At 33.1% G+C, this 72,089-nt stretch overlaps 5 protein-coding genes and 2 pseudogenes across 6 annotated transcripts; 2 read left to right on the top strand and 5 right to left on the bottom strand.

Moving 5' to 3' along the window:
* Positions 1 to 2,826: 2,826 nt before the first annotated feature.
* Positions 2,827 to 7,471, bottom strand: LOC11410353 (protein SMAX1-LIKE 8). Its single transcript, XM_003600869.4, has 3 exons — positions 5,963 to 7,471; positions 5,112 to 5,355; positions 2,827 to 4,959 (listed from the first exon to the last, which is right to left on the bottom strand). Exons 1-3 carry the CDS (start codon positions 7,126 to 7,128, stop codon positions 3,124 to 3,126), a joined length of 3,246 nt encoding a protein of 1,081 aa, XP_003600917.1. The 5' UTR covers positions 7,129 to 7,471; the 3' UTR covers positions 2,827 to 3,123.
* Positions 7,472 to 25,264: 17,793 nt separating this feature from the next.
* LOC11411270 (carboxy-terminal domain RNA polymerase II polypeptide A small phosphatase 1) lies at positions 25,265 to 28,338 on the top strand. The gene is made up of 6 exons (XM_003600865.4): positions 25,265 to 25,742; positions 26,926 to 27,054; positions 27,138 to 27,258; positions 27,357 to 27,438; positions 27,612 to 27,765; positions 27,866 to 28,338. Exons 1-6 carry the CDS (start codon positions 25,524 to 25,526, stop codon positions 27,989 to 27,991), a joined length of 831 nt encoding a protein of 276 aa, XP_003600913.1. The 5' UTR covers positions 25,265 to 25,523; the 3' UTR covers positions 27,992 to 28,338.
* A 2,732-nt stretch (positions 28,339 to 31,070) lies between these two features.
* LOC11406680 (putative serine/threonine-protein kinase-like protein CCR3) lies at positions 31,071 to 33,902 on the top strand. The gene has a single exon (XM_003600864.4). It carries the CDS (start codon positions 31,276 to 31,278, stop codon positions 33,640 to 33,642), a length of 2,367 nt encoding a protein of 788 aa, XP_003600912.1. The 5' UTR covers positions 31,071 to 31,275; the 3' UTR covers positions 33,643 to 33,902.
* Positions 33,903 to 37,948: 4,046 nt separating this feature from the next.
* Positions 37,949 to 45,594, bottom strand: LOC11406143 (NF-X1-type zinc finger protein NFXL2). Its single transcript, XM_003600862.4, has 13 exons — positions 44,369 to 45,594; positions 44,165 to 44,278; positions 43,982 to 44,037; positions 43,544 to 43,610; positions 42,454 to 42,546; positions 40,928 to 41,013; positions 40,526 to 40,688; positions 40,224 to 40,394; positions 39,861 to 40,051; positions 39,619 to 39,700; positions 39,242 to 39,448; positions 38,560 to 38,652; positions 37,949 to 38,468 (listed from the first exon to the last, which is right to left on the bottom strand). The coding sequence occupies exons 1-13, from the start codon at positions 45,515 to 45,517 to the stop codon at positions 38,313 to 38,315; spliced, it is 2,628 nt and encodes an 875-aa protein (XP_003600910.2). The 5' UTR covers positions 45,518 to 45,594; the 3' UTR covers positions 37,949 to 38,312.
* Positions 45,595 to 48,046: 2,452 nt separating this feature from the next.
* Positions 48,047 to 49,284, bottom strand: LOC11406679 (uncharacterized; annotated as a pseudogene).
* A 1,062-nt stretch (positions 49,285 to 50,346) lies between these two features.
* LOC112419899 (DNA-directed RNA polymerases I and III subunit RPAC2) lies at positions 50,347 to 56,878 on the bottom strand. Of its 2 annotated transcripts, none has more exons than XM_024778018.2 (3): positions 56,670 to 56,878; positions 51,761 to 51,837; positions 50,347 to 50,732 (listed from the first exon to the last, which is right to left on the bottom strand). In XM_024778018.2, the coding sequence occupies exons 1-3, from the start codon at positions 56,768 to 56,770 to the stop codon at positions 50,563 to 50,565; spliced, it is 348 nt and encodes a 115-aa protein (XP_024633786.1). In that variant the 5' UTR covers positions 56,771 to 56,878; the 3' UTR covers positions 50,347 to 50,562. The 2 variants fall into 2 exon arrangements, with proteins under 2 accessions (XP_024633786.1, XP_024633787.1); XM_024778019.2 differs by lacking the exon at positions 56,670 to 56,878 and adding an exon at positions 53,745 to 53,959.
* Positions 56,879 to 60,198: 3,320 nt separating this feature from the next.
* Positions 60,199 to 71,103, bottom strand: LOC11408313 (probable pectate lyase 5; annotated as a pseudogene).
* Positions 71,104 to 72,089: the final 986 nt, after the last annotated feature.

Here is a 72,089-nt window from a genome sequence, read left to right as displayed (position 1 = left end):
TGTGATTGGCTGCTCTTTATTCTTGAAGAATTCTTGATGTTATTTTTCTAGAGATATATCATTGCTCGTTCAGAAATTGGGGATCTTATGAAATGAAAGAAATTGAGGTTTTTTTTACATGTGCCAATTGAGAGATGTCTCGATGAAAACTAGCAGAAAGACTGATACTATGTATCCGTCTATCCACATTTTCTTCTGTATTTTGTTGTATTTATATTTGTTGTGGTTTTTGAACTCGAAAAAAATAATACTACTATTAGATTGCTACGAGAAAATTTGTAGAAAAAGTATTCAACTCAAAAACATATATTTTTTAATTTTCTTTAATTTATGCATAGATTTAAATTTAAATTTGGAAAAGAATTGGGTTGCTAAGGGTAATTTTGTCTAGAAAAAAGTCCGACCCAAATATATTTAATTAATGGTTGACTTCAAAGTTGTCTTTATATAATAAAGGTATAGATGTATTTTGTTGTATTTATATTTTATGTTGTTTTAAATTTGGGAAAAAAATATTATATTGATACGAGAAAATTTGTAGAGAAAAATATTCAACTTAAAGATAGTTATATTTGAAAATAATTGGATTGCTAAGGATAATTTGTCTAGAAAAAACTTCGACCGAAATGTAGTTAATCACGATTTACTCTAAAGTTGTATTGATATAGGATCCGTTTAGATTTAATTATTTTTGAGCTTATGAAAAATAGTTTATGCAAATAAATAAACGTTTATATTAATTCATAAGTTCTCTTTAACGAAAAAACTTCTTTATTTACATAAGGTGTTTTGCTTAAACTAAAAACCAAGTCAATACAAACAGTAATGATATATATGTTCTCCGTTTTCTAACAAAGTTGGTCTAGCCGTTTTCATTTAATTAAAAAATAGGAAATGCGGGGCATTGATGGTGTTATGCTTAAACTAAAAAACAAGTCAATGCAAACGATAATGATATATGTTCTCTCTTTTCTAACAAAGTTGGCCTAGCCGTCTTCATTTAATTAAAAAATGGAAAATGCAGGGTATTGGTTAAGGAAGCAAACATACTACTCGCTCAGTTCCATATTAAATGACACAGTTAATCTTGTCACATATATCGATGCACAATTTTGATCTTAAATAACTTTACTAATCTATTAGAAAAAATTTGATATTTTGAAAGACGAATCTAACAACATCTTATATGATATTATTTATCTTTGATATTAGTAGAAAAATCTAATCAATATATGTTAAGTAAAAAATGCACGTTTTCAAATAGGTTATCTATTACGGGACGGAGAAAGTATGTATTCTTGCGTCCCAAATTGTATGACGTTTTGGGCATTTCACACATATTAAGAAATGTAATTAATACTGTGTGGGAAAGAGATATTATGAGTTGTTTTACAAAATTATCCTTAATAAATAATATAGGAAAGATAAATGAAAGAATTGAAAGAAGAAAGAGTAATAAATAGTTAACGATATAATAGGAAAAGTAACATTAATGTTTCATTGGTATTGTAAAGTGACATACAATTTGGGACAAATATTTTTTCTAAAGTGACATATAATTTGGGACGGATGGAGTATTACAATAAAAATTATGTAATCAATTTTTCAAAAATCAATAAAGTGTCATTTTCAATTTAAAACTTTTTTTATTTTTTATTTTTTATCTTCCTTGGGACACCTTTTAGCATACCCTTTCTCAAAATTCTATCTCATTCTATTGACTTTTACGGTTTTACCAATGAATATAAACATAATCCCTTAAATTTCATGTAAACTATCAAATTTCATTAATCCAATTTCATTATCAACCTCTCATTCATTCTATTTAGCTAATTTTTTTGCAGCGATTGTTTTTCTGTTTTAAAGAAAATAGAAGGCACGAGTTTTCCCAATAGTAACTTGTAATTTAAATTAGCTTTTGTAAATCTTTTTAAAATTATTTTATTTTGTTTAAATTCTCCCAAAACACTTTTTTCTATGAGAAAGGGTTACCTAAACACAAGTATGTCCGACAACGTATAATAGTACCACCCATGTAATTTTTTATTTTTTTAAAGAGAAATGATAACCAATGCTTATAGAGCACAGATTAAGGAAGCAAATATAGTAACAATTCATTGGAAGTTATGTAGTCAATACTTCAAAAATCTAAAAAATAATATTTTCAACTTAAAACTTTCTCTTTTGATTTCCTTAACCAGGGCTGGTGCCCCGAGCGTAATAGTTAGCGTGACCTTTTTTTTTAACATTTCTTTTCTTGACTCGGGTTGCATCTTGGACTGAAATTTGAGGTTCTCTTATACAGTGTTGTAGAGTTTCTCGATTATTGGTTGTTCATATATCATGAATCATTTTATAGAACACCTGTGCCCAAGTGGAAGAAACATGCACATGGAGTTGAAAAGATGTAATCGGGTCAATAATCACTCCATTAGTACTAAATTGAATTGAATGCTGGAAAGAAGGAAATGGAAGATGTCCACATTGATCATTAGGAGATGGAAGAACATGTACATGGAGTATTGCACTTGCTTATTTAGGTTCTATTATTTAGATTTGTTTAAATCAAATCAATTTCAAATGGGACATTTCTTATGTTTTTTTTGTTCGATGTCTTTGCATCCAATGTTTTCAGCAAATCATACTCTTTTGATTCATTTTACCTGTTATTGTGTATGGTATCTATCAAAATTTTGGTATCAAAGCAGCCTCCGATTACTATATATGGTGCAAAGTGCAAATATGTTCCACTGGGCCAACAGTCCAAAAACTACCAAGAACTCAGATTTGATTCGTCTCAACAATTTATTTGGTTGACATTGAAAATTCATGATGCAATCACAAAACACAAACACCTCCTTTTTTTGGTCTGCATCGGTTCATTAGTATATTTTATTAATCTATTACATCAAGCAACACCTTACATAAACAAAGAAGACATTTAATTTAAATATCCCAGGATAATCACACAAAGCACTAGCTGCAATTACATATTATACACAACTGAAACCTAGACAAAGAAACCCAACAAAATAATAGGGATTAAAGACTAAGATAGTTTCACTATATGCTACAGCTAAATTATACATTCAAAAAGAAAAGACAACAATCACCGAAGGGTATTCAATCTAAAACTATCCTTGGTGGAAGGTGCACACTTGAAGCTTGCTCTGGACATGTAACAAGTTTCACAATAGAACTGGCGGTGAGATTGTATCTTCTCCGCACTTCAGTGAATCCACCATAGAGAACTTGCTGAACCCAGTTCTCCACCTCCGTATCACTGTCCGAGACGTATGCAGCTGCAAGCAATTGATCCATGACTTCTGTTTGGATTTGTAAGGCACACTCGGATCCAAGAATTTTGTTGAAGTTATTTCTTACCAATTTCAACACTCTATCATCAAGGGAATCAAAATCATATGGTTTAAAAACAACTGTTTCATCAACCTGATTATACAAATCTTGCAACCAAAGGTTTTGGTTCTCAGTTGAGACATGTTCAAAGTTTCCATCATCTGTCTGTTTCTGTTCATTCTCTTCAGCTGGAAGATTCAAATCTAAAAGCCGGTTTGATGTTGTATGTGCCCTTTTAGCCGCATCTGCGAGTAAATGGGGATCGTGAAGTTCATTGTCACCAATCAATTTTCGTTTGTTTATGAAATTTAGATTAGGAATGATGTTTATTGAATTGTTAGGTACACCGATGCTTTGGTTTCTGATGTCTCTAACCATATGTTCAACTTTGATCTTGATACCTCCGCCCCGTACACTCAGCATTCTTTCCTCAGAATAGTTGGAAGGTTCCCTTGTTTGCATCAAACTATTTTGGTAACCTGAGAAAGAAAAAACAAATATTGCATTGTTTGCACTAACTTCTCGTCCATGCGAGTCTGTGATTTTTCCTGTCTTGATGGCTTGAGACAAACTGCTTTGAGCTACTATATCCGCTTTATCAACATTTTCAATGAAAACCACAGACAATGGTTTCTTGCAGCACTCATCTACGAGAAAATCAAGGTGAGACTTCCCTCTGAATTTCACATTACATCCATTCATTTCTTTGGAACTCAGATCCACAAAAGTAAAGTTTTCCCGGCTTCCATACAGTAATTCAGCTAGAGAAACAGCAATTTTCTTTTTACCATGCCTATCGGGTCCAACAAAATTCATCCACTTGTCCCCACGTTGATTTAACCCATGGTCTTTAGCACTTTTTGTTGAGCCACAGACTATTGTTTTAATAATAGCCCTTATGGCTTCATCTTGCCATCTTACCGCCTTGGAAAGAGCTTCAAAAAGAACTTTGGGATTTCTAGCGTCATCAGCTTGTTGATAATAGTCAAAAGTTAAGCAGGATGAAGATTGGGACGGACGCATCCTGATAATCTCTTCATCCAAATTAAAGCTTGAAGTAAATCGATTAGGGATTTCCTTTGGAGGCTCCATTGTATATTGAACTGCAGCTTTTGTCAATTTATTGCTGGTAGGAGAAGAGCATATACCTAAGCCGAGATCTGTTGTTACTGAAGTCACAGATGTGGGAGATAGTTGACTACCATCGGACACACTTGAACTGGAGATGTTGCATGATCTTAGGTCACCTGACTCAAGATCTTTTACATTCTGGAACATATCAGTTAGATTTGGAATATTTTTCACCTGTTTTGCCAAGAAGAAAGAAGGAAAAGAATTGCTGGATTGTAATGCAGACATCGTTTGAACGCCAACAGGTGCATGAGAGTTGAGATTGATGTATTCTTTAGATGATTTGTCTACGATTTTGCTGCTGTGGTTGTCGGCGTCTTCGTTTTTGTTGTCAGCACAATGAAATCCCACAACAGTATGACAAGTATTTGCCTTGGGAATTCGCTGATGCAAAACTTGGCATATGTTGTCCAAGTTATTACGCGGCGTACAAGATTCACTACTATCCCCCAAAACACCATCATCTTTGGTCTGCACTGAATGAAAGAAAAATGGTTTTTTTACACAAACAAAAAGAAAAGGTCTTCACTATTAAAGTATAATAAATTTAAAGGATAGACTTGCCACGGTTTTTATACAAATAATTAAACTGAATTTAGTTAATTTAACTGAACCCTACACACCTTAACAGTCAATGTTTTTGTTGTGCCAAATTCTGTAGTCTTCAACCATTGAGGTAAGTTAGATGGGTATGGATCAGGAGCTGAAACCGAAAATCTTTCATTTGAAGCACCAAGAACTTCATGTTCACATTTTTCACCAAATTGATTATCATGAGGAACACAACCAAATGAACCATTTAGTGGACCTCTCAAATCGGACTGTGATGAAAAAAAGCCACCAAGTGGTACAAATGAATCCATTAAGCTGTACAAAAAAAAAAAAAAAAAAATTGTTTAGACAAATAACATAAGTGTGAAAGATGCAGTCAATTTATTTGTCATTCATAATAACAAAAAATTAGTGATAATCATAGTAATTGGATCACAAAGCTGCAATCCATCTCCAAGCTTATCAATGTTAGCAAGTTAATTACAAGAAAGACGAAATATCAGTATTTCTTATAGCTGCAGCTCAAATTTAATGGAATCAGAACGTGTAAACGGTTGTCGTCAAACTCAAGTTGCAAAAACAAAGCTTGGATTGAACGAAAAACCATTGGAGAGGCTGTTGCTTCAAAATAATTCCAAATATGATTTCACATAGATTACATCATAAACAGAAATATTAAAATTCAAGATACGATATAAATAATACACATAAAGACTAAAGCTTCAAAACTAGATAAAATTAAAAAATAATAAAGGGCACAGGCTTGTCACAAAGATTTAAGACCAAAGATAAAGAAATGAATTTTTTTATTAAAAAATAGAAGTAGCAAGCAATTAAAATATTTGGAAGCAGAACATAACAAGAGACATAAACATAATAAATAAACCATATTATGATATCATCATATTCATATCATATATACCTGGACCTGGGTCTCTGATATGATTCAGAAGCCTTAACAGAAGTAATAGGAAGAATCTGCAAATCCCAATCTTTCTCCACAGAAGGAAACCTACCCAGAAATTTCAAGTAACTTTCATAACTATCAGCTGCACCTGCTAACCAAAACTTATCATAATGAATCTTCAACAATTTCCCTAATTCTTCAACAAACCCACCATCATCGTTGACAAAAGACTTCAACTCTCCAAAACTCACTATAACACCCGGTCCCACACACTCCTCCACTATGGCAGCAATCTGCTTTAACTTCAAACTCACCACCTCGCAGTCACCACTCTCTAACTCCTTCCCAATACAAATCACTCGCAACCCGTCAAGTTCCAAAGGTAAAACTCCTTCTCTCCGCTTCTCCACAGCCTCGGTAAAGCTTCTCAGAGCATCGTTACCACATGCTCCAAGAAGCAGAGGATTTTTCCCTTTACTTCGAACAAGAATCTCCCCAATTCTCCGGAAATTCTCATCTACATCACCAACCCCAGATAAAAACGGAAAGCCTAATCCAAATCCAAACCCAGCCCCCCGGCGTGGCTGCTCCGGCAGGTTACACAGAAAAACCGGTGGACCACGACGGAAGAGATGGGGAAGTGGCCGGAGAATTGCAAGCTTAATCTCGGAGCTTCGAAAACCAGCTTCAGCGAAAACTCTACTAACAACCGGGTCATCAAGAACTGACAAAACCAAATGCTGCAACTCAACTTTAACAGAACTAACAGAAAACGTTTGTTGACTCTGCAACTGTTGCTGCTGATGATAGAAATGGAAATTATCAGGATGACGCCGTTGATTCGCCTGAGATCGTTTAATCGCCGCCATAAGCGAATTCGAAACCGGTGGTTCATGATCAGATGAAACGTTGTTATGCGAAGAAGGTGAACGGTCAAGTGATACTGAGAGACAAAGATCAAGTGCTTTGAACTGTAAGCGTGGTGAGTAAGCCGAGTTTCTCGAACGAGAACATGCGTCGCGGAGGATTGAAGAAGATGGAAGAGATAACAAAGCGGATATTGCGTGAAGCGAGGTTGTTTGTGCGTGTCCGCGGCGTTTTGCGACGGCTACTGCGTCGTTTAAAGCTTGGATTGCTTCTGGTGTTAAGCATTGTCTTGCTGATGATACTGGTGTTGGCATGGTTTGAAGTTTGTATTCATAAAACGATGGAATAACAGAAAATAATTTTGATATTAATGATGGAAGAAGGTGAGGTTTATAAATTAGAAAAGTGGTTTTATGTTGTGAAGTGAGTACTACTGAGTGAGAGTAAGTAGTAGTATAATTTTGCACTTTGCAATTTGTAAGAGCTTATATAAATAAATATTAATGTGTGGGAATAATGGGAGTGTTGTGAAAATGAAAATGAAAATGAAAATGGTGGGGCTAGAAAAGATGGTGAGATTGATTCAATGAGTGAACAATGAGGACATATTCTTTTCTTTATGTCGATAATAATATTCCAACAACATTATTATTATTATTTATGTGTATTCTATACGTATGTATAAGGAGAGATTACTAGATTAGAATCGTTTTTGTTTTGAGGGGGTACAGGATTGAGTTTGAGAGAGATTTGTTTGTCGATTAATGGTGGAGATGGTGGAGTTGAGTATCAAAGTGTTTACGTATTAATTCTAGTCGTCGTCTTCATCATCATGTTTATGGTTGCTTTTCATGAGTGAGAGAAAGAGAAATAAGAGATGCTTCGTCCACTTACTTTCCGAGTGGGCCAACAACCACAGTCACCTTCTGCTCACGTATAGCTCTTTTTTTCCTTCTTATTATTCTTGGAGCATACATAATAATAATAATAATAGGAATCCTCAATGGAGAGTTTTTACCTCATAATTTTGGACCTCTAACTTCATAATGTGTAGATTCTAGTCGCAATCCTTATGAATGCATCTATGATTTCCTGTATCACCTTGCTATCCAAGAATCGGTGAATAAATCAACAAATTTATCGACAATTATGCTTTTTTACTGCTGCCCACTTACTTACCATTTGCGTTTACTAAGAGATAATAATGGGGAGTTTTTCTTTAAGTGAAAGTGCATATAATTCATTCAAATCCACCAAGCCCAATTTTTTTTTCTTTTATTGAATTCATTATTATGCACTAATCGGTCTTTCTAAATACTGAAAGCCAAGTCAACAGAATTTAAAATAACCTTCTAAGAAAATTATTTGATAAAAGTGAGAAGAGTTTTCTTTGTTTAACAAAATCTTGCTAACGAGTCTTATAAGAGCACACTTTAAAGATTCTCAATTAAAAAGTTCTTCGTTTTAAAAGTCAAATATGGTGAACCAAAATGAGTTTTGTACAATGGTTTGTGAAGTTTTGTTGATAAGAAATGATATCTTAATATGTGTTCAAATGTGCAGAATCATATAATTAAATTCAAAGTGTTAAATCAAGTTATGGTTATAAAAGAATAAGGTATTGAACACATTTAAGAGTATCTGAAATTTGCAAGAAGTTGAAGTTCTGGAACAAACTCTGAAGAGTACAAGAATCTGAAGGACTCAGACTTTGAAGGTCAGAAGATTATGAAGAAGTGAAGCTTCTAAAGACTCAGACTATGAACCTCTGACTGATTTTGTCGTCTTATGATGGATGTTCACTATCACATTTTAATAGTACAACTTATCTTCTTCCGATCACGTGCAGAAACAAACAAAGAACTTCAAAGACAAATAAAATAAAACGGATAATTCCTTTAAATGCAAAGGAATTTCAAACGACCTTTCAACGACATTAACCAAATCATAAAACATTTCAACGTCTCTGATCAAGCTTCTTAAGGAGTCAAATTGATGCCCTGACACTCTCTAACGTCTCTTAGATTTTCCTCTCTACAAGGAGCTGAAGACTTGAAAAAGAAATAAAAAATATCTAAACTTTTAAAAGTGTCCGTACTCTGTCAAAATCAAAAGCGCACAAACACTTCAAGAATTTCTTATAAACTTTTATATCTTATAAATTCTTAACACTTAGAGTCCAATATGTATTGTATTGATTACACCTTTGATTGTATATCAAGTGTAAAACCCAATAATATTTTATTTAATTAAGTTAGATTGCAGAAGTCTCTTTCAATTATGATTGAGCAGAAAAAGTCTCTTTCTTGTGTGATTAAGCAATACAAGCCTCTTGCTTGTGTGATTAAACATTTGTAATAGGCTTAATTACACTTTTGGTCCTCGTGTTTTGGCCTACTCACGAAACTGGTCCTGCCCTTTTAAAACAGAACAAAACGGTCCTTCAATTATCATTTTTGTTGCATTTTTCGTCCCACCCCCCATTTTATTCTCCAAAAACGCAGAGAAATGTCAGTTTTAGACGTACCCCCTATGCTCAACCATGAAATAAATAAGGAATAAAGCATGTTGGTACAAAGAATCCACTTTATTCAACACACTAACCAAAAAAACCCTAATTTCTAAGATATGTTTCAAATTAGGTTTTTTTAGTTAGTGTGCTGAATAGAATAGATTCCTTGTGCCCACATGTTTTATTCCTTGTTGATTTCATGGTTGAGCATACGGGTAGGTCTAAAACCGCCTAAAACTGTCATTTCTCTGCGTTTCTGGAGTTTGAAAATAGGAGGTAGGACGAAAAATGCAACAAAAATGATAAACGAAGGACCGTTTTGTTCTGTTTTAAAAGGGCAGGACCAGTTTCATGAGTAGACCAAAACACGAGGACCAAAAGTGTAATTAAGCCTTTGTAATATTAATTATTAGAGTGAAAATTCCTTAAAAATGAAAGGAGACTAGACTACTATCGGTTTGTAAAAATCTTTCTATTTTCACTCACTCGCCAATTTTATTTTATTGTAAAATCATTAAGTTTTGACCCGAGCCTCTTTGTGTGTCAGATCATTTTTATCAGTTTGTGTATTCTGCAGGGGCCTCCCGTACTATTTGCTCTTTCTTGCAACTTATTTGGTTGTGCTCTATGGGGGTTATGTGGAGTGAAAGAAACAACAGGGTTTTCAAAAATAAGGACCATACCGTTCACCAATTGGTAGAGAAAATTAAATTACAGTCTTTTGGGTGGATGAAGACTACTAATTTTTCTATCCGTAATAATTTTCATATGTGGTGGTTAAGCCCTTTTGTTTGTTTGGGTATTGGCTAGCTTGTTCTTTGGCTATTTTTGCCCTTGTTCTTTTGGCTACATTTTGTCCTTGTAATTGCTTACTTTTGAGTTTTCTCTAGCACACCTTGTGCTTGAGATTTCTCTTTTGATTTCTAATATATATTCCATTTTTGCTTGTTAAAAAAAAAGTTTTGACCCCTTTCTGATGTAACATATTTTATATGCAATGTCATACGCCTTATTAATGTTGAATGATCAACATCCATGTAAAATGATCAATATTAATTAAAGTAGTAAAGATAAAAATGAGAGAAATAAAAATATGATACACTTATAGGTTTTAACTCCATCAAAAAAAAGTTATAGGTTCTAATATTGCTTGAAGTAACATAGGAAAAATATACTACAAATTCGTATGAGAATGATTTTCACCAAAACAGTTTTATTTCAACCATACGGATTTATTTTTTTGCATTAGCTAATATCGATTTTAAGTGCATATTGATTTCTTTTTTTTTTACAGGAGTATACATTTTTTTTAGAGGAAGACAGGAACATACTACATTTTTTCTTAGAGGAGGAAGACAGAAACATACATATTGAGTTCTCATCTGTTTTATTTTATTTTAAAGAGATATTGAGTTTTTTTTTCTTTTCTCACAACTAAATTTTATAGTCAAAACTCAAACTCCTAATTAGTCAAAGTCAGATTCCACTTTCCAGTCCATTTAGTTGAATGAGTTAGTTCGATCGGATTCTTTTATTACGTTAAAGACTAATAATATCACAAATCCGCTTTTATTTTGGTGTTACTAAAATACTCCACCCAATCTTGAACATAAGAGAATTTTTAAGTTCATTAAAAACTGATGTATTTGACTTATATAAATATCAAATACATTATTTATTCAATAAACTTAACAAAAGAATCTTCTCTTATATTCGAGAGATCAGAAGAGTAATTCTCCTATCACTTATAACTTATAAACAAAACAAGAAAAATAGAAGGAAAGATATTAATGGGTCAAAAGTCTAGTGGAATGGTAAAGGTTTAGGTGAAATGGGAGGGCAAGGAAAGAACATTACATCCACCACCACACACATCCCATTCATTCGTCCTCCCAAATAATATTGAACAAACATTTTTTTAATGGATTGAACAAACATATTTGTACATTCCTTAAAAAAACATATTTGTACATCAAATTTTTGATGTCGAATATATATATTTTTTAACATTATTATGTGATTTTTTAATGCATTTTTAAATTATATATAAATTATAGAAGAAATAACAAAAATAAATATATATGGTGTATATATTTTGATTTTTCAAATAATATCCTGTGAAATAGAAGCTATGATACAGAAACACCACTGCTTTTGAGGGTGGCCAGAAGAAGCATCTCCTATCACACTCACATTGCTTTTCACATTTATTTTCCACTTTCTTTCTCATACCCCACCAAGGGGAATGGTTAAAAGGCTATGGATTTGACATGCATATTTGTTGTTACCTTATTTGTTCAGCTTTTGCCAACGTTTTCACCTTCTTTTCTTTCTTTGTCTTTTTTAATATTTTTTTCTCAATATTACAAATTAAATAGGCTTGATTGGGGACCTTATACCTCCAACTATAGATACACTAATAATAGATATGAACTTTCTCAGTGCCCACGAAACCCTCTCATTGCTCACACACAATGCTATGTTATCATAGTTGACTCCATTAGTGTGCACTTCAAACTAGCTACTTGATGACAAAAATTGCACTATTCCTTCTTTAATATCTATTCTTCTTTTTAATTTAGCTATCTTCACAACTTTAAAAAATAGTATTACCGACAAAATTTAGATCACAAAAGAGAAACAGTCTCAAACATTAAAACTACTTGTAGATACTTAAATTCTTTAACTATTTGATCTAGGGTTCAATTCCAAGTCGATGCATATGTAAAAAATATATGTTGGATTGACACATGTCCATGAACTATTGAACAACTTGAAAATTCATGCATCATGCATGTATAGAGGACTAAAAAAAAAAGTTATATGAGCATACAGCTGAGCTAATAATAAAAGTAAAATTTCAATGAGAGAAACTAGGATGCGATTGACACCAATCAAGGGAGTAAAGCGTGAGAGGGAAAGGAGAGCAGCATAGGATTCGTAGGACAGAGTTTGATAATGAGAGGAAGATTGCTTTCAGAAAGACAACATATGAAGACAAACCAAAAAATCCAAGTGTCATGCTACAAAATGAGAAGTTGTGGGGGGCACAAATGCATCAATGTATGTATGTTCTGGGAAAATAAGATTTTTCACTTGTTACTTTATTTTAATTTAATGTGCTAACCAATAATAGAACCTTGAACACAGACTTACCCGTGTGTGTTATAATAATATTGTGAGAATAAAACCTAAGCTACGTACGAGGATATCCGTGCTAGTCAATCTCTTTTAATCGGGTCGCTTAAACTTGCAGGTTATATGAATAGGGTTAGTGTATACGCAAAAGATAGACAATTGCTCTTTAGACATCTGAATTTCGTTCATGATCGGATTGTAACTCTTGATCGGCTCTTTTTATGTGTTAAAAATCGATTTGGTTGTAACTTTCGACAATATATTTTTAGTAAAGTGAGCAATTTTGAGATGTCTAAAAAGCAATTGTCCAAATGATAAACAATTCTGATATGTTGGTCCAAGCACACACTAAGCAAGTATTTGGGTTAAATAAGATGATCTTCAAGCCATAAAAATAAGATAAATGCTAACATGTGTCATAAGAACACATGTTAAATAGCTCAATGTAAAACTTTTGTCTTGAAAATTGTTTGTTTTTAATTGGACAACTACTGATCTTCCAAATGCGTGGATGCAGAGTTTTTATGACGACATGGAATTCCATTCCGGAGATAGTAAAATAGTTTCTTATTGGTAAAACAATATTAGTTGTAAAACAATTAGATATATAATAAAAAAAAATTAATTAACATATTGGTGTGAAAGCACATGTGTGGAAACGAATATAATAGTGCTTCGAATAGAAGTACTTTCCATGAAAGAAATCTATAAAAAAATTATATGGATTCATACAAAAAGTCTCTTGACACTCTCAAATCTCAATTTCGTGACATAATAAGGGACCAAAAAGACACACATTCTTTGTCCCGCTGAATATAACTGGCTAAGATTTTTCTGGGGAAGCAAATGATCTTCATAATTATTTGGAGAAGAAAGTCAAAAAAGGTAATTAATATGTAGTTGGCAGATTTCTCAGCTCACAAATCTTTAATATTGGTGGTTTGCTTGTCATGAAAAAATTAATGTTCAGATTATTTTTCTTGGGGGTTTAGACCTTTCTTTGCATAAAAAATGAATAAAGTAAAGTTCGTGCATGTTTGACTGTTTCTCTTCAATGCTTAGGTCTAATAAATTCTTGGTTCGAAATTATTCATGACACTAGGACATCATCATAATACTTAATCAAAATGGGCGAGGATTTTTAACATGTAGCCAGAAATGAAATATAACATGTGGTCTGCATTAGACCAGCTCCTATACTATAAGCAATCTCCAATAGTCTTGCAAGGGCCTATTTGGTTGAAGAGAATGAAGGAGGTGGTGGGAGAAGAGAGGAGCAAAATTTTTCTTGAGTCAAGTTTAACTCTCCATCAAAAGTTGGGGATTTGGAGGGGAGTGCTATTAATCTAAAATTTAAACTTAAATGTGTGATTTTATATGATGTGAACTTAAAGATGTTTCTTTGAGCAAAGAATTAGAATGAAAATGCATCACATAGTCGAAAATCACCTATCATTTGTAATATTTCAATAGATATATTAAAATAAAAAGAAAAAGAAAAGAGTTTAGGGAGATTAGGCCAAAACCAAGAAAACAACCACATGTAAAGCAACAACTGACTCATTAAATGTTTTATCAAAAACTTAAAAGAGTTGTTCTGGTTAAGAACACAAGCCTAAGGTTTCGCCCCTGAGAAAGGGTTGCTGCCTAGGGTTTTGGGTGTGTGTTAAATGTGTAGTAGAACGATATCACTTATCCTAGAAGTTAAGTCATCCTCTCTATAGTGTCTGCTCTAGGGTTTTGTCATCGTATTGACCTTCCTAATCATTTCCTAGGTCCCAAATTCATGGGAGGTGACAATCCTAGGAATATTCTATACGACAGGGCAATGATCAGGCATGTCTTGGTTGTTTAAGGTGGGACATCACGAGACGACAAATCAACCTCTCTACGTTCTCCTTCTTTGGGCTATATGTATGGCCTGACCTTCTCATAGGAAACATTCCTTTAGCTCGATTATCCCCCATGTTTGGGCGCCTCTGGATGGGGTACCAAGAAGTAGGTAGTTTAGACAACCCCCGAGTGTCAAGGCCATGAACATTTGGATGTTCAATAATAATTGTAAATGTTATAAAAAGTTCAATGTCTTCAATGCTTATTTAGAGAAAAATATCCTAACGATTAGTAGCATGCATGTTTCTCATGTAATATAGGTCTTACTTTCAGTCTCATGATATTGATATTTCTTGAATGATTGGTTTCTTATCTTTGATGCACACATTTTGTTGTTGAGTGTGTTTTGTATCAAAGTGAAGTCTTTCGTAATTTTGTTGTGTTGCCGAGCAAGACTTGCTTCTCTTTTATTGAATTTTTCTGAGTTCACAAGCTCTCTCTTATACCACTTGATCACCTTTTGTGTTTTCATCTATTTATAAAAATCCAAATTATTTTGCCTCTTCAACATGACTCGATACTGACGGTGAAGATAGATCTGAATAGTGAATTTAAACTCTGAAGAAGAATCGACAAATAATTTTAAATTCAAAGTAGGAATGAAATTCTCGTACACGAAACTATTCAAGGATGTTGTACTTGTACATAATGTATTGAATAGGAGGGAAGTGTAATTTGCCAAGAATGTAGTGGTGTGCAAGTTCAAGAAGAAATGTCATAACAATGTCTTTGTTCAACATGGTTGTTAGGACATCAACATTTATGATGAAGACACGTGATAATATTTTTCATTGCCAAAATCACATTGTAAAATTCAGTTTGAATAATGAAATAGAATTTCTTTCTATGTTTTGCAGAGCATCTCTTTCCTTAATAATTTTCATTGCCAAAATCACTTTTCACATAAAGGTAATAATATTTGACTTTCAACTTCTTCATGTCCCACGTACCATTTCCTATTAGTGGCGTCTAGTGCGCATGAATGAATTGTGTTCTCAAGTTCTGTCCCCTTTTCTTATAAATGACCTTTCCTAATAGTACTTTATGCTTTGCTTTTGATGAATTCAACCCCTTTTCTTATAAATGACCTTTCCAACAGCACTTTCTGATTTACTTTTGATGAATTCGACCCTTTTCGAAAGCTTTCTCTCTAGCACTACCTTTTATTCTTTTCACATAAGGTGGCATTCAGAAATAATATTTGTACGATTATAATGAACAATTTTAAAAATAATTCATTATCGTATTTTTATTGTATTCTCACTTTATCTTTTTTTTTTAATTTCAAAATAAGAGGGAACAAAAAAGATTATTTATCACAAAATAATCGTATAAATATCATTACGTTTATTCTAATCGGAGAAAGTGGCAAACTTCACCACATAATGATATTTTTCTTTTCACTTTCTCTTACATGCCAAGCAAATAAGGATTACACTCCCGTCCAAACTAACTAACATGTTACTTCATTGCTAAAGTCTATTAGAGATGAGTTGGATGAGGGGCTCCTAGGCTAATTGAGGTACTAAAGAGAAAATACTCAACTTTACAATGCATAAAATGTTTTGGCATCCTGAAGAAAGTGTTTTTCATATTAACACACATAACACAACTCTTGAAAAAATTAACTTGGATACCGAAGCCAACTCAAAACATCGGAGGGTTAATTTAAAGGTCCATAGATTATCGACAACATCATTTTTAAGGAAAAGTGCATCGTCAACATATTACAGGTGAGACACAACCAACCTCGAGTTCCCCACTTTGAAACATGAGAACATATTGAACTCCTCGGAACGCCTAATCGAGCCACTTAGACCCTCTACCACTATGAGGAATAGGAAATGAGTAAGAAGGTCCCTTTATGCGAGACCCCTGGGATGTTGATCTCCTTAGTTGAGCATCTATAAACTAAAACAAAGACTTTGAGGAATAACATTCCGAATCTAAGAACTTCATTTAACACAAAACCCTAACCTCCACATTATGTAATTCAAAGAACATCATAAAGTCATATACTTTCTCAAAATTAACCTTAAAGATGAGGTAATATCCTTTCCCGTCTTCTTGACTAGATCAATAATTTAAAACTTTCATATTGATCTCTACCATTTGGTTAAAATTTTCCATTCAATTTTTTTTTTTTTTATCTTTCCCTCTTACATAAAAATAAATATCCCATTTAACATATTGGGTGCAAGTGTTCGTGCAAAGAAAAAGACAGACTTTGACGTTTCGGTTGCACTAAAGATTTTCTATATATTTGGAACGTGTTGTTCTGTTTCTGTAGTTTTACCTTTTCATAACAATAAATACATTGATCACCAGAAAGTGGGGTAGGCCATACATGATGCTGCTGAGGCCTTTTGTGATGTGGTTGCAACTTGCAAATGGAACGCACTAGCAATGCTTCAATACAATTCAACAGTCCTACATGTAAAATTCTAAGTAATTTTGGAGTGTTGCCAACTTAACATTATGCTTCTCTTATCATCTTACATAAAAAAAAAAAACTAAGTAATTGGAGTATTACCAACTTAATTACCATTTAATTACTAAGTTTTTAGTGTCGTTAGCGGTGATTAATCTTCAATAAGAAATCAGTGTCTAATTTTTTATTTTATCATATAAATTTAATACCATTTCTCTTCCAACGGTGTCATGATTGATTACTTTGATGATACATACATGTATGTATAAATTAATGACTTTATAAAATATTGTGTTCGACTTTCTAGCATATGATTATGGGTCCTCAACCCTTCATAGAAGACGAGTAGAGTTTTTTTCTCTCAATATAATGTTATGTTTGGACTTTAATTAATAAGTTTATGGAAAAATTATATATAAATTAATTATGCAGTATATATGGTCAATATTCTACAATGCTCCATGTTCCTCCTAGAAGAAAAAAAGTTTTAAATTCAAGTCTAATCATCATATTAAACAGGAAATCTAATCAAGGAACTGATTACTTTCACCTCTAAAAGACACTAATGTTACGAAAAGTGAATATTGGTCTATTATTAGGAGAACAATGATAGAAATGGAATAACTTATGCTTAGTGAATTGTTGGTGATTGGTAATAATTGTAAGGTTATGTTAAAGGGACCACGAATATATTCAACATCACACTCACTTCTCTAATTGAATAATTTCACTAACTCCTTCACCACCACTCCACAACATGCTTGTCGCATAAAGTATGAATGAGATATGACTGCAATTTCTCTTTCAAAATTTTCATTGGATTTTCTTCAATACTTGCCCTCATATGCTTCAACCATATCTTGAAATCATATCATTACTCTTTCTTTCTTATAACAAACAATAATTCATGATGAAGTTAGTTGATTAATTTCAAGGCATGCAACTCATTTTCTTTTGAGTCTTTTTTCATTTCACTTTTAGGTTTTAAATTGTTAGCCCTCAAATTCTTAGAAACAAATGTTTGTTAATCTAAAATTTGATCGAAAAGTATGTAAAGTTTAGTCGATGATTGTTCTACCTACTACATCTTATTCATGTGGAGTGTATTAATAAATTCGCCGTTTCAAAAAAAAAAATAAGATTGTTCTAACCAATTTTTCTTTTGAGTAAATATATAAATTAGTTCTAGAGAAAAAAATATAGATCTATTTAATATCTTATAAATGTTTTTTTTTTTTTTTGAAGAGATCAAAATGAAATATATTAACAATGGCGATGTAAGCTCATAAGTACAAGATGTACTTAAGAGAACACCCCAACCAAATAAGAGTCATACAAGGTATATACAAGAATAAGGTCAGTCGAAACCCAAACACAACATAGGGTCCGACCACCATCTCTGAGTGTCATACACAAACGTAGTGTTTTTAGCTTTTAGCCACCACAAAGAATGAAATTTTACTTTATCTAAAAGCTGTAAAATAGGCATTTCTACGTTGTTAAAAATCCTATTATTACGTTCTCCCCATATCAGCCAGACACAAAGAAGCCAAAGTAATTGAAGGAACGATCTGCGAGCCTTTGATGAACCTGTATAATGAATAAATTGGAAGAAGTGATCAATTATATTGAGAGGGTCTACACCAGACACACCAATCCAAGACCGGATATGCTGCCATAGCGACCCGAAAACATCACAATGGAGAAACAGATGGGACGCTGACTCCGCATGACCGCACCTTGACACACAAATATCTCCCTCGATCGTAAGAATGTCGCGCCTATGGAGGTTACGTCTGGTCGGCAACCTGTCTTCAGCAAACGCCAAGCTACAATGGACACCTTCATAGGAAACTGCTTATGCCAAACTAGTTCTCTAGTTGCATCTATTGTTGAGGAAATCGGAGCTGTCAGAATCTGATAAGTGCCTCGCACAGTGTAACCATCATGAATATCTGGATCCCATTACCGCCTGTCAATAATATTAGCCTGCACAGAAACATCATCAAGTAATTGCCTACACACTCCAAAAAAGATTTGAATTGTGTATATAGGACTATATTTGGCAAACATTTAAGATTTCAGAAAATCAAATTGATACGATTTATTTTGTATGCACCAATAAGGACCAATTGGAATATAACATTTTTGGCAAAAGTGGATCCCCTATTGGTGACAAGACCCTGAAATGAGCACCAAAAAGAAGCTGTCCAATGTGAAGGTGAGCAAGATATGACACCAATATTAATAATTTTGGAAGGGCACTAGACAGGACACCCCCACTAGACCAGAAGAATCAGCCTTTAAAATCAAACCCACCCACCATACATTATTAAGGCTTACACCAGGGGACCGCCAGTACTAAACTGCTGTATGCATAATTGCATAGGGCCTTTCTAAACTTATTAATAATATCTTTCAAAGCTTCTTCTAAAAAAAAAAATCTTTTAAAGCTTTCTAAACATATTAATAATATCTTTTAAAGCTTCTTCTGAAAATAAAATAAAATTAAGTGACTCTTATGCAAGTGTTTCATTTGATCTAAGACAAACTTATTTTTGAAAATAGTTTGAAATTCTTATATTATCGGTGTTTCTATTTGTAAGTAGAAACTCGTGATATTACTTGTTATCACAAGTGAGACGGCGAAAACCAATGTTGATTTGACCAAAAAAAAAAAATAAGGAAAATGAATATCATTGTTTTAAATTCAACTTATATTAGTTCTTTTTTGTTGAATCAACACCGATATAGTCATCGTTTTTCAAGCCTATATGTTGAGGACCTTGAATTTCTAATTAAAAGTAGGGGCATCAATTATTGTTAGTAATGTTTTGGACAAATTTAAAGAACAAAAATGATACATGGACACTCCTTTTTCATACACCAGCGCGACACATGGTTTATCACGTGGAAATTTTTGGTTAACTCAATTGAGTAGATGACAATTTCAATTCACGGTTAAAATTGTGGCTAATTCAACTTTATAATCAAATACAATTTCCAACATGAACTAAATTAATCATATTTTTACACATGATTAATCAAATGTTGTAGGTATACAAAAGAACGAGTGTCCGTCAAACATTTTTGTTTAAAGAATCAGTCTACGCTAACCCTAAATTACGTATAGCACTTCCCTAACAATTTCCATCTTCCAATGTGGTTCTTTTGCATTTGAACGATTGAAATGTTTATTGAGCTTTTTGTCCCCACACACACACTTGACTTCATAACATAATCACTAAAGTCAAGAAGCAGCATCAATAATTTTCCGCAAAAGAAAGAGAGATAGTTGCATTGCGTCCATTCTCTTTCTCTTTGTGAGGATTCCTATTCTTTGGATGCGTGGGATCATGTCCAAGTAAAACATGTGTGATCCATGAACTGTGGAAAAAGTTTTTCTTTATCACGTAAAGCTGATCCAAGATTATGAAGTGGGGAATAAGTAGAATGTCAAAAAATGATAAAAGTTATAAAGCACTGTTGTTTTTCCTTATTGGCTTAAATATTTTTTATGATATTGGTTGAAAGGGACTTGGGCTCTTTAGATCTATAACTTTGGATTTGATTCTAATATATATTCGTCTTGTAAAGAAGAAAAATAAAACTTTAATAGGAAAACATACTAGCATATTTCAAAGAATATATGTATGTTTGGTTGAGCCTGAAGTGTTGAGTTTGTGTCCACCCTAAGAATTTCCCTATTTTGTCGTGTAAACAATGTTTATATTTCCCGTTACTTTTTTTAAGAAGGTAAACTATTCCATCGAAATTGACATCGAAAAAAATCGAATTTAAAACTTTAAGTGGAGCACACTTCAAGGTTTCTATACAACACTATCAGAAAAAATATATTATATTGTTTAATATTTTCCACATATTGAAATTCAAATAGGTCTCATTAATTCATACATACGAGTTTGGTAAAATTTCGATGAAGAAAAAGTAATGCATGGAGAATAGAAATAGGAGAAGAAAGAACGAAGGGAATTAGAATGACCTCTACAAGGGTTCAATATAAATGTTACTACAATAGAATAGATATATTGGCAATAAGTAAAACAAAGAATAAATTGCCACGTAAGTAGAGTAAAAGACTAAAAGTATAAAAGCCTATTAAAAATTAGATTTACATAAAGAGTTGAACAAACACATTTACTATATAAAAATTCAATTTATTACCAATTGAACTAAGTGCTTGTTTGCTTCTACGCACTCGTTTGGTTTCACGTTAGAAACCATCAAACGTGAGTTCAAATTGCCAAACTCAAGTTTATCATTAAATTCATATGTTTGGCTATTTATGTTTTATCGTGATTTTGATTTTAAACTTGCGTCTATCTGAAGCTGGTGGGAGTAGCTTCTGAGAATTGCATTTCCATTTTATTGATACTGCTGGATTATTTTATTATTTTCTTTGAGAATCATTCCATTAAATTTCACAACAATGACAATATATTTAATAAACAATGGCTGATATTTTTGTTTCATGTATGAAATGTGTGTTCTTATTTTTCACGTTCTATTTTCTCTCCTTCATTAGTTTTGGCTTTTTATTTAAACACTAATATTTTTTTATGATTTAAATACTTTGATTTTAATAACTATAATAATTTAATGCTATTATTGTTTAATTTAATCTATTTTCAAGTTTTTAATGGAGCAATGTGCACAATTTGTTATTATCATTTTTTTAAAAACTCGTATCCGATCCAAGGATCAATTAAGGGGACCAATCCCACCGCCTGCTTGCAGGGGCCTCGTTTTAAGTCAAAGCAAAACTCTGTATAGATCTGTCCACCGAAATTGACATCAGAGGAAATCGAACCTGAGACCTTAAGAGGAGCACACTCAATATAAATATATAAAGAAAACAACATCTCTCTTGTCGTTTTTGTCACTAAAAAAAGATTATATTTTTTTTTTATATTGTTGGTGTCATTGAGATATATAATTATGATTAGTTTGGTTTGTTATAAGTTGAAAACAACAAACATTTATATTTTTAGTTTTAATCCAAATTAAAATTTCATTAAAAAACATCGTTAATAATTTCTAAAGGTTAACGCAATAAAAAGAGCCGAAAGACGGACACGTGAGTACCCAACTTTTCGCTAGTCAATATAAATTAAAGTAACTATAATCTAACAAATATTGCTACATAAAAAATCCACACACACAAATGAGTATTTTTTTTTATAGATGAAATGCATACACTATATTGTTGCATAAAAAAAACTTACACCAAAACTTATTTTAATAATTATTCACAGAAAAGCAATTCCAATCCAATCTATCCAAACAACATTAATAAACTAAAATCACTTTTTTTTAATTGTATCCAAACATAAATCACTTTAACTTCAACTCACTTTTATCCAAAATTAATTTTACAAAATCAATTCATTCAAAATCAATTCCATATACCGTGGAACCAAACACACGTAAACATCAAAACAACTCTAAACGTACGTTTACTAAGAAGCTTGGATTTTTAGCTTTGGAAAATCACGGTATATTTGTGTTGGAACGAGAGAAAAAGGTGTGGAACGTGTTTCCAAACACAATAACATGCGGGTTTTTTTTCTAACAAAACACACTAACATGCGTTAACATTCATTAATAGTTGATACTACATTTTCTAGGTACACAAAAGAGAAATTACATGCATTTAGGGTGAGAAAAATGTGGGTATATACATACATTTTCATGTACAAGACAACCACAGGGAAAATGATCTTACATTCATAAGCTAAAAGAAGATGGTTGTTCAATAGTCTCTCAAATTTCTCAATCGACATGATTATAATTTCTAATCAATTTTTTTTTTTTTTTTTTTTGTATAAATCTCTCAATCGACTTATTTCAGAAATATGAGCAATTTTAAAGGAATTATCAAGTAACCATACAAAATGAAACGTCACGTAGGCTATTTAATCTTGAGTATTACTTTTTCCATCTTGCTGCCTTCTCGCGCGCCCTGCAAAATTTTCAAAAATATCCCTGGTCCGGATTATATAATTCGGACCAAATTGTTAGTGATTTCTGGAAAATGAAATCCGGACCATATTGTTATGTGTTTTTTTGTGCTTTTCTTTGATGTCAAGGGTCTCTGTTGACCATTATATGAACCCCACACAAGCTGCAATGCAATTGCAGGGTTCATATGAATGGTCAACAATGACCATGACACCACTGACACCCCTAAAAAATTAATCTTTTTTGAAGAAGATGGAAGAAAGAAGGTGAAGTGAAGAATGAAGGTATTTGTTGAAGATGGAAGCCTATTTATAACCTAAAACAAGTCCTAGGTCATTAGTGCAGTCAATAAAAACGTGTTAGTGGTTGTAACCGTTCAAACCTACATTAATGACTCCGCACAAAAGAATCCAATGTTGAAGCTTTCCGGATAATACATTCTGGAACTTCCTTAACCTACAAGAAGTGCCAACTTTTCCCTCGTTCACCAGTATCGTATTAATCCGCAAAATATATTTCGGAAAACAAAGGTACATTCCGGATTGTATTTTCCGGACTGCATCAGTGTCATGGCCGGTGGTCTGCACCACAAGTTTTTGTCGGTGTTCAAGTTAAGAAAACGTGTTTTACCAGGTTGTTTGACTACATTTATGACCTCCCAACCGTTTTTTGACCCACCCTCCATATAAATAGCTTTCCAAACCCCACCATACTCTCACACCCTCTCCTTATCTTCTTCATTCTAAAACTATGGTTTTCCATCGTTGGCCTTTCATAGATAAGGGTCTCGTTGAAAACTTTCAGGGTTTGTATGAACGGTCAATGAGGATGGAACCGCACTGCAAAGAAGTGCGGTTCATCTGGGGGTCATGTGGGTCAGTGTGGTTCTTTGCTTGGTCTGTCTGGGCGTAAGTTTGAGCACCCCTACCTCCCTCAAGGGCGTTGTTTTCTTCTTCCCACCCTCCTCTTCCCTCCTCCCCTGGTTGCTCTCCAACAGGGAAGCTACAGGTATGTCCTATCACATACCAGTGGTTACGCTATTAGGAGATTAGAATTAGGCTCTTAGGAGATTATAAATAAATTTAGGTTCTTATATAATAAGCTTAAAAAGCTTCAACATTATTGTAATGTATTGTTCATATATCAATAAAATGAGTTGTTTTTATCTTTCTGTCTTTTTATTTCTGGTTTATATGTTTATTTGCATTTATTTTATGAATTTCAAAGCTTAAAATTGAAAAAGTTCTAGAAAAAGACCATTCCGGATTTTAAAATCGGGATAAATCTGCAAAATTCTAACAATTAATTTCGGAAAACGAAATCCGAACCAGAGGTAAAATTAGAAGAAAAAAAATAGGGCACGCGAGGAAAGACATAGGATGGAAAAAGTAAAACTCTTTAGTCTTTAGGCTTGCGTATCTTGACTGGGCCTTAAGGCCTTTGATAGCTCTCATACATGCTTCTCAAGCTTGGACACTGCTTTTCTTCTTTAAAAAAAGTTGAATTATGTTGAAAAAACAACACTGATTAATTTTATTTTTTTTTGCGAAAAATGAAATTCATTAAACCAAGCCAACACCCAAAATCAAACTACTACACATATTTAGTAGAGTAATGATATTTAAACAACTATTTTGGTACAATTTTTGGGACAATTTTGTTGTTCTCTCTTTAATGGAACTTATTGATGTTTCTTTATAAAAAAAAAAAGAGACCTTATTGAAGTTTTAAGAAAACATTTTTGAAAAGATAAATTAAAACATCATAGACATCTAAGAAACTTAATTACATAGTTAAAATAATCAAAACTTCAAATAAGATAAATGATACCATTTGAAAGGCTGATCAAAAATAGATTCATATCGGGCTGACTCATGTGTGGAACAAATTTCTTACCAACACCCCCTCCCTCCCCAAAAGAAAAACTGAACTTCCCAAAACACCTTTGATTATAACAAATTAAAAACAATTTTTTTCCGTCAAAAATAACATAACTCTCAAAAGTTTAAGGCAAACTTACACTAACAGCCCTTTAACTTAATTTCATGTAACATTTAGTTTTTATCTTTTTATTTTTTAGTTAGATAAAAAGATTTATTTTACAAAATTAATTCAATCTTTTAACCCATATTTTCTCTCAACTCTAAAAAAAAAAAAATTAATTTTTGAGAAGCTACTCTTAATATTCTCTCATTTAAAGTTATTTTTAGATTCAGATTTTTTTTAAACTGTAACAAACGGATGGAATATTCTTAAAATTGATTATTTTTTTTAAAAGATATTTTTTTCCTTAAAAAAGAATATAACAAACAGACTCTATACATGTCGAATTGATTTACATATCAGAGAAATTCTCATATTATTTTAAGTTTCCTTTTTAATATATAAAAAAAAAATTCATTCCAGATTGCATTGATAATATTGATAAATATAGAATGATTGACCTTAAAATAAAATATTATTGCCTTATATAGCTATTCTACAACCAATTTTCCTTGTTCGAAAATATGCTGAAATAGTCAAAACATTACTCCTCGGCACCCCATTGACAAAGTCATATTCATCCTCCCTGAAGAACACCACCACCACCAACCCCATCTCTCTCAAAATCTCTCACATAACAAACCAACAAAATATATTGAGAAACAAAAGGTGAGTGAAACAAACGTTAATATTTAATAGCGTATGCATCAAGCTACATCACAAACCTTAAACAAATTATTTTAAGGTATAACATAACATTGTTGATTGTCATGTACTCACCAATAACTCAGCAAGCATGGAAGGCAGTGTTGAGTTGGTTTGGTTTCTTCTATCAAATATTTTCTCAGATTATTGGATCATTCGCGGATAATTATCCTTTACTTTCTTTGTCTTCCAATTCTTCCTTCAAACCTCTATCATCTTTGGATCATGAATCCGCTGTTCAGATCATTGAGGACGCGGATCACCAACAGCCACAAAAGCTCACGGTATATATCATCGCTTTTTCCTTCCATTGTTTTTTGTTTATTGGTTATGGCTCAAAACACGTTTTTTTTATTGGTTAATATGAAGAAAAAATAGTTTTTGGAAATATTTTGGTTTTATGTTCATTGGCATGTGTTAGTGTTAGATGGGATATTTGTTAGGGTTTTATGCTGCTTTGATCATGGCTTTGGTGCAGGTTTACGGGTCTGTTTGGATTGATTTAATTGAGATTATAGTTATAGGCTGACATAAACACTTGTGAGACTGTTTGAGATAATTTGTAAATAGCTTATGATTTGTTCATAAGCGTTTTCAGCTTTTTTCATAAGCTATCCAAGATAACTTACGAATATTGCTTATAGTTTATGCGAAGACACTTTAACTTTATTTTATAAGCTGCAAATTAAGTTGTTTATCCAAACAAGACCTAAGTATATAGTGTGTGGTAGAGGAAAAGGAAAAAAAATGGGATTTGTAAATTTGAGTAGAATTTGAAAAGCTTGACTAGTTTCTTTTGAGTTATATTTGGAATGCAATATGTAACTATCACAATTTTTGTTGGTTCTGTCTGACCTCCTCTGATAGTGTTTTTGGGTGAGCTTTTGATAAATGTGATTATGTATAGAATTGATTTTCTCGAGTTGATTTGTTATAAATGAGTTTGAAGTGATGTAACTTATGTTTATATGTTTTTACTCTAAAATCAGTTTGATGTAAAAAGTAGTGCAAATTTTTCAAGTCAAAAACTATTTCTTATAGCACCTATTGTCAAATTGAGGCTATGTCACAGAAACCAAATATGAAACACATGTAGCATGTGTTCGACGCCGCATCCACACATATCTTAATGTGCATCTAATAAGAAGCTACTAGTTGTAGCTTGTGCCATGAGAAGCTTAGGGACGCGAGAAATGGCAAACCTGCCGCAGTTTGAAACAGATGTGTAGTGTAGTATAACTAAAATCTATATCTACTTCGTACAATGAAATCACCAATAGTCTAATTTGGTATACAACATATCAATTTATTATGTGTTTCATTCTTGTTAATGATTGAGTACAAAATATGAATCATTGTGTGTTACTGTTTTGGCTTCGAATACCTGAGTGAACAATTTTCTGTTCTAGTTTAATTACAAATGTCCCGTTCTTAATGTAAATTCTGATCTCACGTATGCATTTGAAGGTAGTGCTTGACTTGGATGAAACACTGATATGTGCATATGAGACATCAAGTGTGTCAGATGAGCTAAAAACTCAAGCAACTCAAGCTGGTTTAAATTGGTTTGAGCTCGAATGTGTATTCGATAACAAGGTTTGTTACTTGATCGCTTGTATCTGATTCCTTGTCTTCTGATAAAGTATTAAATCTTAACATGTGAATGTTGTGTCTTCAAGGAAGCAGATGGAGAACCAATAATCAATTATGTTACCGTCTTTGAACGCCCCGGGCTGAAAGAATTCTTAAAGCAACTTAGCGAATTTGCTGACCTGGTTCTGTTTACTGCTGGTGTTGAAGGTTTGATCTAAAATACTATGCTCTTCTTATGCTGCATCTCTGTATCACGGAAGCGCTTTCCTATATATTTAATGATATTATTCTCTAAATTCTCACAGGTTATGCTAGACCACTTGTTGACAGAATAGACACAGAAAACTGGTTTAGTCTAAGACTTTATCGACCCTCAACAATTCGCACGTAAGTGCTTCTTCATTTCTTTTTCATCAGTCTATGTTAAATTAACCTTTCTTTCTAGTCCTTTGTTAATTGTTTCTCTGATACCAAGTCCAACATACATCTTCTATTCCTATCTTCTTAATGAAGGATGAATTTGAGTCACTAGTATTCTTATAATCGTTGGATGTTTACAGCGAACATCGGGAGTATGTAAAAGATCTTACATGCATATCAAAGGATCTATGCAACATTGTTATTGTAGACAACAATCCCTATAGCTTTTTATTGCAACCAGACAATGGAATTCCATGCGTACCATTTTCGGCAGGACAACCACATGACACTCAGGTGCATAGATTCATCCTTTTGGAAATTCAAATCAACCATATGATTTTTGATGATTTATTTACTTACTATCTTTTTTGTCTTTGTTATGCATGTTCATCAGCTTCTAGATGTTATTCTTCCAATTCTCAAGGACCTCTCTGACCAGAAAGATGTTAGACATGTGCTCTATGAAAAGTATCATATGCCTGAATGGTTTCAACAACATGGGATTCCAGCTCCCAGTTGACAAAATTGAAAGTTCTTCTGATTAAACTCTTGTTTTTTTTTTTTTGCTTCTTTTTATATGTTTTTTCATTTTGAGAAAAGCTGATCATTTAGCACCAGAGATATTAATGTACATTATCAATTTGTTCCTAGAGCATTCAGAAGTTTCAAATGCTGCTTCTTGAAGTCAAATCAGCTTCTCAATTTATACATGTAGATCACTAGAATACTGATTTCTTGTTTACATGCTTGAAATCTTTTGAAAAGTACCTAGTATATTCTGATTAATTTTTTTTTGTTTAATTAGGCTTTCCATAGTTCACTACAGTGTAGTTTGCTGCAGCCACTGTTATGAGAAACATTGAAATATTTTTTGCAGGTCATATTAAATTATTTGCTTTCCCACTTATTTTATTTGGATGAGAAATACTTTTCTGTATAAATGCACACATGTTTTATACAACCAAAAGTATAGTATAAATACTTAATTAATGAGTTAAGGCATAGGGTTTGGCCATATGCCTAAGCTGTAAAAGAACTAACCATTAATTAATGACAACATCAAGTGGTAATAAGATGTTTAGGCTGTTAAAGAAATTAGGCTATTCTTTCCAGCTTAGTCTGTCTGAACAGCTTGATCTAAAATCCCTCAATACCTTGACAAAAAGTTCAAGAATCTCTTTCTCTAGTTCTCTGTTTTATATTGTCTAAATGGTATATTTGATAGCATAGTTGATTATTTATTCTAAGACACCAATACATTTTAGTTGTCATAGTGTCTCTTTAATTTCTATTGCGGGTCCGATTTTCTTTCATTTATAAGAGAATGAGTCTGATAATGTGAAATTCGATCGAAAGATAATAAATGTGATCGAAAGATAATAAATGAATTGTATTTAACTGAAATCCATTAATTTGGTTAAATATTTTTGTGGTCTTTCTCTAGCCAATTTTTTGGAGCATTAGCGCCGATAGATCGCCACAAATATATACTATTGTGTTTCCCACTGATACATTCATCTGGCTATAAAATAAAAGTCACATGGTCAATAGTATTTTCTTTTGGTAATGACAATAAAATTATTATTCAGATTATAGAGGTGAAATTAACGTAATATATGATCTAATATTATTTCAATTTCAAACGAGTTTATTTAACTTGATTATGTCAAAAACATCCCACGTAGTGCTAGTGCATGCATAAATTAAACCAAATTACTATATATGTTATTTTGAAGTTGTATTCTCATATAATGAAACACATGCTATTTGAATTTTTATTTTATCCTTTCCTTAAAAAAAAACGAAAAAGAGTAGTACCAAGAACGTTCTATGAAGAAAAAAAAAATGAAGGTTTCTTCTAGACCAAACCTCTAGCTAATAATTTTGGTCTCTTCATTCCATTGCTTTTGTTTGACCCACACATCCTCGTCAGTATCTTGGTCTTGAAACCAAATTTCAATTTGTAACCAACTAGGAAAGTACGTACCCACATCTTATTTTCTGTCTCTTTCTCTCACTTTCTTAATTCAATGTTTTTATTATGCAACTCAACACCCAAAATTTCATGTCGTTTTGTTTGACTATATCATACTACGTCTTGGTCTCGCATTTGAATTTCAAAGCTAACAAAAAAATTATTACCGTGGAACTTTCAGCTATGTACATGAATGTAACGTAAACATGAAATTCATTAAATTATTGAGTTAAATTAAAACGTACCCTCTCATTTGCTAGCTTTTCACAATCCAAATTACTGAAGACTAAACAAAGGAAAGAAAATAATATTAGCAGCCTTTTTTTGGTTGTATGATTATTTGTTTACTACGGTCAACCGAGGAGGGACGTGAGAAACATATTTTTTTATGATACACGTAACACGTGGATATTAACGGCAGCGAGTGCTTCTCTTTTTGAGAGAAAAAACTTGCAACAACATTGACATTGCGATGCCAAAAGGCCCTTCCTAGAAAGTATGGTTGGGGCTTGTATGGTGGTTCAATTAATTGTTCATACAAAAGGTCAGCTCAAACATAATCCAAGACACGACTAGTTTGGATCCCTCATGAAAAATATGATGCAATTTTGGAACGAAAAAGATGGAGATTAAGAAGTTTGATATTTTAAGATGAAAATGGTAATTGATTGTAAGAAAAACAAAAAAGGTAAAATCTATATTATTCCTTGATGAATAAGGGGTAATTTACTCTAATGACAAGTAAAATTTGATGAAAATACGTATTAAATACACAATGACTCCCATGATAATAAACTAAAAAGTGTCATTAAACTTGACCCACTAATATGTGTTTAGAAAATCACATGTATTTGAGATGGTGAGACTTTTTTTTTAAAAAAAGATAGTGAAACCAATTTTCTTTTATCTACTTTATCTCTTATTTTAATCATAAGACCCGTTAATTGTTGAACAAAGAAGTGATGACAACTCATATGTATGACATTTTTTTTCTTCCTGCAAAGAGAGTTCTTAATAAGATAATTCCATAAGATTTTGTAGATCAATTCAAGAGAACCATTAATGAAGAGATTGAGGGAAAAAAAAAAATGTAATACTCATAACATAAGAGTGATAACCTGCAATAGAGATTTAATCATCCTGTCCTGCGTCCTATATAAAGAATTTGATTGCATGCCAATGGGTTAATTTGATGAAAACAACTTTGAATAATATGGAGACAGTACACCAAAAATAGTTAAATAACTAACATGTTTGGTGTCAGTATGATCTTTGAAGATCTTATAGATTGAAGTTGAAGATTTACACAAACATTAAAATTGAAATAATACAATAATTATCCTTTGTATACAGATATCTTCAAATATAATATTCTTTATGATTCTATTTATAAGAGAAATCCGAGTCAACAAACGTGAATGTATCTGATTCAAATTTTGAACAAGATACATCAACTTTTATTGACCTAAATACTTCTTATAAATATGATCGGAAAAGTATATAATATATATTTTTATACCAAATCTAAAATATTCTATTTAAAAAAATTCACAAACTTCAATAGAAAGCTATACTTATCTCTCACTTAAGTCAAAAGAAGTAGTAAAAGTCACAAAAGGATACTTTTAAATGAGAGCCAAACACATCCTTGAATGCTACAGTGTATGAATTGAACAGTGTACACACAAAGTACACCAAGAAAGACATGTTCCATTTTCAATAGTCCACAACCACCACCTTCAAATTTTCCACCATAATACACTAACCTTTCAACTTCTTCAATTCCTATACTATTCTTTCCCTCAAATGAAGCTCAAATCCACCTTTCAATGAAGAATCTCATCACCCACCTCATCTTCGTCACCGCCATAATCATATTCTATCTTTCACCCTCTGCCCATACTTTAGGCTCCGGCACTACCCTCTCTGTCACAGACTCCCCTGCCACCGTATGCGGGATCATATCAGGCGAAACAACACAGCACATTCAGTGTTACCGTGAAGGAGAAGTTTTCAACATCCTTCCAAACGTTTCATTTTCTTCAATCTCTGGTGGAAGAAGCTACTTCTGTGGCTTAAGGTCTGGTAACTACAGTTTACATTGTTGGGATAGTTCTTCGTTTCAAACTAAAAGACTTTACTCTAATGACTCTTTTTTATTAGAGAATCTCTCTGTTGGAGATTTTCAAGTTTGTGCTACTGTGGTTGGTGTTGGAACAGTGCGATGTTGGAGAACATTTGATGGATTTGAGCCATCTGGGTTGGATCATTTCGGTTCGATTTCATCTGGTTCGAATTTTTCTTGTGGGATTTTGAAAACTGGTTTACAAGTTCGGTGTTGGGGTGAAAAAACCGTTGCTGAAAGGTTACAGAACGAGTTTCGGAACATGTCTATGTTGAGTATTGTAGCTGGTGGTTCAAATGTTTGTGGTTTGAATTCAACTGGTTTTTTGGTTTGCAAAGGAAGTAACAGTTCTGGTCAACTTGATGTTCCACAAGGTGGTGCTTTTGAGTATGGTGATATAGCACTTGGTGATGAACATGGTTGTGCTGTTCGAAGATTGAATGGTTCTGTTGTTTGTTGGGGTGGAAAAGGAGAATTTTCTGCGGATTCTATTGAAGGGGTTTCTTTTGAGTTAATTGTTTCTGGTTCTAATTTTACTTGTGGTTTGACAACAACCAATTTTTCTGTTGTTTGTTGGGGACCTGGTTGGTCTAATGGATCAAATGGTTCTGAATCTATTCTTCCTTTGTCTCGGATTCTTCCGGGGCCTTGTGTTCAATCTTCTTGTAGTGAGTGTGGTATATATCCTGATTCACAATCATTATGTTCTAACTTTGGTCACATTTGCAACCCAAATATATGTAACACTCAAATAACAAGCCCGCCGCCGCCTCCACCAGCACCTTCTCCTCCTCGATCTTCTCGATCGAAGACTTTGACAACCGGATTATTGGTTTTTGCAATTGTTGGATCAGTGGGAGGTTTTATTGGTATATGTACAATAATTTATTGTTTATGGACAGGTGTTTGTTTTGGGAAAAAGAAAGTTCACAGTTCTGTGCAACCAACAGTCACAAGAGGTAGTAGCAACAGTTCAAATTCAAGTGCATCTTCGATAAAATCGGTCATTATGCGTCAAGGTTCGAGAATAATGAGGCGGCAGAGGAGTGGACCTTCATCAACAAAGCATCAAGAAAGGGCAGAGGAGTTTAGTCTTTCTGAGCTTATGGCAGCTACCAACAATTTCTCATTCCAGAACAAAATTGGCGCTGGAAGCTTTGGTATTGTGTATTTTGGAAAATTAACCGATGGTCGCGAAGTAGCAATCAAAAGAGGTGAACCAGGTACAAAGCTTAAAAAATATCAAGAGAAAGAGAGTGCATTTGAGTCTGAGTTAGCTTTTTTGTCGCGTTTACATCATAAACACTTGGTTAGACTAGTTGGTTATTGTGAGGAGAAAGATGAGAGGCTTTTGGTGTATGATTACATGAAGAATGGTTCATTGCATAGTCATTTGCATGATAAGAATAATGTAGAAAAAGGTAGCAATTTGTTGAATTCATGGAAAATGAGGATAAAAATTGCTTTGGATGCATCAAGAGGAATAGAATATCTACATAATTATGCAGTTCCTTCAATAATTCATAGAGATATTAAGTCATCAAACATTCTTCTTGATTCGACTTGGACAGCAAGAGTATCTGATTTTGGATTATCATTGATGAGTCCAGAATCTGATATTGATTACAAACCAACAAAAACAGCAGGAACAGTTGGTTATATCGATCCCGAGTACTATGGTTTGAATTTATTAACAGCAAAGAGTGATGTTTATGGACTTGGAGTTGTATTACTGGAATTGTTAACAGGAAAAAGAGCTATATTTCGGAATGGTGAAGATGGAGGAAATCCTTTGAGTATAGTTGATTTTGCAGTGCCTGCTATTTTGGCTGGTGAATTGATGAAAATTTTGGACTCAAGAGTTGGAACACCGCCAACGGAAAGTAATGAATCGGAGGCGGTTGAGTTAATGGCGTATACTGCTGTACATTGTGTGAATTTGGAAGGGAAAGATAGACCAACTATGGCTGATATTGTGGCTAATTTGGAAAGAGCATTGCTTATTTGTGAAGGTGGTAGTAACCATGAGATTGAAAGCATTTCCAGTGTTACTATCTCTGTTTCAGATTGATTTGTCCAAGTTCCATGGTGAAAACAAAATGTTGTTGAATTATTTTTCTTAGATTCTTTGTGATGAAATCATACTGGTGTACCATTGGCATGTAAAGATTAACTAGGACTATCATCTAACATTAAGATGTAGAATTTTGCTACACTACTAACATCTAACCAGAAAAATGGGTTGTTTAGGTTAAACTAACTTGGCAATTCATTTTTTCACAATGTATTTACATTCAAGTTATGATAGATTAAAAAATGGTTTTTGTGTTATTTTGTCAAAAAAGTAAAAAAAGTATCATTGTGTTATTGCCGTTGTTACGTCTGATGCATGCATACACATAATTTTTAGGAAACTGTGGTAACTAGAGTTCTAGCACCCCAAATGACTCCATAGAGTATCTCTACAAACTTCGATCTTTTTAACCAACTATGAGACTAATATTCACTCGAGTGCTTAGGTCGCAGCTTCGCTCCTTCCAAGAGTGTATTTTGGGAGATGAAACTGTTGTGCTCATTCACAAGCATTCACAAGTTCAACGCTGCTTAACCAACTGAGCGAATAATATTGAGTAATGTGCGCTTATTTGAAAACACTGAAAACAAAAATAAAAACGAAAAACAAACATTTTTCAATGGCAAACAGGTGTAATGTAATTAACAATTGAAACATTTTCATGTGGATAATATTATATTCATATAAAATCAGAGGAGAAGGTAAAGGCACAATACGAACTCCTCCTAATTATTTGGTCTGATTCAGACTAGGAAGCAACGTAGAGATACACACCAAGTCACAATTGAGGACCACGTGAAAAAAAGTTGAAGAAAAATGTGAACACAGTTTGGCATAATTTTAGTATTTTAGAGCATGAAAACACCATGATGCAATGAAATGAAACTTTGTACTTCATTTGAGTGGTTGTGCTATTGAGCCCCACAAAGCACCGTAGTTAATCCGTTTCTTGTGTCTACCTTTCTTTCTATTATCATGGTCCCTTCCATAGCACATGGTAGACTTGGTATATGTCTATATTTGTTTTTTCTGTTGAAAGATTGTTTGTGACTTAATTCCTACTTTGGACATAATTTTGACCAAAAGAAAGGAAATAAATGTTATAGTAGCACCAAATTAAGGTGTAGATTGGTTATTGCATTTTGCTTCTTTATTACACGGCAAGGTTGGAGTTATTATTGTTAGCCCACCCACAAGTTTTGAATTGACAAGTCTTGATAGATTATTTCAATGACTCATTCTCGTATTTTTTCTGTCTTTTTGTACCAAAACAAAAATTCACATGCTTTAAATACGAAGAAGTGAAAAATTTGATATTAGAGTCTAGACCTTTGCATGTCAACATGGTCTTATTTATCAATTGTGTTGCACTTACATATAGTTTTTGTTTTTGTTTTTTTGTTTTTTCTTGTTTATATCAGACAAGCAGTTCATTCAAAGCAAAATAGTTATCGTAGTATTAACTAATCAGAATGACTTTTTTTAATGTGGTCCACAGAGAATATCCGATTTACATTATCCCATACTTTAAAAAAAAATATTAACGTTTTTAGAATGATATCCATGTTGTTAATTATGATATTAGAAAAATGAATACCAGATAACTGAAATTTTCGTTGTCAAATAAATAAACTTAATGATTTTTTCTTGTTAAACAAAAGCTGATTGAATTTTACCTTGAAGTGGTCTTTTTTTTTTACAAGCATGGTGAGATAGTCAAATATGTCATGTTTACATATTCTTGAAAAAGATCTGCCTAATTTAGTTTTAGTTTAATATTTCTTACCGTGTTAGATGATAAAAATATTAGAAGATTTACCACATATATTATATGCACATGTGTTTATAAGTGAAAGATAAGCTTAAATCCTTTAAACGTGTTTTTTGGAAAATGCTAATAAGTGTTTTTGGGACACTTGATAAGAAATTTAAAGTAAAAGGTTTATTTTGGAAGTTGTGTATTCAACACATTAAAATATTAAAAAGTACATTTTTCAACATAAAATTTATCAATTATTTCCTTTTTTGAATCTAGTGCCCCAAGGGCATTTATTAGCAAGACCCTTCTTTAAACATGTTTTAGACTCAATCTCAAATGTATTAAAAAAATCTCAAATTCATGTACATGAAGAAAGAAACAAACACAATTGAGATCGATTCTCATGCATTTTAAAAAGGTTAAATATGTTTTAGGTCCCTATAAATATGTCAACTTTTCGTTTTAATCCCTCTAAAATCTTCCTTTAACTTTTAGTCCCTATAAAGTTTTCAATCTTCACTTTTGGTCCTTCTTTTAAAGTAAACTCATATGTAGAATTCATATTATTTAATAAAATTTTCCAGAAAAATTCAAAATATTATAAGAATGACTCCAAAAAAAATTAAGAATTTTTTAACAAAACATGAATTTAATATGAATTTTTATATTGTTTATGGTTAAAAATTTATATTTAATTTGTGTTTTGTTAAAAAAATCTATTTTTTTTAGGAATTATTTTTAGAATATTTGACACATTTCTGCACAATTTCATTAAAAAATACAAAAATTAAATTAAAAATAAGGACCAAAAGTAGTGATTGAAAATTTTATAGGGACTAAAAGTTGAAGGAAAATTTTAGAGGGACTAAAACAAAAATTTGACATATTTATAGGGACCAAAAACATATTTAACCCTTTTAAAAATTACTTATAATAATATTGAAAGCTTCTGAGCAAGAAATTTGGTTTTAGGTAGGCGTTGAACTTGATACTATCTTATTTGGGTGGTTTTGTCAAAAAAAAAAAAAAATCTAATTTGGGTGTTACATAATAAAATCATCTTTTAAAAGGTATAGGGATTGCAATTCACTATTTTCTCGGATTAAATTGGTGTCTGAGAGTTCTGTGAGCATAACTCAGTTGATAGAGACAATGCACCGTTATATGTAAGGGTCGGGGTTTGAACCTCGGACACCTCACTTATTCATTTTAAAAAGTGAATTCTATCCACTAAGTTTCTTGAAAAACAATTGATGTCGGAATGATTTGCGGTAGAGTTGGCAGGAAATGTAATTTGGTGGAATTGTGCATTGAGTTGTTTAGCTGGCGTTTAAGTTTGCACTTGAAGATCATATATTCTTTTAGGAGGGATAACAACATTCCGGACACACAATTCTAGGGACTATCTTTTATGGATTAAAATTTACATGGATCTCACTAAATTATGCAAGTCTTATATACATTTGACAATATGTTTTATCAAAAAATAAAATAAAAAATTGATGAAATACATGGGAATTTTAATCAGCATTCACTTAGATTTTGCAGAGTTTCTTCATTTTGAGTCAATCAATATTCTAGCCTCTAGAGATAGAAGTAGTAAATTTGGAAAGAAGCATTCAGTCGAAAGGTTCACAATCATAGAGATGGATCAGATAGTAACACTTTTGCATACTATTCTGAAAAATATACCAAGAATCTTAATGCCATTTTGTCAGGTCTTCTAAGCACTATTCCACCGTTGTTTCATGAAGTCATCAACCAGTCAAGTTTTTCCAGAAGCAGTTAGATTTAGACTCATTATATATTATTATAAACTCACAAGTCACCTCCTTTCAAAGTTTACAAAGAATAGCTCTGACTAGTTGATGAGTTGCTTATACAATGGTAAAACTTTTTGTGTCGTTTTCTCTTAACTTAATTTTACCTAATGATTTTGTCATTTATTTTTTTGCACATCATTTTGATTAATTTGCATATGAATTTTCAAGATTCAAATCTATGGTTTTATTTTGATATAAGTTCTTAGTGTTCAAATATATGGTCTTTTACTTATATTTTCATATGAATTTTATATTTGATGTTATTAAAAGTCAAAGATTATTTATACATGCTAGTTCAAATGGAGCCATCATTGATCATGGACAATATTAATTGGAATTTGACTCCCCTAAACTAAGTATAAAGTGATTAGATTGAAGTGTGAACAAAGATTGCAGTTGTATGGTTGTTAGGCTAATCGACAAAGCTTTATACTTAATTTTACTATAAATGTTTTTTTAATTAATGGATCATGGTGGCTTAATTGTATTTCAAAAGCATAATAAAACTTCAGAAATTAAATAAGAAGCTGATAGGAATGGATACCAGCAAGGAATACTTGTTGGTGCAAGTGGGGAAGGTACAGAAACAACGTGAATGTAGTTTGGAGTTTACAGCTTTCATACACCATGGCCCATGTAATAAAGGATGGCATTTTTTCCCAGTGGTGCCGGACCTTGCATATATTATGTATTGTCCCTACCAACTAAGCTAAAACACATTAAAAAAGGCACGAACCAGGTAATTGATAATAAAAATGTTACTGCAACATGTTCAATCCAACAAAATTGTAAAGTTATCATCATAGCACTATAGTCTATAAGTTACATACTAGTTATACAGATAGCTACATCTTTGGTAACAATATTGGACATACAAATAAATTGAACCTCCAAAAGAAAACCTCATTCAGGAAAAATCTGAACATGTCTAATGTGTCTATGGGGTGATTATTCCCTGTTCCATGGTAAAAGAATGTATTGTATGGCGAGTGTCAAGTGCCGTAAGCATTCAAAGCATATCAAAACTTGATGCATCTTATAATTTCATTAACAGGAGAAATAATATAGTAAACAAAATGAACTAATCATCTGATTCGTGAAGATCTTTGTCTTTGTTCATCAACTTTATTCATCCAATCATTGAGCCATAGTAGTCCCTTGTACCCATAATGAGTAGCAGCAACAAGTATGACCAAGAAAAATATAAATAGAAGAAGCTGCTTTGCTCGGGAAATCATTTTCTGTTCAATGATTACAAAATAATTAGTCACAAAGAGAAAGGTAGATGAATTTGTTAAAAAAAAAACTCTTTTATCAAGAAAACTAACATACCTGCAGTATTGTTGGTTCCTTCGATTCCACTACCCGCTCTCGCTTTTTTCGTCGCTTTGGACCTGATTTTTCATTATCTGGCTGCTCCTTCACCTTCAACAATTACTAGTATTAGGCTTGTATAAACAAAGATTACTTTAGTATTATGACACTGCTGCTACAGAGCTCACTTGTAAAATAAGTCTCGTGAATTTTACCCAATAATGGTGCGTTAAAGAATGAGTCAGAGAGTGTTGTTGTTGCTAGGGTCATGCTAGTTAAAAGGAAACAAAAAGAAAATTTTACATTGAAAACATCATTTTTTTACACTTTTAATACTTTGAATACACAAATTTCAAGATATTTTTACTATATATGTTTCCTTTTAAAGGATTTATCTTAGTAGTAGAACACTCGAGTTCAAACAAACCCACATCATTGATCTTTGATCATGAACAATGTCAACCGGGACTTTTGCGAGCCTCACTCTACATTTTGGTAGGCCACAATATATACTTATATTTGTGATTTCGGTGTACAAATCTAATTTGGGTCCGAGATTTATCATAACCTTAAATGGCAATGTAGACACAAAGAAGTCCTTTCCGGAGCTGGATTTCCATAAGTACAATGCAATTTTGAAGTGATGATGAATACAAAAACTGAGCAAATATGTGAAAAGTTCTGATGGAAGCAGAATTACCTCTGTAACTTTAGATTTACGTAATTGCAATTCTGACTCAACAACCTGCACTTTACTCTTACAGTCAGAATTGCAAGGAATAAGTCCAACTCCAAATTGATTTTTTGGTACATCGCTTGGATTGCAACCAGCACGATTATGTGCTGCTTGAACATCTTGACAAAGCCACTCCTTTTTCAGTGTTTGGCATTTGCAACGAACAGTGACCTTGTAAAGAACGAGTTCATAATTTAGAAGATAAATTGGATCAATAATAGGTGTATTGGTTTGTTTAGTTTGCAGTATCTAGAAAAGTAATGCAAAAAACTACCAGAGATTGAGCTAATAGTGTTATTTTTAAAGTTAATTAATGAAGCAATAGCTATTAAATTCTGTACCTTTTTAGAGCATTTCTCAGGATTTCGGCATTCACCAGGATGACATGTCTCTGGGCATAGGTGTGTACAATTTGGCATCTTTCTGCAAAACCATTGTAACCAATAAGGCTATCATCTAGCTACTCTATTTATAGAACGAGGAAAGGAGAAGGAAATAAGGAACATATGTCTAATAGATACTTTCAACTCGAATTTGGTTTCGAAGGCTACACTAGATTAAAAATCACTTCTATTTAAATTACCTATGACATGGTCCACCACATGACCGGGCAGTCTCTTGATCTTTTGCAGACAGGCTGTTGTAATAAATGCACTCAAAAGCATGGACCATTGCACCACAATGACATGAACGTTTAATTAGCACCTTGCACGGGGGGCAGTCTCCAGGATGGCAGCGCCGAGGGCAGTGATGTTGACACTTAGGCTTTCGTTCCTGATCAACGCAGTTTACACAAGAGACTAATTATAAGCTCTGATTTTGGATAGTAAAAGTGAGGTTCTCAACTTCACACAGGGAAACAAGTGAGAAAGTCCATTGATTCAGTTAAAACCAGTGATAAAGAATAAAATAAAATGAATTAATGAAATTATGAAGGATTCAAAACCTTTTGGCAAGAAAGCGAACAAGCTTCACAAGCCTCACTTCTCGGTAACTGGTTCATGGAAGATCGGTTCTCCAAGGCGTGGCAGGTTTTAGTACAATAATGATTACTACATGGTAGAGGATTACCACATAAATTATCACAAGAGAACTGTGATTTATTAGAGCAGACCATCTGATGAGAAGGTGGAAAAGAAAACATAAACCACATTAAAAGCAGTCAAAAGTGAATTGGTTTTGGACAAAATCATATAAAATATTGAATTTCATAGTTCGTATGCTGCGTTTAAGATAAGCAAGACAAACCATTCTTTCTGCTCCAATGTGCTGCCCTACACATGGTCTCCATTCTAGTTCTGGGCAAGGAGGGCATGGAGTACCGGGAGCACTTTCACTTTGTTGTATAATCTTCTTTTTCTTTGGTTTGAGAGTAAACTCAGGTTTAGGAGGAGGCTTAGCACCATGACACCTTCACAGAGAAAAATGCGTGTTAAGGAAAGATTTAACTAAAATACGAGCGTGTAGTCTCATGAGGCTTAATTCAACTATATGTCAATACTTGATTGAGACATGAGTACAGACAAAAGAATATCTGTTTTTGGACCTTCTGTTCACGCCTAAATGCTTGAAAGTTGCAGAGCAATATCTTCAAAATAATGCATAGTTACATCTAAATCTATCATATATAGAGGGGAAAATTTCTCAAACCTTAATTTACATGCATGGCCACATTGGTACTCTTCTGCACAAGGTAGGCGACAAGGAGGGCAGGCTCCATAATGGCACTTGTGAGGCTAAACAAAAGAAATGTGTTAATAATATTAAAAAAAAAAAAAAAAAATACATTATCAGCAATGAAGCATACAACTTCTTGAATATTAAGGAACATCGAAGTATATGACGATGACACCCCATTAAGAGATATGAATATTCATTTTCTATGAAGATAATTGCATTATGAAATCATATCATCCGATTAAGAACTTAATTGTACTCACCACTTAAGGAGTTCAATTTTAGCATGTAATATAATGTTTGAATCACAACCCATGCATCCACAAATATATTTTACGGAAAAGACTACAAAACACCATTACAATTTGAAACTCTAGACATGAATACGATTAAAAGACCTGGGGTTGTTGGGGGAAAGAGGGCAATGATTCAAGTTCATTTTACGCCAACCATATATAAAACAAGTATTTTGTTGTGTACCGTAGATTACTTACTCATACATTTCAAAAAATTTGATTTTAATAATTTACATAACCTAGTTTTAAGATAAACATATCCGCAAAATATCATTGGAAAAAAAAAAAGCTAAGGTACAACCTGGAGCTTGAAAAAAGAGGCTCAAAAGGCCTAAAGTTGTTAATTAACAAGTTTCGCAGTAGCAGTTAAAAATAAGAGAAAACAACAGTAATAAACAAAGGCAGTTAGCTTATCCTATAAATAGTCACACACACAAACAAAATGAAAAGACTGAATAACCAAAATCTATCCCAAAATCATTAAAAATATTCTTCATGCGACAAGCTTCTGTTCAAATACATGGACTTCCTTGTGATATTTTAAAGTTAGCTACAACATGCATAATAAGACTCGTTTTCATGATTGTGGTAAAAATAATATTCTATACACAATTATTTTAAAAGTCACATGTACATACAAAGTACACAGTCTAAAAATTTAGACCACAAGAAGAATCCAATGTTATTGTCCTTTCTTACTCTCATTTATATTCCAACTAGTTGTGTTTACCAGTGCAGAAACACTGGTTAGGGAAAAATCACAAAACACATGTAAATATCCGTCAAAGAAATGAACAAGCGTTTGAGCGGGAAAATAGTTACCGGGAGTTTGACCCGTGTCTACTTTGGCTCATTGTTTTATATTTAACAAAAAAGATGCATGTCTACAATTATATAAAAGAGTATTTGATCATTAGATCAACAGCATAACCAGGTATTAGGAAATCATGGATTGACTTCAAAACCCAAAAGAAGAACTTCAATTAGCTGATATCAAATCTCAAAATGTTAAGAGTCATAGATACTTTTAGAGATGATATTACCAATTTTGTTACAAATGCTATTACCATCTATTAAAAAAAGAAACATGAATCAGTGTTTTTCTCTCTAAATATTATCCTCTATCACAGCTTCACTCAAGTACTAAATTATAATATATCTCTGCTTAGGAATGTAAATACTTGCAGCAGTAACAAATAGTACCTTGGAGATTGATGCATGCCGGCACAAAGGCTGAATAGGACATTGTTTACGACATTTAGGTGGCTTTTGATCCATTTCCGTACCACAAGGAACCTGTTACAAAACTCATCACTAAGCAAATATAATTTAAGCAAGGGCTGCAAAATTTGATGAAATCCAAGTATACAGCATCAAGATCAAGAAGATTATACAAGACAACAGTGGCATATTGACTAAATGAAAATAGACAACCCAAAATAATAAAAGATGTGCACTCACAAAGAAAGAAACAACAGAAAATATATATATATCAATATCTGGTGTGTGTGTGTATATGTGAAATTATTGACATTAATTTACCATCACCGAGATTAAGTAAATTTACCAATTTCTTCAAATCAAAATTAAAAAAAGTAACAGAAATAAGCAACTAGATATTGACCTAGTCTCTGAACTGCTAATTTATTTAATGAAAATGCTATGAAATTAGCAAAGTATCAACTCACGAGTAATATCAAAATGGGCATATCACAGACTGAGAATGAATGTTATACAAAATGACAATAACAGCCCTTCTTGATTTCATATAGCACATTTAGCTTTGTTCTTTTTTTTACTAAAATGCATTATTACATTTAGCTTTGTTGTTCCCCAGAATATGTTCAAATGACTTTGCTTTAAAATAAATCAGCAGACAGTGTAATGCAATGTGCTTATATTATGCTGCATAATTTATGCAAGAAAAAAAAATGATATGCTGCTGATCAGTACCAAAATCTCTCCCTTCTTCCAATCAACCGAAACCCAGAAAAAAGCATGGTGCTGGGAAATGAGTGAGACATGCGAAAGAAAAAGTTTGTTCACTGGAAGTTTTATCCATAAATTATCAAACTAATTACTATTTAGTATGTCCAACATTATCTAGCCATTAACTTCTATGGACATGGCAGTCAATGGTGTTGTTTTACAAGTATATATATCCACAATCACACAACAATTTGCATACACGAAATACAATTATAAAATGGGGATTCACAGTAAGCACAAACATGCACAATTGGATAAGAAAAATCATGCAACATAAGACTAGATGTAAACAGAATCCGGATACCTCAAAATGTGTCTCCCCACATGCACAAGCAATTGTCACCATTATAGGACAAGGAGCACAGGGACCTCTGCAAGAGAAAATTTAGCCATCATCAATCTATATAATCTGCCTGTCTTGCACTATAGTCTATAGGCTTCACAAGTTAAAGGATGAAAGACTATTTTATCGTGTATGCATAAGATATGAAAATATTGGTCCCTATGTTTTTAATTAAACGGATCAACAGAAACAGATCAACTGCTTCATGAAGATGTTGATATGTTTCTTCTCCATCTAGATTCTAGTCCATTCATCGTGATAAAATTTTTTATAGCTAAAGGCATAATATTTAAACATCAGAGACAATATTTCATCTATTCACCATTGTTGCAGTCTTGCAGTTGCCTAATGGACTATAGGCCAAGCCCAAGATCACGCGTATACCGAAAAATGACATACCTATGGCATGGAGATTGGCATTTATGGTTCCTACAACGAAGCCTCCTGCCACATATCTAATTGTTGAAAAACAAAAGAAACCGGTAAATAATTACAGATTTACAAGTCTACAATCAAAATGAGGTAATAACAACATTATCAATTTTAATATAATAATATCTACTACAAAACAAGCACACACACCTCTGAGCACGGAGGGCAATCTCCATCACAGCAGCGGCGCTTACACGGGTGCTTACCACAGTCGCGCAATGTCTGGCACTTCCTCTCACATGTCAAATCTTGATAGCAAGGCACCTACTTTAAGTTCAATTAAATTTGCCTACTATGGTGACTATTTCGCAAATGCATCCAAATTTCAAACAAAAGAAAATCACAACCACTTACATCTTTCCTAAGGCTTCCACAACGACAAGATTTCTTCACAACAATCCTACAGGTCTCCATACACTGTCCACGATGGCATCGTTCATGACACCTATGATACCCACACGGCAACGTTTTCTCACAAGTTGCACCACAAACCTGCAAAGGAGCATCACAAGGCATTCCTTCATACACTCTCTTCCCACAAGGACATGTTCTCTTCCCTTGTAAAGGACATCCACCACACTCCCCAGAATGACACCCTTTCTCACAAACATGCTTCCCACAACTAAGCTTTTTCTCACAAGGATCACTACATTGAAAAACACGTTCACAACACTCCCTCTCCTCTTTCACCTTCCCACATTGACATCTATAAACACCACGCGCCCGACATGGTGGACAATCGCCACGATGACAAATCTCAACACACCTATGAACTCCACAATCCAATTTTTTCTCACAACGTGCTTCACAAGAAAACTCTTTGAACCCACATCTACGTACATCTTGATGGGACCCACAAAAGCAACTAACTTTAACCAATTGTGGACAAGATGGACATGGCCCAGGATGACAAAGAAGCAAACAATAATGCCCACAGTCATTTTTCAACGATCTACCACAAACTTCACCACAGGAATGAGGTAAAACCCAAGGATCATCACTGGGTGGATTCTCCAATTTACCACAGAAACAAAAGTAAATTTTTGGGATTAAACTTTTGGGATATTCAACTCTACATTTAGGACAATTCCAGAGAGATGTTTCGGCAGCATGTTCTGCGGACACGGAGAGGCGCGTGACGGCGCGTGAAGCGGCGAGATCAGAAGCTTGACGAGACCAGCTTTGAATACAGAAGAGATGGAAGACGGCGAAGCAGAGGGAGGTGCAAGACCATGTTGGATCGGAGGGTTTGATGCGTTCGAGGCAGATGAGGCAGGAGAGAGCGCCGGAGGAGGAGGAGGTGAGGAAGGATTGGATCTTGGAGAGGTCGGCGGAGGTGGCATTGGTTGAGGAGTGGCCGGAGAAGTTGAAGTAAGATTTGAATATTGATTCGGAGAGGTCTGAGTGGCGGAGGAGTGAGGTGGTGGAGGATCCACCGCCGTCGGAATCGGAGTCAGAAAGTGGTTGTGGCGGTGGCGGACGGTGGTTATGTGATGCCGCCATCTATTGTTTGGTAATGTTCGAACACCTCACACCTGTTTGTATAACATAATAAATAATTAATTAGTTACTTGTTTGTGTCTGAAATGAAATTGTTTTTTAGTTCATTTTTGTTAAAAATAAAAATTTGATGATGTAATTTTTGTTTAACATGATTTGATATTGTAATACTAAGACTGTATCGAAAATATAATATATTTTATGAGCAGTGATATTTGTACATATCTTTCTTACAACTTTTATAATAATTTTGTTTTTCTCTTCTATGATTGATCAAAAATAATGGAGAGAGAAAAATGAAGAGAGAGAATAAAAAGATAATGTGGATGGAGGATATACTAGCGGAGTGTAAGACATTACTACATGATGTTTATTTGCAGAACATTACTTCTGATATGTGGCAGTGACATTTGGACCCGGTAGGGGGTTATTCCGTTCGTGGTGTTGATGACATGCTGACATCATAGGAGCATGCAAAGGTTCAATCAAGCATGGATTTAATTTGGCATAAGTAGGTTTTATTGAAAGTGTCTATTTTGTTGTGGAGACTACTACGTGATAGACTACCAACATAATCAAATTTGGTGATTTGCGGTGTCATTCCAGCAAAGGTACGATTATGTGTAATTGGGCATGGTCATGTTGAAGATGCTCAACACCTGTTTCTCACATGCACATCTTTGGCGTCCATTTGATCGTTGGTACGAGCGTGGATTAGTTTTGATTGGGTCGATACTCAGGTTATTTATGATTATTTCACCCAATTTTCCTTATTACACTGGTGGACTGAAAGCGCGACGCTCTTTCCTTCAACTCATTTGGCCCTTATGTGTTTATGTTTTGTGGAACGAATGCAATAGTAGGTTATTCAAGAAACAGGAATGTTCTAACTATCGGTTACTAGACAAAGTAAAGTCATACTCATTATGGTGGCTAAAAGGTAAAAATGCTACTTTTATTTTAGGCACTCATTTGTGGTGGTCGAGCCCCCCTAATGTGTTTGGACATCGGGTAGCGCTGTTGTTATTTTTGTGACGGACTGCTTGTACTTTTGATAATCTTTTTCGATACATCTTATGCTGAGGAGATTGATTTGTTAATGGTATATAATCTATTTTTGCTTGTTAAAAAAAAGTAAAAAATAAATCTTATTAGTCTATATTAGCTTTTCAAAATTTTAAATGTATTTTTGTAAACTAAAATTGAAATTTAGTATTAAACATAATCCAATTCTCTTAAATGTCATGTTGAACATAAACAAGGAGTTTAATCTCAACAGTGAATTGGTTCATTAGTCAATTTTAATTATATATCAAATTACTTATTCAAATAATCTGAAATATATTTTTAAACAAATTAAAAAATCTTATCAAATTTTTAAAAGGCAAAAGTGAAGCCCACTATATTATACTAGCGATGGAAACTCTGTGCATGTTTTTCCGCTCTTTTTATTGCAATGTTTGAAAATTATGGACGGTGTTTTTTTGTGAAATTTTAATTTAAATTAAAAGTAAAAATATTAATGTTTTTTGTTTTCAAAGTATAACAAATCAAACAAACTATGGTTGTCTATTTCAATGAAACCAATAATATAACAAAAAAAATATAATATAAATGCTTATTTTTTTAATAACATTAACAACAATCTCTATTATAAAAAAAGTTGTTGTTTAAGGGTATAATTGAGATAATGAAAAAAATAAGTATATGTCCTCAATTTGTTATACTTTTTAAATGATAAAAGGAAAAAATTGAACATTTGTGCTTGTTACACTTCTATTTTAATATTTAATTTTATTCTTATCTATTTATGTGTTTGTATTAAAAATCAAGGGCATTTTTGGAAAGAAAAATCCAACCGAAATGTGCTGAAAACGTAAATTTCTTTAGATACAGTATAGATAACCTCGTGTTAGGGTGGTTACATATCAGGCTTAATCCTTAAATTTCTTGAATTAGGGGCGGATAGATTACTTAAATCACTCATTAAATCTGACAAACTCAAGTTAAAGATAAGTTTCAACGAGCTAAATTACAAATCAAATGAAGTGAAAAAAGGCAATCAAACAATTACCACCTGATCGGCAATCCAATGATGTATGTACACAACCAGTTTCCTTTATTAATGTTTAGGTTACTTGTCATACTTTTGAACGGTGTGGGACTTTGCCAAATATTTTCTTAAAGCGACATTCAAATTCAAAGCAAATGCACTCTTTACTAGACACAACATATTTACTGACCAACATATTATAATTGCTGTACAAAATATATAGCAATGAAAGCATCAAAATCAGATGAATTCAAAGGATTTGAGAATAAGAAAAACATGAAGTTTTTCAAAAGCTCATTATTTGGACCAATTTTTAATAGACATTGATACTTAGAAACAAACAAAACTAAAATCAACCTAAAAACATTGATAGTTCAACAGAATCATGCTGAGCCAACTTGATTTTATCAAAACCAACATTTTAGAGTTTTGATAAAATCAGTGTGTCGCTGTGATTTAGTCAAACTCACTGTGTCACTATGATTTCGTCAAATTCAATGATAATTCAAACACGCGCTCGTTACCATCATTTGATTTTGATCCATTTTAAAGACAAGATTTTTAATCAGAAACCTCCAAAACAAGAAATAAGCAAAACCAAGACCAATCAAAACAAAAATCCAAACATGTTCATCTTGTCCTTCTCTATACCTAATCTCCGCAATACCAAAACCTTCTCTTTCTGAATCACCCAACATCCCTTCATTCAAATGTCCATACAACACATACAATCTCCCTTTCTCTCCAACCGTCACCGACGTCGGAAACCGCTTAACATTAATCTCTTTTCTCTCATACACCACTCCTTCTGCCCAACTATCCATACTTTTCATTAACCATAATTTATTCATCGGCGACACCGCCACTGCGGCATTGTCGTCGCGAACGACAATATCGTCGGCGCCGATGAGATTGTCGTTTAATGATACAGTCCTTGCAGTTCCGTCCATTGCGTCTACCTTGAAAACTTTACCGGTGCTTGATTGAACTACAAGAAGGTAGCCTTTGGAAACGTAGGTGATTCCGTTCAGACCTAGGAGATTTTCGCCGGTAGTAACTTGATTGTTCTCCGGTGAGGTGAATAGTGGAGATTTTGAGAAGATTGATGCGGTTCCGTCGGTGGTGATTTTCCAGATGAAGTTTCCGGCGGAGTTTGATACGTATGCGGTGCCGGTGTGATCGACGGCGACATCGTTGGTGGCGGAGAGGTTGGGGAGGGTGAATTCATCGTCGGAGTCAGGGAGGAGAGAGATAAATATGCGGCGGCGAGAGCGGAGGTCGTAGGCGGCGAGAGCATTGAACGGAGGGAGTGGAGGAGGGGAGTGAACGATGGCGAGGAGGCGGTTACGGTGGGAATTGACGGCGAGACCGAGGATGGAGGAATTGGAGGGGAGAGTGATGTCGGAGATGAAAGTTTCGACTACGCCGTCGTCAGAGACGGCGGTGATGATGCGACGACGAAGGGAGCCGATGAGTTAATGTTGAGCGCGTGGGTCCCACGCGAGGGATTCAGGGTAGAGGTTAGGGGAACGGAAGTTGATGACGTGTGAATCTCGACAGAGAATTGAGCTTGGGCCCAGGCCCAATAAGAAGAAGATTAAGGTGATGGATTTGTGTGATGATGAGAATGAGATTAACATGGTGATCGATGATTAGAGAATGTTAAATGTGATTATTGGGGTAAGAATGTGAATTAGATGAAGAAGGTTAAGGTTAATTAGTGTGCCATTTTTGGGATTGTGACTGTACATTGTATGTGCATGGTTGAAGGAGTGAAGAGCAAGAACGTGTAATCTAAAGCCAACAAATATATCACTTGAATTTTGAAGGATTAATTAACTAAAAATTCTGATTCTGTTTACTAAATTAGGTAATTTAGGTGTTGACTGAGACTTTTCCTATTTTGAGAATAAGAGCTTAATGCTGTCATACAAACATAAATTGATTAACATATTATGACTTATGAATAATAAAATTATACAAATGACATGAGAAGTTCTGGACTGGAAGGAAGATGGATGTGCAAGTGTGCCTAATTAACATCATTTTACTTGCAACTTTATATAAGCATGTTTTGAAAAATGTGATAATAATCCAAAGTTTAATCAAAACCCATCGCTAATTTGATGTTCGTTCTTATAAGAGGACTAAAAGGGTGACACACTTAGGAGTAATTTGGTGATGATTTTGTATCTTTAAGCACAATAATTTCTTTTGAGATCTAGTCAGTTTTGATAATCTTCACAAGAAAAAGATAATAACATATTGTAAGCAGCAATATTCAGAGTTCTTCTTGAAGTGGTAGAAACTTCATAGTAAACATCATGCTATCTTCTTGAGATCAAGAATGAATTAAATAATACTCCTGCATAATCTCCAAGTCATAATTATTGCTACATAATTGTTTCTACAGTTTCAAACATTTATAAAATAAAAAGACTGCTCAAAGTTAAAACCAAGACTGATTAAAATTTCTAGGAATAAAGTCTACTTTCTATATGTTTATGACCTGGTAATGAACATTTTGTTTACCTGCACATCATCATTCTTTGTAGTTGCATAGGCAAATACAAAACTGGAACATAAGTCTTCTAGGAATAATTTTTAATCAATCAAGACCAATCTTGCTTAAAAATGCAAAAAACAGCCTAAACACAGAATACGGAATGATTCTTCATCATCAAAACTTTGGTAACAAATATGGTACCCTTTCATATATATTTTTTGTATCTTTTAAAAGAGTAACCGTTTGTTTGTTTCCAAGTTTTCTCACACAAAATTGAAAAGAACTGAGGCGCGATGCAGAATTTTAGAAGCTACCTTCATTTACTTCAATCCACCGTGATTTGGAACATGGTTACACCATGTTTTCAAACATACACTAAGTTGCATAAGATAAAAAGTATGAGATTGAGACAAATACATACGGTGTTTATATTTTAATGTTCAGATAACCTAACTAATTCAAAATCAAAACTATAACTTGCAGACTAGTTCATGTATCCATATCATCATCAGACTCACTAACTGACTTCTCAGAAGTGCTTCGAACAGATTTGCTGGTTTTAAAATCATTAACTGCCTTCCCAAAAGTGCTCCTAACATGCTGGCACATAAGCATCAGATCCTGACAACCATCTTTCAACACCTCACTTGCTGGATCCCCTACAGATACAGAGAGATATGACCCATTCAATGGAAAATTACTGATGCAGCGACATTGAATTAGATATAAATCATACCACAAATACAACGAAAGTCTTTTCTCACTATGTGAGATCGATTAAATCGATCAAACAACATCATAAAACATGCACAATAGTTTGGTCTGAGCTCACTCGTATTAACTATTTGACTATAAACTATCTGGTATTTCCTCCTTATTAGTGCTTCAGGTTTGTAGGGCTTCTCGACACATGTTTAAACCAACCAAAATGAGAATCTACCTATTTTATAAAGGAAGCTACTCCAATTTTCCTTTTTGTGTTCATTGTTAATCCAATTCACATATAATGAATAGCCATAAATCATAAAAGTGAAAAAAAATTAGAACATGGAAGTGCAACAGTGATTTATATGCAGAAAAGCCTACAAGGACTACTGGTCAATGGTCATGTAATTCACAATGTAGCACATACTTGTGGATGCTCATTGCTCTACCATTTCCTTTTAATAGTTTTATTCAAACAAAAAACAAAAACAAATGATATAATCAGTTTTAACTATTCAGTTATTCATAGATGCACCACCAAACCTATAATTCATTTAAATATGAACTTGATAAGGAAAAAAAAAAAAGATAAGATAAGAAAACTTCATTAGTTGAACAGAAAATGCAATCCAATGAGATCAGAAACTTTTCAGTATCACAATAGAGATAGAATTAACTCGCTTAAAAAAGTTTGGCTTCTATCCAGTGCTAATAATAGGAACTGACTTTGCTTTGCTTGTTGTAAAAATAAAAAATGGCTCAAATTATGTAAATTATCTAAAACAAGTAACAAATACTGGTCAGCACAATAGAAAAGATTGTCTACCAATATATGAAATTGGAAGCTGAAGTACATAATCTTGTGTTGTGATTATACTCTTGAACAAGTAACAAATTAAATTTTTGGTATTAGACTGTTGAACAAATTTTCCAATTACAGCTGCATTATTTTCAACGTGAGACAGCTTATGTTACCACTTACCAGTTGTCTGGACTCTGACATTAACACGGTTTTCTGAAGGATGAGGAATGCTGTACCCACAAAATGTCACTCTTGGACTGCAAGACAACAATAATTACTCTCATCAGTCATCAGGATATATTGTGCTTATAATGACAAATATTAAGGAAGAAGAGTAGAAGTTTGGGCACAGAAAGAGAGATGTGAAAAAGCCAAGTTAAACAGACATTTATAATATGAACTACAAAAATGAAAAATATTTCAAACTCTAGCTATGAAGCCAGGGTACTCCAAAATGGGCGACGTTACCATGTTGAACACATATCAAACATCAATACTCTTAGGATACTCTCAGTATGTATCTCAAAAGTATATGATGTTCTTCAGTTATTAAAAAAAAAAATTGGTTTTTTGATACATTTGGGATACATTGTGGATGCAACGTGGCATGGTCAAATATGTCTCTGTTGAAAGAAAAGAAACTCTTTCCCCCGTAAACAACGAGAAGCCCCACAATCCACTTTCTTTTATGTTATTACAACCAAGGTAGTCAGAATCGAGTTCATAGGCAGGACCAAGAAGGGATCACAATATCACAAATCACGGGATTGTAACACATCGTAATATCAGTTTCACGACATAGTTCAGTAAAAAAAACACCAAATGACACCACAAAAACTTGATGAAACTCCAATTCAGGATCACAACATATAGTCATACAAAGGTCAAATGCCACAACTAAAAACTCCAAATAAGCAAAACAACACAGGAGTACAAAACAAAAGGAATGAGTAGAATAAAAACAATTGCCTCAGACGTTGCAGTGTCATGTTTTTTATACGAAAAATGTTTGAATATCGATGGGTTAGTGTTCCTTTCAAAAAGAAATTAATGGGTCTGTGTATTTACTTAATAAGTACATTGGTAAAACTGAGAATAAAGAACACTAAAGGTCTGCTTCTTAACACATTTCAGGGGTTTTAACCCAAATTTGCATATCTTGAGAAGTGGGTCGCGTGCCTCAGTTACTGTCTTCTTCTTTGCAAATTGCCGGAGGCGCACAGAAGCATCGGTCCCATGCGATTTCGCGGCTTTGTGCAGCAATTCTGCCATGGCCACACGATTTTTTATCTTCACTAGGCACAAGCACGCTCAGAGACAGCAGCACTGTGGACTCATACCATTTTTAATAATGGTTTGTTAATATTAGCGTACTGCCTTGAGAATTTACGCTATCTAAGGAACCACGTGGCCTCCTTGGAAGAAGGGGCGACCCCTCCGACTTGGTCAGGACACGTCATACTTCGGTTAAAGCCTTCCCACATGAAAAACATGGGTCTTTGACTAAGTCTAAGAGAGGTGGAGTAGTGGGATACCTCATGGTGCCCGCTAACTTGCCCACTACTCTCCAACACTCCTCACTCATTGACCCACTACGTCTATAAATTAGAGGTTTCATGCCTCAATAATACATGAATTATGCTTCCCACATTGCCTAAATAAAAAGAGAACTACGTAGCTTTGATTCCTTAAGACTCTTGAAGATACGTAGAACCAGGGATCTTCCCTTCCCTGTCGAGCTAGACCGATGACTTCCCCATCAACCTTAAGATCACCTCCTTTTGTCATCGCCATGGCAGGGAGGGTCTCTCGACAAGAAGAATTAGGGTAATAATAAAAATTATGCTACGCTAGGGTGCGAAAACACTTTGTACTGAACGGTGTGTAGTGTAATATTGTGGAACAATAGCAAATTTATTCAGATTCTGTAACACGATAGCCGCTATTTGACAACACTTCATAGTAAGCTTATCTTCATCATGAAGATGAAGATAAACTGCAGTACTAATATCACTTGTTATCTATCTCGAGTTAATTTTCAGTTTTTGAGTAATATCTCAATTAACTTTATATTTCATTCCCTATCCTACGATGATAAATAAAAAAGCAAAGAGATACTTAAAAGCATAACAGTTAAATGAAAAGAAGAAAGAAAGTGACTTACTCTTGATTCAAGGTGAATCGGACAGAATTAGAAAAAGTGTGATCTTCATTGACGAGAGAAAATGTTGATTTACTCAAATCAGAGTACAAACCGTGTTCCATCGTCAGTTTCTGACGGCTTCAATCTAACCAAACTAACAAGGGCAAAGCGGCAGGTTTTCTTGTTTTAGGGTTTTAATTAATTTTTTTTCGGCAACAGGGTTTTAGTTGGTTTTTTTTTTTTTTTTTTTTTTAAGCTGAGGGGTTTAACTTTTAGGCAACTAATCTTCTGAATTGTAACGGATGAAAAGCGGTCAATGATCTGACACATCTCTTAATAGAACCTATATATATATAGAAATGCATTGATACTTAGAAACAAACAAAACTAAAATCAACCTAAAAACATTGATAGTTCAACAGAATCATGCTGAGCCAACTTGATTTTATCAAAACCAACATTTTAGAGTTTCGACAAAATCACTGTGTCGCTGTGATTTAGTCAAACTCACCGTGTCACTGTGATTTCGTCAAACTCAATGATAATTCAAACACGCGCTCATTACCATCATTTGATTTTGCGATCCATTTTGAAGACAAGATTTTTCATCTGAAACCTCCAAAACAAGAAATAAGAAAAACCAAGACCAATCAAAACAAAAATCCAAACATGTTCATCTTGTCCTTCTCTAGACCTAATCTCAGCAATACCAAAACCCTCTCTTCCAGAATCACCCAACATCCCTTCATTCAAATGTCCATACAACACATACAATCTCCCTTTCTCTCCAACCGTCACCGACGTCGGAAACCGCTTAACATTAATCTCTTTTCTCTCATACACCACTCCTTCTGCCCAACTATCCATACTTTTCATTAACCATAATTTATTCATCGGCGACACCGCCACTGCGGCATTGTCGTCGCGAACGAAAATAATAATATGAACAACAAAAACGAAAAATATTTCAACAAAATGGGCGAAGTTTCCATGTTGGACACATATCTAACACCAATACTCTTAGCCTCTTAGGATACTCTCAGTACGTATCTCAAAAGTATATGATGTTCTTCAATTATTTAAAAAAAAATGATTTTAGGATACATTTGGGATACGTTGTGGATGCAACGTGGCATGGCCAAATGTCTTTGTTGAAAGAAAAGAAACTCTTTTCCCCGTAAACAAAGAGAAATCCCACAGTCCACTTTCTTTTTTGTTATTACAACCAAGATAGTCAGAATCGAGATCATAGGCAGGATCGAGAAGGGGTCACAATATCACAAATCGCGGGATCTGAACACATAGCATAAGATCCTACCAATTTCACAGCATAGTTCAGTCAAAAAAAAACTCCAACTCACACCCCAAAAACTTCATGAAACTCCTATTCAGGATCATAACATATCGTCATACAAAGGTCAAATGCCACAAATAAAAACTCCAAATAAGCAAAACCACACAGCACAGTACAAAACAAAAGGAATGGGTAGAATAAATACAGTTGCCTCACACTTGTAGTGTCACGTTTTTAATATGAAGATGTTTGAATATCAATGGGTTAGTGTTCCTTTCAAAAAGAAATTAATGGGTCTATGTATTTACTTAATAGGTGTATTGGTAAAACTGAGAATACAGAACACTAAAGGTCTGTTTCTTAACACATTTTAGGGTTTTTAACCCAAATTTGAATATCCTGATAAGCGAGTCACGTGCCTCAGTTACTATTGTCTTCTTTGCAAATTGCCGGAGCCGCACAGAAGCATCGGTCCCATGCGATTTCGTGGCTTTGCGCAGCAATTCTTCCATGGCCACACCATTTGTGATTTTGTTAGGCACAAGTACGCTTCAGAGACAGCAGCACTGTGGACTCGTACACTCCTACGAATTTACTCACGATTCTGACTACCATGGTTACAACGTCTACATTGACAACAACACTAAAATAAGTACTTGATTTAGACAGAAACTCTAGAAGATAGGGTGAACGCTCGGACTTGGTCAGGACACCTCATACTTTGATTAAAGCCTTACCAAATGAAACACACGTGGCTTTAACTAAGTCTAGGAGAGGTGGAGTAGTGGGATACCTCATGGTCCCTGCTAACTTGCCCACTACTCTCCACCAACTCCCTACTTATTGACCCACTACCTCTTATGACGAACTCTATAAATAAGAGGTTTCATGTCTCCATAATACATGACTTCTTCTTCCATACATTGCCGAAATACCAAGAGAACCACATAGCTCTGATTCCTTAAGACTCTTAAGGATACAAGGATATGTAGAACCAGAGATCTTCCCTGTCGAGCTAGAATAAGCTCAACGCTGGCAACTTCCCCATCAACCTTAAGAGCACCCCTTTTGTCATCGCCGTGGCAGGGAGGTCTCTCGGCAAGAACAATTAGGGTAATAATAAAAAGGGAAATGCTAACAAGTGCCCTTGGGGCACTAGATAAGAAGCCTAAAATGGAAGTTTTATCTTGGGATTTGTGTATTCAACATATTGAAACATCAAAAAGCAACTTTTTCAACATGAAAGTTATGAATTATTTCCATTTTTTGAATCCTTAACAAGTGCCTGATAAAAATTATGCTACACTACAGTGTGAAAACACTTTGAACTAAAGAGTGTATAGTGTAGTATTGTGGAACAATAGCAATTTGTTCAAATTCCATTACACTATAGCCGCTATTTGACAACACTTCATAGGAAGCTTACGTTCATAGCTACTGTATTTTGTTTTCATTCATGTGTTAATCACTTGTTATCTCTAGAATTTTCAGCTTATGAGTAATATCTCAATTAAGTTTATATTTCGTTCCCTATCCTATGATGATGAATAAAACAGCAGAAAGATAGTTGAAGAGCATAAAAGTTTGGAGGAATAAATGAAACTCGAAATTATAAACAAAAAGAAAGTAAGAAGAATTGGGAAAAGACTAACTCTTGATTCAAGGTGAAACGAACAGAATTAGCAAAAGTGTGATCTTCATCGACGAGAGAAAATGTTGATTTACTCAAATCAGAGTACGAACCGTGTTCCATCGTCAATCTATCAATGAAAGGAAAACCAAACCAGTTTCTGACGGCTTCAATCCAACCAAAGTTGATGGCAAAGCGGCAGGTTTTCTTCTTTTAGGGTTTTAATAATTCGTTTTTCTTTGAGCAAAAGGGTTTTAGTTAGTGTGTTTTTTGATTCATTCAAATTGATAGAGTACATCAATACAATACAAACTAATGTATTTACCCGGCGTTGCCCGATTAGACATATTCAAAAAGATAAAAAAAATTATATATATATTATCCGCAAATAAAATTTATCACGGATTGATATATGATGAATATCTTAATAAATACACAAATATAATAAAATATACTATATTATTTAGTAATAATATTAACACATATAAAATAAAATTAACTTTTAGGAATTTGTGTTATTTCTGTTAAGATATTTGTTACATAAAATATTAGGAATTTAATGAAAAAGTTAATTAAAATATTTAATAGATAAGATCAAAAGTTTGTTTTAAATAATAGAAAAATAATAAAAATATTGCGAATAAACGTGAAAGTGACACGTGGCATAAAAAACCTTACTTTATATATATACTATTGACTTAAAGTCGGTAAAAACAAAAAGGATGAATATGCGAACAAACTCACAACATCATGTTAATAACATTAAACGGTAAACTACGCATGCCTACAAATATGACTATATTCATGTCTCTAGATCTGCAACATTGATGACGCCAAAGTTATTGATCGGATTTGCACTTGTTCAAAGTTAATCTTTCAACTTGAATCAAATAAACATTGCACTAAGACAGTATATAAAAGACACATCGTACGAAGACGAGAAATCAAAACAAACAAAGTCATACAAAGACGAAAGAATCACAAAAATAAACGAAAAAAGACTGAACTTACCTCACTTTCCTTATCTCCACCAGTCTCGTGTTCTCAATACTTTAACGGCCTTTACTTTTCTCCTAAATTTAACATAACCATGAAGGAAACTTGAACTTATATCACCTTCCTTTAGCCACCTTGGTCTTGATCATTGGAAAGCAAGGGCATCTTTGCTTTTTAAGAACATCCATAACTTTCCAAAAAAGCCTCCTACATTTCTCAATCTTGCTAGTCAAGATAGCTTAGTATTCACACCTCAAATCTAAGACACGATTCCTTCATCAATTTTTGAATTTTTAACTTTGTTTCCTCATACACCTTCTTATTCCACCAATCTTCTTAATTGTAACGAATGAAAAGTGGTCAATGATCTGACTCATCTTTCAATAGAATCCATATTGTAAAATTTTATCAAGTATCAAGCCACTATTCTGAAACCAACACTCTATCTAGTCTACTCATTGTGACACCATTTCGATGTGCTTAGACAGAATGCCTCCCAAGAAGAGGCAGGTCAATAAATTCCATATAAGCCAAGAACTGATTGAACCACTATATATGATATGATGTTAAGCTATGTTGGATTCCCGATTCAAACCTCTTCGCTCATCAAAGTTAGTAACTAAATTAAAATCTCCCATCGTACACCACTGTTCTCCACCAAATCCTCTTCTAAACATTAAAATACAATCAAATAACCTACGTTTTGCTTATAGGTCACACAAAGCATAAATGTCAACAACAATTATGTCATCTTTTACTTTTTTTGTTCAGTTTTCGATACTGGTTCATATCCATAGAAAGTTTATATGTATTGCAGTTTCCGACACTGATCAAGTATTTCTCTCTTAATTAGTGGATAAAAGTTCTGCACACTTCTATGTGTTTTGAAATTGAAAGTATTGCTTTATAATTTTGTATATGATATCTTTTACATTTTTTGTTCACTTTTCAATACTGTTTAACAACTTCCTCCTAGAGTTCACTGTGCGTTCTTTTTCTGTTGACGCACCCTGTTCCTAACAGATAATAGTATAGCATTCCCAGTCGTCATCATCTGAGCAATGCATTGGTACACGCCTGATTAAAACTATACAACTAGTTAAAGATGTATCGAAAAAATGTTTTATGCACACTATCAGGATAGGAAATAAGTGAAGACGTTGTGGCAGAAGGTTCCTTATGCGTGACTAACTAATTATAAACCAAATCCATGTCTAGGATCTGGTAACAGGCACTTACAAGAATGTTACCGGATCTGATAGATCACTTTGTCAAGTTTGTCCTGTTCGTGAGCTTCCTTGTCGTGCTGTTTATATTTCAGTCCGAGGTAGATTTAATGGATAATTAATTTAGCTGGCATGCCAGAGACTTTAATGTAATGCAGTTTAAAAGTTATATTGTGAAAGCTGAAGGGTTGAACCATAATTCTTGTATATTTTATGATTGTGGATTTGTATTTTAATTGCTTTTTTTTTTTTTTTTGAGTCAAGATTGGTAGTTGTGCGATTCTGATCCGGATTATAGTATCTCTGGTATATCAATGCATAAACTGTAATCATGTCCTTTTGTGCAGGTGGTATTACTGAAACCCCTCCCCTTACCAATGAGTTTCAGACCGATATCACATGCCAGACTATACAGCTCTTGAAGAGTTAATTTATGCATGTGGTGGACCTTGGTTATTTGGTCTATTACATGGTTGAAATTTCTTTTGGTGGACCTTCGGAGTTCGGAACAAATACATGATATTGTGTAAGTAAATTTCTTTTGTTTAATCCCTTCAGATTCCATAGTTGAAATTTATGGCTGTTGACATTTTTTATTTGGTCAACTTATCAGGTATCTTGTAATGATAACTTTTGCAGACTTCAGCTTGTACTGGTGCTTGTATTATTTGAGAACCGACTTCCTCCTTGTGGCGACTGCAGGATCTTGTTGGTTTAGTAATATCAATGTTGCTTCTAGGAGATTTTAGTTTAATCTGAATTAGTATCACATGTCAGAATCGCCGTATTGTTGGGATCGACATCTCTGGTTTTAGAAGAACAAGAATTGTTTGAAGGAACCCTCAACTCTGGCTAATTTCGCTTCATCAGCCATACTAATTAGGACTGCAAATGGAGGCATGCATTGGAGGGTCTTAGAATGTAGTCAAACTTTTCATACTTTTTTTTTAATAAACCAAAGGTATCTTTTGCACATAATAAACCAAATGTATCTTTTGCACATAATTTTAGAGATTAATCTTTAAGTTATAACTAAATCAATGGTATTTTTTGCATGTGATGTAACTTTAGAGATTTTTTTTTTTTTTGTTATAATTGAGATCTATTTAAGGAGTTGATAACTTTTAATAGATTGAACTATGGATAAATTTAGATGCATTTGTAGTTTTTTTTTTTTTTTTTCTTTTTTCTAACAACAAAGGTAGTAGGTTGAGCAAAGCTAATTTTTGTCAACCGAGATAATAACATAAACTTTTTCTCTAATATTCGTAATTAAGTACTTTACAACACACACTTCTATCCTACATCGCCCTTTATGGGAATGCATGTTACTTTCCTAATCGATATTTGTATTCCTCATTCTCATTAGGAAACCAAATTCTGGATTGCCAAAAATTCAAACTAAACTTATTCAAGTTAATTGTTTTCTTGGCGCAGTGGCTACTAGCACTCTAGTCGTAGCATTGGTAACCCTTTTTGCATCTAAGAACTCCAGCACCAGCAGTCATTGAAGCCACAAGCATAGGTGGTCGTGCTGACATACTTGAGGCTTTGGCATATGTCGAAGAAGATGCTCCCGCTCCAGACGGTGTGAAATAGGCACCATTCAATATTAGATCTCCTTCAGATCTCCAGTCCAGTTCTCCCACTCACCTTTTGATGAGTAAAAATGCTTCGTGATCTGATAAATAACCCAATGGTTCATTCCAAAAACACAAAAAATCAGTAACTCATCATCAAATTGGCATAAAACCAATAAGACATGGTAGACTACTAGAATCTAATAGCTTTGCACTAAACTATATTAATATTTTTCCACTATTACATTTTTTTTTTTATCAAAACTATAAATATTTGGTCTAAGAAATAATGCCAAGACATGCAAATTTAGTTGTGAAAAGCGATTTTGTATCTCAATAACTCTTATTAGTTTTTTTTAAATATAAAAAATATAACATTTTTTAGCTAGTGACTAATATAGTATATTCATATTGTTTTTAGTTTTTTATTTTGTTCTATGTATCTCTTACCTCTGTGGTCATCATCATCTGGAGCTAGAAATCTATTGCCTTGACTAAAAATAGTTCGGGACGAACTTCCACCGATTGCATATTGTTGCCAATGTGTGTAATCATTGTTCACCACATGAAAGTATCCGAACCTGCATCTGCAACATTCGTGTAGAAAAAATTTCAAACTGTTAGGAATAAGAGTAAAAATATATAACAAATGGCAAGTAGGGCTTAATTACTGTGGCAGAGAAAAATTAACTAATAAACCTACCTTGGCATTCTTCCCCCAAGCCCTTCTCCAAAATGGTTAAAAGCTATAGTAGCTTGCATATTTTTGTCCTCTTCATAGGAATCACTATGACCAAAGAGCATAACTTTGTTATGACGGGTCATATAATTATTAGAAATAGTAACAGCCGTTGATCCATGAACAACATCAATGAAACCATCAAAACAATTTGACAAGGAACAATGATCCACCCAAATATGAGCCGCACCATAGATTGTGATCCCATCACCATCCGATCTTTCTTTCCTAACACGATGGCAATGAAGAAATGTTGTTGGTCTTCAATCTCTTACAAGGAAGTACACTTGATGATTTTTAACATAATAATGATTACAACCCAATTCCATATAGTTGAGATCATTATAGAAGGTGAAGGAGATATATATATTTTTTTTCTTCTAGAAAAATAATGATTTCTTAGTGGTGATGATGAGTTGAGATGATTATTGTTGTTTAGAGGGATAATATTTCCTAGTGTGTGTTTGGAATTATGATATATGTCGAACTCAAGAACTTCCTTGCGACACAGTGCCAACTTTGGAACAAAAAGTGGGAGCTCGAATAAGATTTTCTCAAATATTAAATTATATTAACACCAGTAAGTAATCAATTAGAGAAAAAATTTCATGATGATAATATCATAATAAGTACTAGTAAGTAATATAGACTCAATGATGTTAAACTTGAATGTATGTGTTAACAATGTCTTGAAAGAAAGTGTAAATAAAATATAACATCCTTATTATAAGTTTGAAGCTTTCTGAAAAGATAGAAAAAAAGGTTGCAAGTATCAGAGCTCCCTGCATCCACCCAACTAACGGATTATAACTTGACGATGTAATGCCTGTAAACTTACAGTACACTCTCAAAATATTCTGTTCAGAAAACATGTCCGAAATAAAAAAATCAATACCTCACAGTTCATTTGCAAATAAAGAACACACATCCTGCAATGTACTTTACTACATTTTCATTACAAAGAACAATAGACAGCTCAATATCATATTGATATTAGGTAAAAGTGCATTCAATATGAGAATGAGAGTTTTTAAATGGTGAAATGTAAATTCAATATCACAAGTACTTACAGACTAGCCTAATAACTTTTAGCTCAAGTTATCTCTTAATTAACTGACTAACTAGTTAATTAGCTATCAACCAACTAACTATTTGTTGGGATCCAGCCACCGTGATGCACCGAATGGAAATGTTGAAATTTCTTCTCCCACATGTCTATAAGCATCCTCGCAATGGTGGTTAATTTGAAAAGCTTGGCAATTGCTAGATCAATACTCCCTCCGTCTCAAATTGTATGACGTTTTGGACATTTCACACGTATTAAGAAATGTAATTAATATTGTGTGGGAAAGAGATATTATGAGTTGTTTTACAAAATTGTCCTCAATAAATGATATGGGAAAGATAAATGAAGGAATTGAAAGAAGAGAGAATAATAAATAGTTAAGGATATAATAGGAAAAGTAACATTAATTTTTCATTGGTATTGTAAAACGAAATATAATTTGGAACAAATATATTTTCTAAAGTGACATACAATTTAGAACGGAGAGAGTATGTCAAAGGTGGTGTAGCAATGTTTGAAAATTGGAACCAAGCATTAAATGTTTACGTATAAATAGAGAAGGAGTTTCAACAAAGCATACACAACAACAATCACAATCCTCACAAGTTCCTCGTAAGAGTGTGAGAAAAAAATATACAGAGTCTCGATTAGTGTTATGAGAAAAAAAAATATAGTTAATCAATTTGTGAGAATTGTCTACAAATTGAGATACATCGTAAGGTCCACCTAAGTGTGAAGATTTGTATTCTCATTATTGTTATATTGGATGTCTAAGGGATCTATAGATTGTTTGGTTTTTCCTTACCCATGTTGTGAAGGTTTTCCACACTAAACTTTTTTGTGGCATATTCGTTTCCGCTAAATGCCTATTTTTGAATTCACGGAGAAGGTGAATTATGCAGACATTTCCCAACACTATTATCCAAAAGCCTATACATGAAAAATAAAGACCAAAACTAATTTTAAGTTAGGGGTGGTAAAACAAATCAAAGTCATCAAGTTAACCCACTTAAGTTCAACGAACAACCAAAAATGGGTCTAGGTCTATCACATTGGCCAAAAATGAGTTTAGATGCATTAGCTTGACCCAGATTGCCACCCTAGTGAGAAGGTATTGAAGTTTTATAATAGATGAATTGGCACCAAATCACCAATGTTAAATCCAGAATACAGCCTTCATATTGAATATTGACAAACCTTAGAACTCATCAATACACATCTTATTTCTTAAAGCAATATTCTAATTCAATGGAAACTAACTCTTTGGTAGAAACGACATTCATCCACCAACATATTATATTATTCTCACACCTTTGGTCCGTCGTATAAATACCATAAGAATTGAAGAAAAAGGAAAGAGTAACTAGAGTGAAATATGAGCTTAAAAAAGGCTTAAATATTGCACTCGTCCTTGCAAATATGGCCCGTTTAAGTTTTTGTCCCGGTAAATTAAAAAAATTGTTTAGTCCCTGCAAAAATTTTTGTTTTTGAAAATAGTCCCTGGAGGGACTATTTTCAAAAACAAAATTTTGTAGGACCTTTTTAAAAAACAAAATATTTTGCAGGGACCAAAAACTACAAAGTGGGTTCAATCAGCGTGCGCCACGTAGGCATTTTGGTGACTTGTCATGACTTAAATGGGTCCAAGGGTATTTTTAAAAGACAAATTTTTTTGCGGGGACTGATTTCTGAATTTTTATTTTACAAGGACCAAAATTTAAACGGGCCATATTTGCATGGACGAGTGCAATATTTAAGCCTTAAAAAAATGATTAATGTCAAACTCGTGTCTAATTATAATTTGAGGTGAACAAATTTTTATAAAGTCAAGTTCAAACGACTTCAACTCGACCTAAGTCATTTTACAACATTAGTTTATACACTCTTACTATTCATTATTACTTACTTTTTTTTAGAAATGTTCTTGCAATTTTTAAATTAACAAAATAATCAACATTTCTCTCTTCTCTCTTTTTTACTTCATTTTTAATTTGCTCACATCTTTCTTCTCACGCTCTCGTCTATTTCTCTTTTCTCACTTTCTCCCAACAACCAATCAAACAAAACTATTGTAAAATGGATTAGTTATAACCTTTATCTTTAATAGATATAAAAAAAATGTTAAGGAATTAAAAATAAAATCTCTTGAAAATTGTGTAATATGTTTTTAAAAGTAAAAGAAAAAAATGTAATTTTCAATACATGTTCAATTTTTTCATTTTATTTTTGATTCATTAAACAAGTCTCAAACACTTGTAAGCATAACCCATAAATAAATAATCTTGATCAATTAATATTATTTGAAAATTAAAGAAAAAAGATTAATTTTAAAATTAGGGATGGAAAATTAATCCAACCCTCTCACCAAACCCCATCTAAGGATAAGTTTTCAAAACCTATCAGATGGAATTGCTGGGAGGTTGATTCAATTTGCCACCACCGTAAAAAGCTAAAAAGACAAAGAACGCAATGCATATATCGAAAGAAGAATTGTAAATTTATAACAGATGTTTTGGTTTCTTGTCATACTTTTCAACGATGTGGGACTTTTCTTTTGCCACTGTGATGATCATATTGAGAGTATTTACAAAGGTGTGGGAATAAGAAAATCATGAAGTTGTTAGAATCAAGTCTAGAGGATTAGTGGAAAATTTTCATGATTTCAATATCATATCAGTATGTAATAGACTCAAGGATGTTCCATTAGGAAGTGTAAATAAAATCTGACATCCTCACCACAAGGAAACAGTATGTTTGAGAAAGTGGGACTTCGCTGTGTCAATCCAAATTCCAAAACATAGCCTAGTAGGAATCATTATGCCATCAATCCGGAACAGAAAGCGGGAACTCGAATATCTCATTCGAAGAAGGCAACCAATTATTCTTTATTGACTTAATTTTCATCTTATTCCTATAAACTCTTCATGATAGCTTATTAAAACAACTTATAGCGTATATTAAAACAGTCTGACTTTATAGAGTCTTAACAATTAACAAACCCTTGCAAAGAAGTCTGGAGGTGAGTTTTGATCAAGTTGTGTATGCTCAGAGGACATACCCATCCCTTAATGTAAGTGAGACTTACGAGAAGAAAACTTCTCGAAGATAAATAAATGCAAGTAACCATCTAAAGTTTGAACAGGAATATCAACTGTCAGCTAATAGTATGTCTCATCACAGTAAGTGTAACCATGAAAAAGTTCCCTTATCTCAGGAGCTGATGCATCCACCCGATTAACGAATATAATTTGACGAAGTAATGCAAGTAACTTTCAATACACTCTCAGTATATTCTGCTGAGTAAACCTATCAACAATCAGGCAATCAATACCGCACATTTCATTGCAAATAAAGAGCATACATCCTGCAATGTGTTTTACTACATTTTTATTTCAAAGAACTATAGACATTTATAATCCAGATATTATGTTAATAATAACTTTAACATACTTCTTTAAAAAAAAAAATATAACTTTAACATACTTATTTCGGCCTATACATCAAAACTAATTTTAAAATAAAAGCAATTACAACAGATGGCCGAAGATGGCAGTCAGTGAAAGTTGAATTCAGTACCTTACAAACTAAATCAAACATCATTAGCAGATCAAAATTAATTTTAATTTAGGGATGGCTAATCAGCTGATTTGTTTGAAGCTGTGATATTTAATGGCTATTATTCAACTCGCACATTTATATAGCAAATTAAATAACTCAACCCCAACAAATCAACAAATTTTGCACCCCTGTCAGTACAACGGAACACATAATGAATGTGATTGAAATAGCTAAGGAACAAAAGTTTTATAATAGGAACAAAAGTCTTACTTTTTTCCAGTCTTTTTCCACTAATATAATAGATCTTTTTCTTACAATCAAAAGAAACACACTTTTTGGTAGAAGACAAAATCTTCATCTATCAAAATTGAAGAGAAAGAAAACAATCGTCATTGGCTTTAAACATTTCATGCACCAACCAAAGGGATTATTCATTGCTATTTCTATCTGCCCTTATTTGTAAGGGTTTAAAGAGTTTCTTTGCATAATGTATTTGTGTGACTTTCATCTATAATATGCAGTGATTGTTGATTGATCATTTTAGGAGAATATGCATGTTTGATCAGATTTCGAAACTAAACGCACTCTTAGTACAGACGACGTCTTATGATCCATACTCAACAAATATTGTAAGGGAAAAAAACACCATCCAAACTATGCAATATGCGATACAAAATATTGTGATCGTTGTACCAAATATATAGCAGAGGAATCAACAAAGTCAGATGATTCAAAGCTCATAAGAAGCTTTACATTGCTGTATTTATCTCCTTTGCGAGAATGTATTGGAACTGAAGGAATTTTAGAATAGGTTGATATCAAACACCGTTCTGCAAGATGAAATTACACAATACATGGAGCACCACTTTTTTTTTAGGAAACATGGATCATCGTTATCAAATCAATTAATAAAATTTAAATGGTATCGAAATAGGACTCAAGTGTACATATACATAGAAAACCAAATCTTTGTACTAATTATATCTACTAACAATATATAAAAATTGAAATACAACAAAATTTTATAATCGTGCTGATTAAAACTAATGATCTCCTTACTTTTACGTGCATAATTATCATTTTGAAAAATTTAGTTTATTTGTTTTTTAAAAAATAAATTACGGATAATGCTCATCACAAATGTAAGCAATTTTCACGGATAAATATGAAACTAATTTATTTATTTTTTAAAAAATTAATTACATATAATGGTCATACTACTAACAATATGTAAAAATAAAAGTACAACAAAATTTCATAATTTGTCCTTATTAAAACTAATGATTTCCTTAATGTCGATATTTTGAAAATAATCACGAGTTTTCTAAATTTTATCATATCGATTATCACATACTGGTACATAAAAAATTTCTTATGTATATATAAGCATATAAAATCTTCAACGAGAGCGGTTTAAATATTTAACGGTGTTTTAAATATAAAAGAAAATTTATTTAATAGACACACTACATAAATGTTGATATTTTAAAAATAGTCACGAGTTTCCAAAATGTTATCGTATCAAATTTCTCATATATGTATTTAAAAATTTGTTTATGCAGGTATAAGTACATAAAAACTGCAAAGGGCGCGGTGCAAACAATGAACAATCTTTTGCATATAAAATAAAAAGTTATTTAATAGAAACACTACATTAATTTTGATTTTGAAAATAGTGATGAGTTTTCAAAAATTTTACCGTATCAAATTTATCATACATGTACATAATAATTTGTTTTTGCATATATTTGTAAAAAAAAATCCATAACTGTTGTGACTTAACTATTTAACGAATTTTTGCATAAAAAAGATAAACATATTTAATAGATATATTATATTAATACTCATAATTTTCATTAAATAGCAATAAACATTCTACAATATTAACAATCTAATTATTGTTTATATAATTATCGTATTGTCACGTAATGCACAAGTCTTTTACTAATTTTGGATGAAATATATACCAATGACCACATCCATATGCCATCTCTCAATTATCGCTTCCACTTGAAGACACAATCAGATTACAAATTACACATCGCCTAATAGCCACAACTTAATCACAATCGGAGGTAAAAATGTAATTTTAGGATGCCGGAGAATAAACCAGACTTCCTAAGAGCATCAACATTGATAGGGTTTTTACCAATTAAGACCTGATACCTAATAGGTACTCCCAATGTGAATTTTTTTTTGGAGGGTTTCTTAAGACTCAGGGTCTAACTTAAGACCCCCAATCTTAAGTGGACCCCACACCACTTTTTAATAAAATAATCATTATTTGAATTTCTTTTGTTGCTTTTCATTAATAAATAGTTATTGGTGTAACCCATTTAGACCTTTTGATAGAAGATCTCCATTATGTAAGATCGATTTAAGATCTCAAAAATAAAGGTCTCCAATGTGAATGAACAATTTTCTTATATATATTTGGGTTGACAAAAAAGATCTATATCATTATCCACACATTTAGGTTCAAGAAAAAATGTGTGGAACAATGAAATAGATCCCTTTTGCAACCCAACGAATAGGGCCGAGAAAGGCATTGTTAATGTACTGAAGGAATTTAACCTTTATAATAGATCTATGGATATTTACAACACTGTTGAACGGTGTGGGACTTAAACTTAGACATCTCACTTTATCAGGTTCCACTTTGAGACATTCCTCTATTCAATCTTTAGGCTTCCCAGCATGAATAGCAGCAATTAAACGTCTATATTCATCTCATGAATTTCTTGTTTTGCCTCAAGCTTTATGAGGTAGCCAGTAGGACAAAATGGTATGTCTCCAAATGTTTGAGTAACCATCTAATATTTTTAACAATAGTGTCAACTTTTAGCTACTATGCACATGGAGAAATTTGTTGAAAGAATCTACGCTAGTTATGAGTTATAATTTGTTGTGTTCATTTATTGAGCTCCAAATACAATTAATAATAAATTATAATATCAAAATAAATCTGCTGCAGCAATGATTTATATCAACTGTCAGGTATAAGAATGTAATCATTTTGAATCCTATTAGAATTAGAATTAGAATTCCAAGTAACTGACAACCGGATACAAAACTATGTTGGTGTGACAAAAAAAATCTATATCATTATCCACACATTTAAGTTCAGGCGTAAGGTGGTCTTCTAAGGTTATTACAACCGGATACACATCTTATTTCTTAACTCTCTGCTTGATTTTTTTTTTTTGTTGAAAGAAACTCTCTGCTTGATTGTTGATTGGTTATTGAGTGTAAAAATCTGCGTTTTAGATCAGATTTTGAAACTTCAAATTAATAAATTAATGGTAGTAGGTAATAAGTTTAAACATTCTGTCTCCAAGAAATGAGAAACTTTGTATTGTTGTATTTATCTCTTTTACAGGAATGTCGTGGAACTGCTCAAATATTCGTTCTAAGAAGGCAGCCAACTATAGGGTTAATTAAATCTCCAGGCAATAAAGTCCTCACCTTAAGAGTAGTTTTCAGTGGCAAATGAACTTTGAGATAAAAAAACCTCATAAGTTGGACCAGTTTTTAATGAAAAATCTGGTTTTTGTAACAAAACCATATCTGTCATTGGCTTTCAACATTCCTAGCATCAATCAAAGAGATTTCCCATGACCCTGCCAACAAACCATCCACAACAAAAACAGATTACCGGAAATCTTTCATGATCTCAATATGTTGAACTTTTGAATGTATGTATTAACAATGTTTTAATACAACTGAAAAGGTGTAATCCAAATCTCATATCCTTACCACAATGAAAGTCAAGACAAAAACACACAAAATAAACAATCATTATTAATCAGTAACCGTGCTAGATCTCGCAGGTTTCTTGTTATAAGTTTGAAGTTTGCTAAAAAAGGATACCTGCATATTAAATGCAACCATTTTAGCTTCATGCATCCACCCAACTAATGGATTATAATTTGTTGAGGTAATATGTGTACATTTCGGATGCACTCGCATCATATTCTACCGAGTAAACCTGTCACTAATCAGAAAATCAATACCTTACATTCCATTAGCAAATAAAGAACACATCATGTCAATTGTAGTCAAGGACTGTCTAGTATTCATTTCATATTTCTTTAACTTCGGCAACCATAAAAGATTGAAACAAGAGCCAATGCAACAGCCAAATTTTACAACATTTCCAAACCAAAGAGTTATTGAAGTTCAATATCATACTGGGGGTGGCTAGGCACATGGAAATCGATTCACTCTTAAGGCATTCATCTGATGCATATTGACACGAATTTCCCGCTTCATCAAGATCTTCCCGGTCATCAGTAAGATCATCTTCATCATTCCCACTGTTCAGCTAAAGATGGGAAGCAAGAAAACAAACAGCCAATATACTCATTGCAATTTATAATAAACACCATTGAGTTAGTATCAGACCTTGGAATCACCTCTCAAACTAAAAACTTCTTTTCCCCCAAGTTTCTTCATCTTGCAATGACCTTTTAGATACAGATGCTTCTAGAAAGGAAAACCTTGTATATATTTAGATTAATGATACCTACTACAATATATTTGAATATTCAAGTTGGAAAAGAAGCAAAAGCTTGACATAATTAATTATATTTCTTTCCCTTTCTGTCGCACAAAGCAACAAACCAAAATCCTTGTCTCATCTGATGCCTTATCTTTATCCTTCACTGCGATCCGGAGCAAAGCGAGCTCCGGATCACTCAAACGGGATTTGAACACTTCGTCCCAAATAGGATACCAGTTGTCCGTCTCTACTCTTGTTTTCTTCTTAACACAATCAGCTCCCACTCCAACAATACAAATCTGTCACGCAGTTTTATATAATATAATCAAACTATAAGATAAATGTACATGATCAGCCAAACGAATTTAGAAAATGATGGACAAGAATTATCGAACTGAGTATTTCAATAATAAAATTAAGTTGTTCAACATGAAAATATTCATTCATGCCATGAAACTACTTAATTTCCTTTTAGTAAAATGATTAAGAGCACACTACACTCACTTAATTCTAATATTTCCTTCACTAGTAATGTTCTTTTAGGATCAAAACCTTCACCTTCACCATGCACACTTATTGAATTACAGCGAATCTGATCAAGGCTACATTGTCAAGAGAACGTTGAACAACTTCATCTGCATTTTCAACATGTCTCTATTCTTTGTTGTAGGACCTGGACACTAGAAATTATTTCAAAATGAAATACTTTTATCAAATCAAACACTAAAAGCTTAAAATTTGGAGGCCTGTGTTAATGGTCTCTTTGCACAGCATTATCATAATCGGCCATGGTTTATGATTTAATTAATTATCGTATAGTCCGTTAGTGTACAATTATTTTATACATGCATCACATCATTATTTGAGGTGACAACATTAATATATGATTAGATGCTTCTGTAAAATAATTATAAATTGAGTATACTAACTAAAGTCATAATTTAATTGATTATCATATAATTTCTTAGTTTATTAGGCTATTTTAAACCAATCAAATTACATATTTAAATCCATTTATATTTTATTTTTTTGACAAGTTAAATCCATTTATATGAAATAGATTTTTAAACATATTAATATCATTTCATCTTTAAAGAAAAAGATCACATCAGACGTTTAAAATGTCAAATTCAAGACTAAAATATACGCACAAACTACATATCAGACTAAAGCCTTCAATTTTTTGTCCGATCAAACTTAAGTCTTGTAAAAACTACTTGTTCAAAAAAAAAAAAAAAAAGTCACAAACAAGATTATCCAGCTTCAGTAATTTACAATAGCTTGTTGCCTTAAAGCAAACAAAAGGATGTGCATTTTTGTTTCCACCAATTCATTACAATCCACATAAGTATTATCACAAAGGATCCCCTTTTGCACAAGTCGAGACCTTATTAGAAGGCATTGATGTATAAGACGCCAAATGAAGGAACGGACACGCGTTCAGTTGCCATATTCTGCGCCAATCAATATTCTATTATGCAACTATTATAAGCAGATTTTGACAGAAAGGATCCGAAAGTGATCTCCCTACTTTTAACATCATATGATCTCCGCCTTCCCAAGCAGCTTCTCTTCACTTCCCTTTATGTGGAAACTAACTCTCAAGTGTTACTTAATATCATAAGAAATGGTTATACAACACATATTTCTTTCTCGTAAGTGAGATTAGCTACTTGATTAACAAAGATTCTTGGCATATTTACATTAATTATATTTATCGGGAAGCAAATCGATGTTTTGGATCGTTTAGCCAACTCTAGTGAATTCTCCTTATCA

The sequence above is a fragment of the Medicago truncatula genome, chromosome 3, assembly GCF_003473485.1.
Source record: "Medicago truncatula cultivar Jemalong A17 chromosome 3, MtrunA17r5.0-ANR, whole genome shotgun sequence".
In the NCBI taxonomy this organism is placed as follows: Eukaryota; Viridiplantae; Streptophyta; class Magnoliopsida; order Fabales; family Fabaceae; genus Medicago; species Medicago truncatula.
Note: the sequence above shows the minus strand (reverse complement) of the source record. Positions and strands in the feature narration are given on the sequence as shown.

Bases quoted from the DNA above. Each gene is read 5' to 3' on its own strand.
- LOC11410353 (XM_003600869.4), bottom strand. From the start codon at position 7,128: ATGCCAACACCAGTATCATCAGCAAGACAATGCTTAACACCAGAAGCA. The intron at 5,356-5,962 runs GTATATATGATA...TTTTTTGTACAG, and splicing joins TATCAGAGACCCAGGTCCAG to CTTAATGGATTCATTTGTAC. The intron at 4,960-5,111 runs GTGTGTAGGGTT...CATTCAGTGCAG, and splicing joins CAAAAACATTGACTGTTAAG to ACCAAAGATGATGGTGTTTT.
- LOC11411270 (XM_003600865.4), top strand. From the start codon at position 25,524: ATGTACTCACCAATAACTCAGCAAGCATGGAAGGCAGTGTTGAGTTGG. The intron at 25,743-26,925 runs GTATATATCATC...ATGCATTTGAAG, and splicing joins AACAGCCACAAAAGCTCACG to GTAGTGCTTGACTTGGATGA. The intron at 27,055-27,137 runs GTTTGTTACTTG...TGTGTCTTCAAG, and splicing joins AATGTGTATTCGATAACAAG to GAAGCAGATGGAGAACCAAT.
- LOC11406680 (XM_003600864.4), top strand. From the start codon at position 31,276: ATGAAGAATCTCATCACCCACCTCATCTTCGTCACCGCCATAATCATA.
- LOC11406143 (XM_003600862.4), bottom strand. From the start codon at position 45,517: ATGGCGGCATCACATAACCACCGTCCGCCACCGCCACAACCACTTTCT. The intron at 40,395-40,525 runs GTTTGTCTTGCT...CCTTCTCATCAG, and splicing joins ACATTGGAGCAGAAAGAATG to ATGGTCTGCTCTAATAAATC. The intron at 40,052-40,223 runs GTTTTGAATCCT...TGCGTTGATCAG, and splicing joins GTTCGCTTTCTTGCCAAAAG to GAACGAAAGCCTAAGTGTCA.
- LOC112419899 (XM_024778018.2), bottom strand. From the start codon at position 56,770: ATGGAACACGGTTCGTACTCTGATTTGAGTAAATCAACATTTTCTCTC. The intron at 51,838-56,669 runs GTTAGTCTTTTC...GTTGTCTTGCAG, and splicing joins CGTTTCACCTTGAATCAAGA to TCCAAGAGTGACATTTTGTG. The intron at 50,733-51,760 runs GTAAGTGGTAAC...CTGTATCTGTAG, and splicing joins TGTCAGAGTCCAGACAACTG to GGGATCCAGCAAGTGAGGTG.